This window comes from Ailuropoda melanoleuca, chromosome 1, assembly GCF_002007445.2.
Source record: "Ailuropoda melanoleuca isolate Jingjing chromosome 1, ASM200744v2, whole genome shotgun sequence".
In the NCBI taxonomy this organism is placed as follows: domain Eukaryota; kingdom Metazoa; phylum Chordata; class Mammalia; order Carnivora; family Ursidae; genus Ailuropoda; species Ailuropoda melanoleuca.
Genome location: NC_048218.1, coordinates 17727563 through 17788510, shown reverse-complemented (window position 1 = coordinate 17788510; position 60948 = coordinate 17727563). Strand labels below are relative to the sequence as shown.

General features: G+C 38.4%; 2 protein-coding genes across 7 annotated transcripts; one reads left to right on the top strand and one right to left on the bottom strand.

Moving 5' to 3' along the window:
- Positions 1–1045: 1045 nt before the first annotated feature.
- Positions 1046–16998, bottom strand: ATP5PF (ATP synthase peripheral stalk subunit F6). Of its 2 annotated transcripts, none has more exons than XM_011225999.3 (4): positions 16860–16998; positions 12944–13120; positions 1783–1907; positions 1046–1222 (listed from the first exon to the last, which is right to left on the bottom strand). In XM_011225999.3, exons 2-4 carry the CDS (start codon positions 13105–13107, stop codon positions 1185–1187), a joined length of 327 nt encoding a protein of 108 aa, XP_011224301.1. In that variant the 5' UTR covers positions 13108–13120; positions 16860–16998; the 3' UTR covers positions 1046–1184. The 2 variants fall into 2 exon arrangements, with proteins under 2 accessions (XP_011224301.1, XP_002920106.1); XM_002920060.4 differs by lacking the exon at positions 16860–16998 and adding an exon at positions 16726–16848.
- GABPA (GA binding protein transcription factor subunit alpha) lies at positions 16806–49282 on the top strand. Of its 5 annotated transcripts, XM_019800519.2 has the most exons (11): positions 17317–17449; positions 18753–18932; positions 23002–23104; positions 25446–25590; positions 28954–29038; positions 31235–31480; positions 39062–39256; positions 42049–42102; positions 43049–43189; positions 43431–43623; positions 48523–49282. In XM_019800519.2, exons 3-11 carry the CDS (start codon positions 23028–23030, stop codon positions 48749–48751), a joined length of 1365 nt encoding a protein of 454 aa, XP_019656078.1. In that variant the 5' UTR covers positions 17317–17449; positions 18753–18932; positions 23002–23027; the 3' UTR covers positions 48752–49282. The 5 variants fall into 5 exon arrangements, with proteins under 5 accessions (XP_011224298.1, XP_002920107.1, XP_019656079.1 ...); XM_011225996.3 differs by lacking the exons at positions 17317–17449; positions 18753–18932 and adding an exon at positions 16806–16941; XM_002920061.4 differs by lacking the exon at positions 18753–18932 and having other exon boundaries at positions 17312–17449.
- The last annotated feature ends 11666 nt before the right edge of the window (positions 49283–60948 follow it).

Below are 60948 nucleotides of genomic sequence, written 5' to 3'. Positions count from 1 at the left end.
CAAATCTTGGGAAAGGTATTCCTAAGTGGGTTTGATTTCAGCTAGAATGGGCACACCACAGTAAAAATCTGTCCCTCTTTTTTTTTTTTTTTTTTTTTAAGATTTTTTATTTACTTATTTGACAGAGACAGAGACAGCCAGCGAGAGAAGGAACACAAGCAGGGAGAGTGGGAGAGGAAGAAGCAGGCTCCTAGCGGAGGAGCCTGATGTGGGGCTCGATCCCATAACGCCGGGATCACGCCCTGAGCCGAAGGCAGACGCTTAACCGCTGTGCCACCCAGGTGCCCCATCCTCTTTTTAAGTGAGCTAAACTCATAAAGAAGGCTGTTCTAGGATTTCATTTTTTTTTAATCTTTAAAGGTTTATTAACATCCATACTTATTGACACGTGTCAGAGAGATTGTCAGATATGAAAAGGCACAGCTGGTTTCCTTCTTAAGAAATATAACTTCCTTAAGAGCCATCTACAGTAACTGAAATTTTCATGTACCTGTTATGCCACCTGTCTGGTGCATTATCTGCTGGGTCTTCCATCACTTGGGCTAAACCACACCACACAGCTTCATCTTTCAAAGCAGGTTCCTTTGTAGAACCCCCACCCTGCTCTCAGCTTTCCTTCCTCTGTCTGCGGAGCACAGTAATAGCCTCTGATCATAAACTGCAAGGGAAGAGGAAGGACCTGGGCTATTAGGATAAAAGCAGTTAACATTTGAGGAGATAGTAGTTAAAACACAATGGATGTTCCTGTGTATATTCAAACTTACCTCGAGTTTCCTGGAAAAGCTATGAAAAAGATTTATAAGCCATTTCTTTATATTCTGGGAGCGGATGTAATATCCTTCTGCAGCAAACATTCCTTCGGTCAGGGTGGCTCCCCCCAGGCAGTAAGTCTCCACGACTAAAAGGGTAGTCCTGCACACTGAGAAGAGTCTGGCGGGTTATGGGCAACTTGTAGCCAATTTATGCAAGGTTTCCACCTGATTCATTATAACCAAATGGGAGAATTTAAAAATGATGCCGAGACACAGAATTCAATACACTCAACTGCACACCCAACATCACCAAATAATTTATTTGGAATCAGAATTAAAAGAACATTTGACAGTTGAGAAATGTATGTTTATTCTGACCAGTTGTACAACTAATCTAGGAACAAATTACCAAATAAATTTTACATTATTTCTTCAGGACTGGGGTTTTTCGATGACTTCAAACTTAGGATCTAAGAAAAGGAAAAAAAAGGTTCAAGCTTAGCCATATGGCAATAAGACGCATTATCTAGAAGGCTCTAATATTTAACTCATCAATCTTCTGTTGTTTTTTTTTTTAGTGAATACTGTTTTTAAACACCTACATGGAAACATAATAATTGCTAAAGATTTACTCTGCACTTATTATAAACCAGGCTCTCTATTTACTGATTTCACATACATTATGTCATTTAATTACGACAGCCACAAAGAAGATGTAATTCTCCCCAAATATCAGGCGAGAATGGTCACCAGTTACCTATCCAAGATCACACACCTCATAGTGATCTTGTTAAGATTCAAGATCAGGGAGTTTGATCTCAGATTCCCACCATTTAACCTGCTCTATGCTCTCCTATACCAATGGCAAACATTTACACCAGAGCTTGTCATGTAAACGTCACTGTCCTAAGAAATTTATTTTGTGTGAATGTCATTTAATCCTCTGAACAATTCAAGGAAGTAAAAGCAGAAATACGATCAACTTAAAATAATCTTCCACAAGACTGAATCCATGATTAAAGACACTTACCTTCAAATTTGAAGTCCGGGAATGTATTCATGTCTGCTTTACCATACATTTGCTTAAGCTTAAAAAGCTCCCTCTCCAGGTCTTGCTGGTACTCTGGGCCAGTATCAACGGGTCCACCAGATGCCCTGTTGTGTAAATGAGCAGGTAAAAACTCGCCTTATCCACTAGTTTACAAAAACAAAATTACTTTTACCATCAAGTTTCAATGGATCTTTTAAAAGTACTCACATGGGAAAAAATACTCTTTCTGAAAAAAAGTGTATCTGCTTGAATTTCAACTCAAACTTTTTTTATGTTTCACATAAACAAGGCAACTTCAAACTTCTAACATGCAAAGTTTGGAGTATCAAGGATGTTTATCAAGTCAGAATCTCTTGAGGTCTAAATTGCAGTAAGATATGATGGCTAAGTCCATGGGCTCCTGGAATCAGTGACTGCTTCTGTTTGAATGTCAGCTCTATAATGTATTAAAACTGCATAAACTGGAGCAAGGCATGAAGCACTCTAAATTTTAGTTTCCACATCTAAAACTAAAGGTCCTACCTAATTGTGGTGTTATGAGAACTACAGAGATAATGCTCACGTTCCACTTAACATAGTACCTGGCACATAGTGTGGTGACACAGTGGTCAGTAAGCCTTATCTATTTTTATTACCTGATTTAAATCAGGCACCACTAAATGGCTTCTAAAAGGTCTTCGTAACTTTAAATCTCTACAACAGAGGCCGAACAAAGCAGCAGCAATTTCCTACCCTCAGAGATTTTGCTATTTAGGAAAAAAAATAACATGTTTAGAAACATTTGTGCTATAAGAGCTATTGATAAGCTTCAAAGACACAGTTTATCAAACAGCTACTCAAGCTGAGATCACACTTTTGCTGAGCTAATTCGGAAAAATTTCATTTTAAAAAGGTGGCATTCGTGACTTATCATGCATTTGAGTCAGATTTTAATTTCATACATTCTAAGACTGAAAAAGCAAAGATACGGAGGTAATAAAGAACTAACTGTATGTGGAGAATATAAGCCATCTAGATGGAAAAACCCAGCAGGACCCAGGTCATGGGAGGCCTGGAATGTTAAGTCTGGGAGTTTCTATTTTATTTACTAAGCAATAAAATGACAATATTAAGAGTTGTGCTTTGGAAGATAAATATAGCATCACGGACCAGCAGTGGGGCCAATTAGCTGTAACTAATTCTTTGCATAAATTCTGTGTTTGTCATGTTACTGCCCACCTACCAATGAACAATAAACAAAACTTTGCAAGTGAGAACTGCATTAAGGGTAATAATATTTTCACATACGACTACGATAGAAGTATAGGGCCTTACTTATGTTATAAAATTTCCACAAAAAAATAGAGACAGCTCTAATTTAAGAACTTGTTAATGATGTTTGTTGTCACAGACCCAGTTTTCTTCTAGATCAGCACATGCAATGGAACCTTCTATGACAGACATGCCCTGTATCTACGCCATCTCATAAGGTAGCTACTAGCAAATCTGGCTAGTGAGCACTAGAAATGTGACTGAAGTGACTGAGGAGCTGAATTTTTATTTACACTTAATTATAATTAATTAAATTTCAATAGTCACATGTGAATAATGGCTAATGAAATAGACAGTGCAGGTCTACATAGAGACTTCGACGAGATACTTTAATGATTGTCTTCCAGCTCCGGGAGCCGCAAGTTTAGAAACTGCTTTAAGAGGATCCAGCCAGTCTCACCAATACACTGGTTACTGATAGATGACGGCTGTTCTAACTTTTATATGTAGTCTTATGATAAAGAGGCCACATATCACCTACCTCCTCACCTGAATATGTCTCCCAGCCCATCTTATTACATCCCCAGGACCTAGCATGGTGACCAGGACAAAGCAGACACTCAAAGTATACTTCTTTATTTCACTTAAAAAATACTAGGCTAATTTATTCAATCACTAAATTTTTATAACATCCTATGAAACAGTGCTGTTATTATCATCCCCACCTTACATATGAATAAGGTACAGAGGTTAAATAACCTGCTTAAGGTCACAGAGCTAGTAAGTGTTAGAGTGACATTCCAGGCCGGAATACATGTGCAGAACATTTCTCCACACCACATGCACAAATGAACTACGGGCTCCTTAGATTAAGAGTACACCTCAGGGGCACCTGGCTGACTCAGTGGGTAGAGCATATACCTCTTGAGGGTCCTGAGCTGGAGCCCCAAGTTGGGTGTAAAGCTTACGTTAAAAAAAAATAAAAAGAGTACACCTCAGGATCGACTTATTGTACAGCTGAAGTACAAACAGTACCAAAACAAAGACACTACAATACCTCTGGACAGGAGACACTCAAATGTTCCCCATCAGCCCCGAACATCTGCTTACTGAACAGTGTGATTTTAGACAAATTCTAAACGTTCCGCCTTGCTTTTCTCAAATATAAAATGGGGATAAGAACTGTAAGATTGTTGTCAGAATTTCATTTTAATCCCCTTGCCCTCTCCCTCCTTAGTTTTAAGGACAAAACCTTTTTGTTAGTTGCCCAGTCTCAAAGTCTCAGAGTTCTTTAAGTGTTCCCTCTCCTCTGTCTCTCCATCAGGTAATCAAGACCAGTTCTCGGTCTCTCAATGTCTTGACTGTCACTTTTATCTTCCCACTGCTATGAAAATAAAGTTCTCATCAACCAATGCTTGATTATTACATTTTCCTACCATGTCTGTCTTCCTTTCCTACTCATTCCAATTTTTCTAATACTGTGATTAAAATTATCATCCTAATAGAGTAACTTTATCTTGTTCTACCCCACCATCCTGCTCAAAAACCTTAAATTCCTCATAAATGCCTATCAAATAATACCTTAATTGACCATCTATAATCAAGGCCTCTCATAATCCCCTCATTTCAATGCCATTCCTGTTCTTACTGCTCCCTACACTTCTCATATACCCTACAGTCCTGGAAAACAGCATGACACAATTTCTCAAATATACTTTATGGTTTCAAGTTTTCATGCCTTAGCTCACACCATTCTTTCCTCCTAAAAGTTACCTTCTTCCCACTCCATTATCTGTCCGACCTTCACACCAATTGTTCAGAACCTGGGGGAGACCCCTAGGTATGGATATCTACCTACAGCCTTCCACAGGTTTGAGAACACTTTCAAGCTATAAGCAAAATCATGTGAGTAAATTCTTCACATTTTTTAAACTGAAAGGATGATCCATAGGTATCCATATTCTCAAAAGGGATAAAGGACCACAAATAGGGCTTTCAAAGCCAAGATAAAACAACCACTCTTGCAACCTACCTTCTAAAATGCCTCCAGCAAGAAAGGAGCATTCCCTCCTACGAACTCCCCAAAATACTGACTGTGTCACTACCTTAGCTCTAATCCATTTTACCTTATATATTACTTTATACAGGCCTACAAGCTTTCTACACCTATTAGATTTCAAGAATATTATGGAAATGCAATATGACTTCTTTCTGTGGCCCACCGAGTTAATTGCCCAATGCTCTGCACATGCTAGACAACTAAAAACAGGACACTGAACTTATGTATGTCACTTTTCCTAAGATTTGGGGTTTGAATCTGATGGCTGAGGTTCATCTCCAAAACTGTGTGGTTCCACAACACTGTTTATCCTGGACTTGCTTTATGCCATTTCAGAGTCTTTTGTCCTCTGACCTTCCCAGAAATATAGAACTATGGAAATATAATTAAAGAAAAAATGCTGTGTTCATTCATTCCCCCAAATCATGATGTCATAGAAAGGCCACTAAATTGAGAGTTAGAATTTTTTTTTTTAGATTTTATTTATTTATTTGACAGAGATAAAGACAGCCAGCGAGAGAAGGAACACAAGCAGGGAGAGTGGGAGAGGAAGAAGCAGGCTCCTAGCGGAGGAGCCTGATGTGGGGCTTGATCCCATAACGCCGGGATCACGCCCTGAGCCAAAGGCAGATGCTTAACCGCTGTGCCACCCAGGCGCCCCGAGTTAGAATATTTTGATAGGGGAGGAGTTAAGATGGCGGAGGAGTAGGGGACTCCTTTTTCAGCCGGTCCCGAGTTGAGCTGGATAGGTACCAGACCAGCAGGAACATCCACGGAATCAGCCTGAGACGCAGGAAGATACATCTGGATCTCTACAAATGAACATCTCCAGGGCTGAGTATTGAGGTACGAAGCAGAGAGCTGTGAAACCGCGCACAGATATCGGAAGATAAACTGAAGGGGGAGGGAGCCGCTGTGTCAGGGCCCCGGGAAACGGTAGCCACCTGCATGGGGGAGCGGGCGGACCACGGACCCACACCCTTGAGACAGCAGACGGAGACCGTGAGCCGGGGGCGCGCGCTACCAAGCATCTCACGGAGCTCCGGAACTCCAGTGTGCTCACTGGATCCAGACTGAGACCGGGAGCTCCGGGAACGCGCGCGGGGCGGCTGGCGACTGGCGGGGTTAGAAACATAAAGAACAGAGACGCACCGGCCCTGGAAGTGAGGGCTGGGACGCCGGGTGTGGGGCGCACATCCCAGGACGCTGCAGGGTTGAGCAGCACCAACAGAAACAGAGTTAAAGTGGCCAGAACATCAGTGGAGAACGGACCACAATCCCTCTGTTCTGAGACAGAGGCTGAATTTCAGCCGCTGCTGCTCCGACTCTCAGAAGAGGCACAGAAGACCGCTAGGGAAAGCCGCCAGAGAACAAAAGCCTGGAAATACCGGCTCACTGGGTGCCCATCCCCATCCCCCCTCACAGGGGACACGGAGACTCTACCCAAACAGGGTTTCCTGTGTACCGGCGTGGCAGGCCCCTCCCCCAGAAGGCAGGCTGAAAAATCAAGAAGCCCACAACTCAGCGCGCCTGAGTGGCGCAGTCATTAAGTGCCTCTCTTGGGATTAGGGCGTGATCACAGCGTTCCGGAAAGTGGCGCAGTCATTAAGTGCCTCTCTTGGGATTAGGGCGTGATCACAGCGTTCCGGAAAGGAGTCCCTCATCAGGCTTCTCCGCTGGGAGCCTGCTTCTTCCTCTCCCACTCCCCTGCTTGGGTTCCCTTTCTTGCTGACTGTCTCTCAAAACAAGGGCACATGGCCTGGGTCCCAGTCAATAATTTGGGCTCTGGACAACCCCGCAATCTCTCCTCATCAGAATGATGAGGAGAAGTCCCCCCCAGCAAAGAAAAGATAATGAGTCTGTGGCCTCTGCCACAGAATTAATACATATGGATGTATCTAAATTATCAGAAATGGAATTCAGAGCAACAATGGTCAAGATGATGAGTAGACTTGAAAAAAGTATTAACGAAAATGACTGAGAATATAGAATTCCTAAGGGCAGAAATGAGAGCGAATCTGACAGAAATTAAAAATTCTATGAGCCAAATGCAGTCAAAACTAGAGGCTCTGACGGCCAGGGTCACCGAGGCAGAGGAACGCATTAGCAAATTGGAGGATGGGTTAGTAGAAGAAAAAACAAAAATAGAAGCTGGTCTTAAAAAAATCCACGCCCACGAATGTAGTTTACGGGAAATTACTGACTCTATGAAACGATCCAATGTCAGAATCATCAGCATCCCTGAGGGGGTGGAGAAAAAGAGAGGTCTAGAAGAGATATTTGAACAAATTGTAGCTGAAAACTTCCCTAATCTAGCAAGGGAAACAAGCATTCGTGTCCAAGAGGCAGAGAGGACCCCATCCAAGCTCAACCAGGACAAACCTACGCCACGGCATGTCATAGTGCAATTCGCAAATATTAGATCCAAGGATACAGTATTGAAAGCGGCCAGGGCAAAGAAATTTCTCACGTACCAAGGCAAAGGTATCAGGATTACGTCAGACCTGTCTACAGAGACCTGGAATGAGAGAAAGGCTTGGGGGGGCATTTTTAAAGCTCTTTCAGAGAAAAACATGCAGCCAAGGATCCTTTATCCAGCAAAGCTGTCATTCAGAATTGATGGAGAAATAAAGACGTTCCAAAATCGCCAATCATTAACCAATTTCGTAACCACGAAACCAGCCCTACAGGAGATATTAAGGGGGGCTCTATAAAGGTAAAAAGGCCCCAAGAGTGATACAGAGCAGCAAGTCACAACCGATACAAAGACTTTAAAGAGAAATGGCATCATTAAAATCATATCTGTCAATAATCTCTATCAATCTAAATGGCTTAAACTCTCCCATAAAACGCCACAGGGTTGCAGATTGGATAAAAAGACATGACCCATCCATTTGCTGTCTACAAGAGACTCATTTTGAACCCAAAGATGCATTCAGACTTAGAGTAAGGGGATGGAGTACCATCTTCCACGCAAATGGACCTCAAAAGAAAGCTGGAGTAGCAATTCTCATATCAGATAGACTGGATTTTAAACTAGAGGCCATAGAGAGAGATACAGAAGGGCACTATATTATTCTTAAAGGAAGTATTCAACAAGTGGATATGACAATTATTAATATATATGCCCCCAACAGGGGAGCAGCAAGATACACAAGCCAACTCTTAACCAAAATAAAGAGACATATAGATAAGAACACAGTAATAGTAGGGGACCTCAACACCCCACTATCAGAAATAGACAGAACACCCTGGCAAAAACTAAGCAAAGAATCAAAGGCTTTGAATGCCATACTCGACGAGTTGGACCTCATAGATATATATAGAACACTACACCCCAGAACCAAAGAATACTCATTCTATTCAAATGCCCATGGAACATTCTCAAGAATAGATCATGCTCTGGGACACAAAACAGGTCTCAGCCAATACCAAAAGATTGAAATTATCCCCTGCATATTCTCAGACCACAACGCTCTGAAATTGGAACTCAACCACAAGGAAAAACCTGGAAGAAACTCAAACACTTGGAGGCTAAGAACCATCCTGCTCAAGAATGACTCGATAAACCAGGAAATCAAAAAACAAATTAAACAATTTATGGAGACCAACGAGAATGAATACACAACGGTCCAAAACCTATGGGATACTGCAAAGGCAGTCCTAAGGGGGAAATACATAGCCATCCAAGCCTCACTCAAAAGAATAGAAAAATCTAAAATGCAGTTTCTATATTCTCACCTCAAGAAACTGGAACAGCAACAGAGGGACAGGCCTAACCCACTGACAAGGAAGGAGTTGACCAAGATTAGAGCAGAAATCAATGAATTAGAGACCAGAACCACAGTAGAGCAGATCAACAGGACTAGAAGCTGGTTCTTTGAGAGAATCCATAAAATTGATAGACCACTGGCAAAACTTGTCCAAAAACAAAGAGAAAGGACTGAGATTATTAAAATTATGACTGAAAAGGGAGAGGTCACGACCAGCACCATTGAAATTGCAAGGATTATTAGAAACTTTTATCAACAGCTATATGCCAAAAAACTAAACAATCTGGAAGAGATGGAGGCCTTCCTGGAAACCTATAAACTACCAAGACTGAAACAGGAAGAAATAGATTTCTTAAATAGGCCAATTAACTATGAAGAAATTGAGTCAGTGATAAACAACCTTCCAAATAATAAAACTCCAGGCCCAGACGGTTTTCCTGGGGAATTCTACCAAACATTCAAAGAAGAAATAATACCTATTCTCCTAAAGCTATTTCAAAAAATAGAAACAGAAGGAAAGCTACCAAACTCATTCTATGAGGCTAATATTACCTTGATCCCCAAACCAGGCAAAGACCCCCTCAAAAAGGAGAATTACAGACCGATTTCTCTAATGAATATGGATGCCAAAATCCTCAACAAGATCCTTGCTAATAGAATCCAACAGTACATTAAAAGGATTATCCATCATGACCAAGTGGGATTCATACCTGGGATGCAAGCATGGTTCAACACTCGCAAATCAATCAATGTGATACATCATATCAACAAGAAAAGACTCAAGAACCATATGATCCTCTCAATTGATGCAGAAAAAGCATTTGACAAAATACAGCATCCTTTCCTGATTAAAACCCTTCAGAGTGTAGGAATAGAGGGTACATTTCTCAATCTCATAAAAGCCATCTATGAAAAGCCTACTGCAAGCATTATTCTCAATGGGGAAAAGCTGGAAGCCTTTCCCTTAAGATCAGGAACACGACAAGGATGCCCACTCTCGCCACTATTATTCAACATAGTACTAGAAGTCCTTGCAACAGCAATCAGAAGACAAAAAGGGATCAAAGGTATCCAAATCGGCAAAGAAGAAGTCAAACTGTCTCTCTTTGCAGATGACATGATACTCTATATGGAAAACCCAAAGGAATCCACTCCCAAACTATTAGAAGTTATAGAACAATTCAGTAAGGTGGCAGGATACAAAATCAATGCCCAGAAATCAGTTGCATTTCTATACACGAATAACGAGACTGAAGAAAGAGAAATTAGGGAATCCATCCCATTTACAATAACACCAAAAACCATGCGTTACCTTGGAATTAACTTAACCAGAGACGTAAAGGACCTATATGCTAGAAACTATAGATCACTTTTGAAAGATATTGAGGAAGACATAAAAAGATGGAAAAATATTCCATGCTCATGGATTGGAAGAATTAACATAGTTAAAATGTCCATACTACCCAGAGCAATCTACACTTTCAATGCTATCCCGATCAAAATACCGAGGACATTTTTCAAAGAACTGGAACAAATAGTCCTTAAATTTGTATGGAACCAGAAAAGGCCCCGAATCTCCAAGGAACTGTTGAAAAGGAAAAACAAAGCTGGGGGCATCACAATGCCGGATTTCGAGCTGTACTACAAAGCTGTGATCACAAAGACAGCATGGTACTGGCACAAAAACAGACACATCGACCAATGGAACAGAATAGAGAACCCAGAAATGGACCCTCGGCTCTTTGGGCAACTAATCTTTGATAAAGCAGGAAAAAACATCCGGTGGAAAAAAGACAGTCTCTTCAATAAATGGTGCTGGGAAAATTGGACAGCTACATGCAAAAGAATGAAACTTGACCACTCTCTCACACCATACACAAAAATAAACTCCAAATGGATGAAAGACCTCAATGTGAGACAGGAATCCATCAAAATTCTAGAGGAGAACATAGGCAACAACTTCTATGACATCGGCCAGAGCAACCTTTTTCACGACACATCTCCAAAGGCAAGAGAAATAAAAGATAAAATGAACTTATGGGACTTTATCAGGATAAAGAGCTTCTGCACAGCCAAGGAAACAGTCAAAAAAACTAAGAGACAGCCCACGGAATGGGAGAATATATTTGCAAAGGACACCACAGATAAAGGACTGGTATCCAAGATCTACAAAGAACTTCTCAAACTCAATACACGAGAAACAAATAAACAAATCATAAAATGGGCAGAAGATATGAACAGACACTTTTCCAATGAAGACATACAAATGGCTAACAGACACATGAAAAAATGTTCAAAATCATTAGCCATCAGGGAAATTCAAATCAAAACCACACTGAGATACCACCTTACGCCAGTTAGAATGGCAAAGATAGACAAGGCAAGAAACAACAATTGTTGGAGAGGATGTGGAGAAAGGGGATCCCTCCTACATTGTTGGTGGGAATGCAAGTTGGTACAGCCACTCTGGAAAACAGTGTGGAGGTCCCTTAAAAAGTTAAAAATTGAACTACCCTATGACCCAGCCATTGCACTACTGGGTGTTTACCCCAAAGATACAGACGTAGTAAAGAGAAGGGCCATATGCACCCCAATGTTCATAGCTGCATTGTCCACAATAGCCAAATCATGGAAGGAGCCGAGATGCCCTTCAACAGATGACTGGATTAAGAAGCTGTGGTCCATATATACAATGGAATATTACTCAGCTATCAGAAAGAACGAATTCTCAACATTTGCTGCAACATGGACGGCACTGGAGGAGATAATGCTAAGTGAAATAAGTCAAGCAGAGAAAGACAATTATCATATGATTTCTCTCATCTATGGAACATAAGAACTAGGATGATCGGTAGGGGAAGAAAGGGATAAAGAAAAGGGGGGTAATCAGAAGGGGGAATGAAACATGAGAGACTATGGACTATGAGAAACAAACTGAAGACTTCAGAGGGGAGGGGGGTGGGGGAATGGGATAGACTGGTGATGGGTAGTAAGGAGGGCACGTATTGCATGGTGCACTGGGTGTTATACGCAAACTAATGAAGCATCGAACTTTGCATCGGAATCCGGGGATGTACTGTATGGTGACTAACATAATATAATAAAAAAATCATTAAAAAAAAAAAAGAAAAAAAAGGAAAGAAGAGAAAGAAAAGAGAAGAAGCATTCACAAATTACCATTATTTTTCCAAGTGCAATGATACATTTCAACAGATAATATAGAGACGTTTATTCAGGGCTTTACCCAGTCAAAGAAGAAAAGGAAAGCTTAGGTTAAATCAGTCTTTTCGAGGATGGGAAGTTGAATTGTGAGGTGCTTCTGTAGAAGGAAACAAGGGAGTGGAAATTTTGGGGGAGGATTGTTTTACTTCCATCCAGTTGCTATTATATATTCTGTGGTTCCTTCTATGGAAAAGTGCTTGACTTGGCTGACTTGATACTTAACTTGATCAGTCAAGCAATTAACAGATCGTGGTCAATCAAAATAGAAGTTTTGTCTTCTTTTGCTTTTCTTCTGCGAATGACTTTTTTTTTTAATGTCCCATGCATTAAAGATACAGCCAAAGTGAATTAGCTTTGATCATCAACCTCAAAGGGGATTTAGATGATAATAAAAATATAGTCTCAATTCTTAAAAAAAAAAAAGAATATTTTGATAATATGTTCTTCCTCTGCTTAGTTTTATGATGTTAGGCTAATTAATGTCTAATGGACTTAGTTTTCTCAAATATAGTTCCTAAATGATTTCCAAGATCCCATGCACTTTTAAGAATTGATTGCAGTCTATAATAAATGACATTATAATAATGATATGTCTAAAATGACAATAGATTTAATGGAATTCTCCCTTGGAACCCATGTAAGGAAAATAAAATTGGGACTTAAAAATCAAGATTTTATCTTCTTTTAGAGCACCTAATGAACCTCTATGTCACAGATCAGTTCAGTGAAGATTTTAGACACTTTCAAACACCAAGTAATTTTTTTTTCCCCATCTCAAAACTTACATACTTTGAATATTTATATTTACACCATGGTTGATTATCTACCCACTTACTGTCGCTTAGTTCTGTATTCTCTAATCTTGTCCACGAAGAGTTTCTGTACAGGATCAAGTTCCTTATTAAATGCCACTGCTGTAACACCAATGTTCCTCCTCAAATGAACTGAGACTGCAGACCGAATGAGAGAGGAGAACCTGAAGAGCCTCTGAAGAATCATGGTGATTCTGTTACTGAAAACAAGCACCAGAATGTTAATACACTTTAAAATACATGTAATTGTAAAACACCTCTAAATATATCATATAGTGGGACTCTTAAATCCACTAACTGCCACAGAACTCAAACATAAATCATACCAGAACTCAAAGAATGCTAAGATCAGTTACCTGACCAGAGCTCCCTTCCCCTCTCTACTCCCTGTTACAAATTTTTTGCTTCTCAGCCAAAAGGCCCTGGGACCAGGAGGAGTTAGGAACAACTCAGGCCTGTGTGCTGGGTTAGATGCAGATAGAAAGCAAAAATCTGGGATGAGGTGTTTCTTCTCCATAAACTTAGTCTTGGACTACAGGGTATAGTCGAGGTAGGATGTTAGACAACTGCTCACCCCAGGCAGAAAAGAACACCCCAAACTAATGTGCCAGTTTTCCCTGACCCCCTCAAAAGGCCAAAAGGGAGTTAAGCAGGGAGACTGGAGATAATCCTTACCTCAGCCAGGATTGACAGCCTGGGAAGTTTCTACTTCACAGGCCCCACAGCAGGGGAAACTGCTCTGTCTGTTTTACTGCAGGATTCCAGGCATTCAAGAATACTGTAACCACCACATCTAAGTCTAAAAGAACTAGCCCAAAGAAGCCCACCAACAAGAGAGAGAAAATCACACAGTACTACCTAATCAATGAAACGGAATGAAAAATAAGGACTTAAAGACCTCCAAGGCCTTAGACTTCCCAAAATCAAAATACATGCTTTTCTAACTGAAACATTTCAGCAGATAAAACAGAAGATAATCTTAGTTGAGACCTCATTTAGTGTTGTGAAAGATCAAACGCAAAAAAATTCTAAATTACAACAAATACATGCAAACAAGAATTCCAAAAGAAAAGGAATACATAAGGAAGCCATAAATAATTAGAAGAAATTTCCCTCACATTAAGAAAGATGGTGTCTATTAAACAGGGTTTACTCAACCCTACGCTGGAATGGGGATAAAAGATTCACACCTCAATATAGCTTGGTAAAATTTCTGAACCTTAAAGACAAGTGAAAACCTGTCATGCTAACATGATTCCTACAGCATTCCAAAATTACCTGTTAATAATAATCATTGTCGTCCTGACACTGAACTGCTATTAAAGTGCTCAAAGTGTTGTCTGTGGACCAGCAGTGGTATACGAATTATTAAAACTTTTACAGCAATTTGACATAGTAATATATATTTGTTGAATAATAAATCAGTTCGTATTTTGTGTCTTCACCCTGCTGTCTTTCATCTAATTTTTCCAGTAACTCATTTTTATTGTATTCTTCCAAAGTAGCTGCAAGGGTTGGGGGAAAAAATGATCCTCTACCACTAAGAGGTTGAGAAGCACTAAGTTAGAAGACTGTAGGTAGCACAGTGGTTCTTGAATAGGGGTGGCAGTATCCCCCAAGAGATATTTGACATTTTTGGTTGTCCTGACTTGGATGTTACTGGCCTCTAGTGGGTAAAGGCCAGGGATGTTTCTAAACATCCCATAATAACAATCACAAATATAGTACAGCCTTCCCACAATAAATATCTGGTACAAAATGTCAATAGTGCTAAGGTTGAGAAGTTCTGGAATCATACATAAAAAACACCCAAAAAAAAAGAGAACAAACTGAGGGTTGAAGGAGGAAGGTTTGGTGGGAGGATGGACTAGACGGGTGATGGTGTTAAGGAGGGTACTTGTTATGATGAATCCTGGTTGTTGTATGTAATCACTGATTTCTACTCCTGAAACCAATACTGCAATGTTAACTAGAATTTAAATAAAAATTTGGGGAAAAAAAAGACTACCAAAAGAACTCCCATAATAAACAAAATATCCTTCACCTACCAGGATGAAAGCAAACTATCTAAAGAAATTAAAGAATTCACTATATACCACTCTTAAACCTCATCAGAGAAAAATACTTAAGAATCCAAGCAAACAACAAATAACCTTAAGGTGCTCTTATTATCATTCCCATTCTACATACACAGAAATTAACGCTTAGAGATTAAGTATGCGGCCCAAGGTTACACAGTAGATTCTGACTGGACACAGACTTATTTTAAAAATTGTGCTACTCAACGTATATTTTCCCTTCTGGAAACTTAAGGACATGCTAACAGTCGTCAATAAGGTCACTTCAGCCCAAAATACTTTGTGAAGCACTTCCATATATATTCTCTCCTTGTACCATGAAGGTAATACTGTTAAGAATTAGAGGGAAGTGTTCTTATCCCTCCTTTATAGATAATAAAACTATGTCTAAGGAAAGTTATTACACTGCTCATATTCCCACAGTTAATTTGCTCTGACTCTTGCAAAAACTGTGTTACTCCCTAGGTAAAATCCATTTTCATTTTTTCGATTTCTATCATCTACTTTTTTTTTTTTTAAAGTAAGCTCTATACCCAACGTGGGGCCTGAACTCAACACCAGGAGATGAAGGGTTGCATGCTCCACCAACCAAGGCAGCCAGGCACCCCTCTACCATCATCTAAGTATTAATGATTCCCAAAACGCATCTCTAATTTTGGCCTTTTTCCTGAACCCCAAACCCATACATCCAATAGGTCTCTTCCCTTCATAAGTCCTCAAATTCAACTTGTCTAGAAAATAAACACATAATCTATCAAAACTTGTTCCTTTTTTTTATTCCCTTTTATTTTTTTTCACTGATTAACATAGGTGTATCCACTATCAGTCCACCATCACGCAGAAGACACATGTTATTACACAACTAGATGGAAAATACCAAGTGTGAGAAGTTCTCTATTCAAGTACCATGGGTGCCACGAGAACCGGTGACACGGACTTGACAGAGAAAGACTGGTGAAGGCAACAGCAAGAAAGGGTACATATGCGCAGAGAACCTGTGGTGAGAAGGTGCTCTGTTCTCCAGTTTAGAGATGACTGACCAGACATAGGTTAGTCCTTTCCTCGCCTCTTCCGCGCATATTCCTCAAGTCAATCCACAATCCGCCTAACCCAACCCGTTCTCTCTCCCTCCTAGAAACACTGCTTTGTCCCGCCTGCGAACTCTGGCCTCGCCCCTAGTTCAAGCACTCCCTTGGCCCCCCCGTCAGCACCTTGTTTCTTGGCGTTGAGGTGTAGGATTGTGCTGTGAAGTGAGAGCGGAAAACAAAGCAGCACCATCGGTATTTTTCAGGTGGTATGCAAACTTTTAAGATTACTATCACCCATTTCCCTCTTTATGGTGCACGTTCTGCTTTAAATAGCTGGGCACAATTTCCCGCGCGCCCCGGTAGGGCTGGCCTAGCTGCAGACCTGCCCCGAGGGAATGACCTTGGGCTGCCCCAGCTGGGCCCCGGGCCCATGAATCCCTGGCCTCCCTGCCTCCCGTGCCACCCAGGTTTGCCCTGAGAGCAGGTATTACCAGGCCTGAATACCGAGTCTACCGCAAGCTTCAAGGCCTAAAAGCGGCGAGGTCAACAGTGACCCCGGGACAGGCGGTGAAGGTGCCCGGGACAGAAGACTGCTCTATCCTCCTGTGGGACAGAGGTAATAGGCAGCCCAGGCCCCATCAAAAAACCCGGAATGTAAGTCCCAAGAGGCCAAGCTAGTCTAGCTACCCTCCCAGTCACCTTGCACTCAGTCCCGAGCTGCCAGAGCCTCCGCGGCCGCCACCGTTCTACTTCCGGCCCTGGCTCCGCCCCCAACCCGCCTACCCGCCATCGCAATGCATTATGGGCCGCCGTTTCAGTAGGTCGACACTCACCGGACAGGAAGCGTCTCGGAGGCGGTCTGCGACCGGACGGCTCTAGGTGAGACAGAAGCCAAACAGGAGGAGGAAGTGGAGGGTAAGTGCTTCCGGGTCCCTTGGCGAAGCCTCCGCCATCTTTCCTTCGCCTAACTTGACCTGCTGTCTTTTTACCTCCTGGAATCCTTGTGTACGCATGCGCACTTTGACTGGCCTTTTTCCTAGTTCAGTCCTCCCGGACCCAAGTCAGCATCCTGTTCTTTGGAGTTGTTGAGGTGTATGATTATGCCCGGAAAGTGAGAGTGTAAAACAAAGCCGGATTGGGGCGTTGGGCTCCCGTGTGCCTCGTGAGCCTCCGTTGCCTCAGGCATTCGTTTCGCGCAACCTGCTGGGAGTTGTAGTCCTGGACCCGGGGGTGCCTGGGAGGCGGGAGGGGGGTTGGAGTTTCTCCTCGCCGATTCCGCGGGAAGGGCCCAGGGGCCTCACACTTCGAGTCGCGGGAGCTGCGGGTCTTACTGGGAGAGACGCTGCACGTGGAGCCCGCGCCCCTGCTGTTCTCAGCCGGCTCTGGAGCGCGGGTGGGGGCGACGGGGCCGATTCCGGAGCGGGTGAGTGCGGCCGCAGGGGAGGAAGGGAGCGCGGGCCCGCGCGGGCCGACCTCGTTCCGGGGCCTTTTCACCCACAGCGGCCCCCCCGCGGCCGCCTCTGTGTTTTGTTTCCGCTGGTCCCCGGCGCTGTGACTCCCATTTCCGTTCGTGGAGACTTGAGGGAGCCGGGTGGGGAGGGGCGGGTGAGGCAGTGCGGGGAGCGGAGGGGAGGGGCGCGCGGCGCGGGGCCCTGGGAAGCCGCGCGCCCCCGGGCCCCGGGCTGCCTGTGTCACCTTTCGCTGCTCCCTTCCCTTGCTCTCTGCTCTTCGCCTGTACGCCGGCCGCGGCGGTCACCAGTCGCCGCGGTCGGGATGAGATGTGACGCCCCCGGAATTTCAGAGGAAGGTGCAAAACCAGTCTCCTCGCCAACTCTGCGTTGCGCTCTCACTTCACATCCAGTTATCTTTCTAGAACTGCCCCGTGGTTGCATCGAAGCCATTTATTAATATATATGGTGCCAATAGGGGTTTATTTTAGAACGAGGAAATAAGAGAAGGGGAAAACGGTGGGTTAATGTAGCTTGCCAACATTGTTAGTATTTTGTGTGCTGAAAGATAAGCCGTTTGTGCGTGTTTGCAGTGTATTTAGGGATCCTAGTTTGATTAACAGCAAGGAGAACAGTGCCTAACATTGCCTTTTAAGATGATGAGTAGTGATTTAGAAATAGTGTCCACTTCATAGTTTTCCAGTAGCAGAAATTCCAGTCTGACTCGTAGGAGGAGCAAAGATACAGAAAGTTTCCCCGGAGCTAAGAGCTGGGCAGTGATAACATTCCTAGGTACTGTGCTGTCTTAGGAAGAAATTGGTCAGCTCTTTAGGAGCAACTTTAGGGAAATAACCTGTCTCGGGGTTTTGATCAGGTTTTCAAGCCTTTTTTTTTTTTTTTAAGACTTATTCTGACAATAGGTGGACATAAGGCAGTTTTACCTGAATTGCATATATGCATGTCATGAGGGATATATAGTGTTGAAATAACAAATTAAGGAGGTAGATGTTAAATTGAGGTGAGTTAAACTGAGACCGTGGGGAGGCTGAATACTAAAGTAAAACTGTTGAGTTAAATCTCTCTCCCAGCTTTTATTTATAAAACTTCAAATCTACATTTCTGGAAAACTAGCCTTTCTAGGAATTTTTAGTTAATTTGTATGCGTTTTGTGAAGTGTTCTGAACCCCGGGTTAGATTTAATCTAGGAGAGACTAGGGCATCAGGGGTAGCCCTTAGGTGAAGAGGCTCCTTGTAATGTTCTGTTCTCCATTTTCTTAGGTATTGACATAGAATTCTGGAAAATTGGTTCCAGAAAAAGAGCTAAGACCCACTCAAGCACTGGAATCTAAGATTTGGATAATTTCCCAAACCTCTCCACTGCTTCTCTAAACTAGATTTGGAATGAGAGAGAAAGAGATCAGTTCAGAGACCATGAGTAACGTGATTTTTTTCCAAAATGTAAGGCTCATTTTTTGCTTTATTTGGCACTTTGTGGGCAACTAATATATAACTTTTTTGGAAGATCACAGGATAAATCTTTTAAACAACTCCCTGTTTTAGTGCTTATATTAAGTCCAGCTATGATTATCCCTGCTGAGAAGCCTGTAAGGCTATTTCTCAGCTTCTGGTTACTTCCTCATTTCTATTTTTCCATAGTTCCCAGAAATTTCACTTGTTTTCTGATTTTTCTTTTTTTTTTAATTGGCTATGGAGGGGCGCGCCTGGCTGGCTCAGTCAGTAGAGCATGCGACTTTTGATCTGAGGGTCATGAGTTCAAGCCCCAGGTTGGGCGTGGAACCTACTTAATTAAAAAATAATAATAATAAATAGGTAAGTAATGGAGGTTAAGAGTGGATGATGAGTGTAAGCCCTGAAAATAAAACATAAGTGATTTTTTTTAAAAAGATTTATTTATTATTTTAGAGACAGCGGGGATGCGGGGGTCAGGCAGAGGGAGAGAGAGAATCCACAGACTCTACGCTGAGCTAGAGCCCACTGTAGGGCTCCATCCCAGAACCCTGAGATCATGACCTGAGGCAAAAACCAACAGTCGGCTGCCCAACCAACTGAGCCACCCAGATTCCCCATAAGTAATCTTTTTAAGTGTTCTGCTATAAACCTTATTCTGTTTCTCCCTTTTTCTTATGATTGTGTGTGTATACATTATTTTCTTATTTCTAGCTGCTAATAAAGTTTCCTAGCATGTGCTGCTTTCTTACCATGGATACTCGTATTGGCTTCAGCTTCCAGCTATCACCAACAAAGCTGTCCTGAACATCCTACTATCAATCAACGTGAGAATGTCTGTAATGGTTATCTAAGGGCAGTATTGCTGGGTCATAACTACAGGCATACTTGAGCAAGTGCTGCTAGATTTTTTTCCCAAAATAGCTACATCTGTCTGTACCTCATTACTAGCAGCAGAGGATTTTTACATCCTCACATCCCCTACTAACTCTTCTGTAGTCAAATTTCTAATCTTTGCCATACATACCAGCACACACAGTATAGAGTTAAAATTCTTTGTTTTAAATTGGATTTTGGGGGATGATTTGAATTTGAGCATTTCTTCATATCCTTAGCTGTTTTGCTTACTTTCATGTGAATTTCCTTTTCCTTTGCTTTACTTTTCTAATTTGTCCTTTTTTGAGGTTGTTTTCAGTTTGTTGTCTAATATTCCAATTATTAGTCCCTTGTCAGTTTTGAATATTGGAAATATATTTTCCCACTCTGTAGCCTATCTATTGAACATAAATCTTTATTTTTATGTAATGAAATCCATCAGTTTTTTTGTCCTTGTAGTTTATATGTTTGGAATTTTATTTAAGAAATCCTTTTCTGGGGCGCCTGGGTGGCTCAGTCATTAAGTATCTGCCTTCCGCTCAGGGCGTGATCCCGGGGTCCTGGGATCGAGCCCCGCGTCGGGCTCCCTGATCTGCTGGGAATCCTGCTTCTTCCTCTCCCACTCCCCCTGCTTGTGTTTCCTCTTTTGCTGGCTGTCTCTCTCTCTCTCTGTCAAATAAATAAATAAAATCTTAAAAAAAAAAATCCTTTTCTATCCTTAGACTGCAAAAAATCTCCATTTTTTTCTATTAGCTTTATAGTTTTACCTCTCATGCTTAAGCCTTGAAGGCATCTGGAGCCAATTTTATGTGATGTGTAATAGTACTTACAGTTTTTTTTTCAACACATATTAATGGAGTTCCAACTAAGGGTGAGATTCCATTCCAAGTACTTTGTATACATCTATAAATAAATATTCTTAAGTTATCCTATAAGGTAGGTCCCTACTGGTTATCAGTTGTTTTGCTGTAGTGCTCAGTATGAATTCCACGATTTAATACAAAGCATCAGTTACGGGATAGGCTTTACTGGGGAAAGGGAAGACTTAATTAGTCCAAAGTCAACAAGAAGAGTCCTTAATTCTTTCATCATCCAAAACAAAAGTCTGCCCGGACCTAGGCAGTCTGCTGGGAGTGCATGTTGTGTATACGTGTGGAGAACCCCATCCCATTACTGTTTCTCCTTTTTATAGGGCAACCTTGATAATGTGGGGAAAGTCAGACTCCTCTGTACCAGATAGTCTAGATTTAGGTGCCAGCTTTTCAGAGACTAAGTTGTCAGAAAACCAGCTCCTCAGCTACTGGAGATGGTGGGACCTAAGGAGAGTTAGAGCTCTTCTAAAGTGGGAAAGAAGATAGTTTTCTAGTACTACTGTGTGACAAATTACTGTACATTTAGTGGCTTAAATATATCATCAGTTAATTATATAAAATTCTGGAAATCAAGTCTGAAATGGATCTTTCTGGGCTAAAATCAGATCAGAACTGTGTTTTTTTTGGAGGTTCTAGGGGAGAATTTCTTTCGTTTTTCAGCTTCTAGAGGCTGCCCGTGTTCTTGGCGTGTGGCTCCTTCCCTCCATCTTCAAAGCCAGTTGAGTCTGTCTAGCTTTGAATCACTCTGGATCTCTTCAGATTGCCTCTTCCGTTTCTAAGGACTCTTGTGATTTTGTCGGGTCCAACTAGATAATGCTGGATAATCTCTATTTTAAGATTGGCTGATAAGTAACCCTAATTTCCCTCTGCCATGTAACTTCATGTATTCACAAGTTTTGGGTTATTGTGCCTTCCAGAGACTTTGGTCCCTTGAGAAATTGAGACCTGGCAAAAACCCCCTCCTATTTCAGGAAGCTGGCAAAGTCCCTGATCTAGACAAACCAATTAAGTTCCTAAAGTCACTCTTGGACAATTTGGGTCTTTGTGCTTTGGTGATAATAGAATGGAGGAAGAAAGATAATGAGTGCAGAAATTAATGGTCACACTGGCTATTGTATTGATTGAGAATGGACTGTAGAGGGGACGAGGGCACAGAAATAGGAAAACCTGTTGGCAGAGGTTGTGGCAGTATTCCAGGTTAGAGATGGTGGTTCTTGCACTAGTGTATGTTTGCAATATAGAGCCTATCTTTGAACAAACCATGGTTCAGCCTCACCTAGAATGATGTGTAGTTAGGTGCACACCTAACCGAGGTGTGACATGGAGCGACATGCAGCCAAGCCTCACTAGCCTCTGGATAGTTTTCATGTGAGGGTGGACTCAAAATAAGATTGTTCTGTTGTAAAGATTATAAAGCATTTAAATGCTTGTGCCTGGTGCTCAGTAAATAGTGATTATTATTATTAGGAATGGATATCGGAAGTCTTAATTTTGTCAGATCTTGTAAGTGGGAGTCTCCTTTACAAATAATAGAATACCAAGTATAAGTCAAAGAGTCACAACCTGTAACTTAACAGCATTAATACCTCAGAAATAAATGGCCACAAAGAAATACCAATATACACAGCTATTTTTTGCATTACTTAGCATTTTTTAAATTATAATGATTTTGTATCAGTGGTAGTTTAAAGCAGCAGGTAATTTTACATGAGAGAATCGAAAACTGAAATTAGTGGTTTAAAATATATAAACCACATCTAAAAAATCAAAATTCTAATGTGTAATCAGGACAATAATACACATATCGATAATGATTCGTTACTTTATTTTGCTGTTTTAAAATATCGTACTGGCCTTTATGAGATGTAACTTGTAACACAAATACTAGCTCTGGTTAACTTTATGTCACTATCATTACAATGCTTTGCAGTAAATTTTGCTACTAAAGTACAGCTTTTAGCTGAAAAACTATAATTCATCTCCATGTTAATTTTTAGGGTGCAGGTTTGAATCCATTATTAAGACTGAGTTGCTGTAATAGAATTGACGTACTTTTCACTTGATTTTGAAGTAACTTGCGTTAATATATTGACTCAGAGTTAGGGCCAAAAAATATCCCAGTAAATACAATGAAATGATGAAAAAGTCATGTTAAGTTAATATAAACATTGTGGATTTCCTCTTATATGTGAAGATTACTTCATCCTCTTCTGCTTACCGTCTGCTTTTATTTGAATTGGATTTCTGCTTTTTGTATAGCATTTCTGTTTACGCAGATAATTTCAAAAGGTCTTAAGTTTTAACTCTTGCAGGACTGAGTTTTTGAAATACTCCAACCATGACTAAAAGAGAAGCAGAGGAGCTGATAGAAATTGAGATTGATGGGACAGAGAAACCAGAGTGCACAGAAGAAAGGTTGGTTTTTCCTGCATTTACCACTTTTTATAATTATTAGCATAGCTACTTAAAATTAGGAATCAAGCCATAGTTTTGGGGAGACCTTTTTTTTTTGTCAACTGACCGCAGCATTTTGGGAGATTAATGTATTACTTTTTTACCTTTGACTTAAATTGCTTTGCAGCTGGGAGGGAAAGACAGTTTTAAACTAAAGGTAGTAAAAAATGTAGATGATAATGATGAAACAATTGTTTGTGATAGTCCTTTTCCGTAGGGCACGGTTTGATTCTTCTTCCTTTCTTCAGTGCAGGTTACTTTTATTTCAGAAAGAGTCTAATTCACAACCCGAAATAATAAATATCTATAAGTAACTGCTATAAACTAGTAACTGTCAGGCATATATGAATTAGTGAGAGAGTAACTTGCTCTTTCAGAGGCCACATTGTATTTGAGGAGGCATGCAGGTATATGGATGATTACGTGCACAGTACTAAGTATATAGTGCAGTGGAAGGTGTTCGTTTTTGGAATAGTAATGGAATATTACTCCATTAAAGAGGTAGAGCAGTGGTAATGAGTTCAGAATCCAGGGACACAGTCTGGATAAAAATAGAGATTTGAGAGTCAAGAAGAAGCTTGAGGAAGATGATGGCTAATGGTCCCTACATTTCTCTATAAAGGGGATGAGATAATATGTTGAAAGTGGAAGGAACTAAAGAGTAGTAGAGGACTTCCGTGGAATAAATGCAGGTATAGAACAACTCTGTGTTGAATGGACGAAATCACTAAGGTTGACAGAGATGCTGAGTGTTGAGAGTCAAGCTGAGATTTAAAACCTTAAATTTTTAATAGAGCTTTTCAACATGTTTGAGAATGCTATTTGCTTCTCTCAGTTATCTGGTACATATATATATATGCATACATGTGTGTTTATACATACATATGTGGATATATTTATTTTTATGTGTACACATACAAATGGCCCACATACCCTAAAGTGTTTTTACTGTTTGGCCCTTTACAGAAAATCTTTGCAGATGTCTCATGTCAGAAATTGTTAGTTACTGTGCTAACCTGGGGAGTGGCCGTAAAGGAGCAGTTGCTGCTCTGAAGCTGTAGTACATAGTTGTTCTGCAGGAGTTTAGGTCCAGTGATTTGAGATTATCCAGTTTTTCCAGAGAAATTCAGAGATTTGCATGATGTTTCCCAAGGTTTAAATGGCAGCAGCAAAATATTTAAACATTTTTTAAATGTTGAGCTCACATAAAATAGGTCTTTACAAATCTATCTTAAGTGACATTTCTTTTAAAGAATGATTGTTACAGAAAAAGAAAATTATAGCCTATTGTGCGATCGCTAAAGAATTTGGTAGAAATACTTAGCCAAAAGACCCAGTTAATTTACCTTAACAAAAATAATAGTAATAATAGTTTACTATCATTTAAAAATAATCTTTGTTTTTAATCATGAGTGGTCTACTATAAACTTTTAAAGTATTAGGAGAAATTGAGGCTGTGCACATTTATTGAATATCATGCATATATCACATTATACTTGGAATTTGTGTGAAAATGGAAGTTGACAAAATTTTAAATACATGATGCTGTCTTTGACAACTACAAATGAGAATTAAATCATATTAAAGGTAAACATGCTGTGAAACTTAATTGAATTCCAGATTACCGATTTAGCATATATTATTTGATGTCTATTTTCTCTTCGACTCCATATAAGGATTTGAAAAAAGTATGTAAAATTATTTGCCAAAGATTTAACCCTCAAGGCACTTAAGATTTCACAGAATTCAAAGTAGGAAATAACAATATAGAAGAGCTTCAGGGTTTTAAAGCAGGATGTATTTTTTTTAATGTGGAATTATACTGATTATAACTAGTAGTTCTCAGATTGAATTAAATGGAAAGTATTTTATATAACTTATATTTTCATGCCTTATATACATTTATTTATGTTGGGAAAGGAAATTGACTAGTAGAGATGACATACAAATTTTGAGGGGACTTTTTTATTTTCCATTCTGGCCCTAAAATTTTTCAAAATAAGTTGAAATGTAATATTTATATTTCCCTGTAAATGTTGTATATGCAGTATTTATATGTGTGTATATACACTTAATGTGTGTGTATATGTGTGTATATACATATATCTAAGAAGATATATTTGCAAGGGTGCTTTAAATTTCATGCTAGCATTTCTCTGCAATTTAGTATTCAGTTTGGCAACACTAGTTGGTGATATGCCTACCACTAGGAATAGTGTCTATGCAGAAATGAGTTTCAAAAACCAGACTTTAATATCCAGGGTAGAAATAATTGTTAACCATTATATCCTTTAACATTTAGCATTGTAGAACAAACCTACACCCCAGCTGAATGTGTAAGCCAGGCTATAGACATCAATGAGCCAATAGGCAATTTAAAGAAACTACTAGAACCAAGACTACAGTGTTCTTTGGATGCCCATGAAATTTGCCTGCAAGATATCCAGGTAATTTTTTTTTCTTTTGAGATTTATATTTCAGCATTTAAGTCTGCATTAGAATTTTTTATTTAAGATTTTATTTTATTTATTTATTTTTAAAGATTTTATTTATTTATTTGACATAGAGTCAGCCAGCGAGAGAGGGAACACAAGCAGGGGGAGTGGGAGAGGAAGAAGCAGGCTCCCAGTGGAGGAGCCTGATGCGGGGCTCAATCCCAGAACGCTGGGATCACACCCTGAGTAGAAGGCAGACGCTTAACGACTGCGCTACCCAGGCACCCCTAAGATTTTATTTTTAAGTAATCTCTACACCTAACGTGGGGCTCGAACTTACAACCCCTAGGGCAAGTCACATGCTCTACCAACTGAGCCAGCCAGGCCCCCAGAAATATTTTTTTGTTAGCCTTTTATCTCTATAGCTATAGTTTTTACAATTAAATTTGACCTGTATTACAAAATTTAAACATTTAAAAATAAAAGTTCTACCAGCAAAATTCCCTCCATTTAAAATTGTATCTAAAAGATTGAGTACTAGTGGCAGCTGGGTGGCTCAGTGGGTTGAGCGTCCGACTCTGGGTCTCAGCTCAGGTCTTGCTCTCAGGGTCACAAGTTCCAGCCCTGCATCAGGCTCCATGCTGAGTGTGTAGCCTACTTAGAAAAAAAAATCTTGAGTACTAAATCAAACACTTGCTTTTTACTTTCACAAATATGAAATGAGTTTAAATAAATGTGAATCAGAGCCTAAACTTTTAAGTAGTGAGAAGCACATTGACCTTGGAACCTGAAGTATGTCCTCCTCACACTTTGTTTCTAACGAGCTTTTAGCTTCTTTGTGCATCAGTTTTCTCATCTTTAAAAAGAGAAAATTTGACTAAGTGATTTTTACATTCCCTTCCATTTTTATTTGCTCCAGCAGTAAATTTTGGATAAGCACTTAAACACCAGTGTATATATTTCTTGGAGTTTATTGCAAAAGGATTTTATCTGTGGTAGTATTTTAATAATATATTATGTTTATAGTATATTCATAGTCATGTTTTATGGTATTCTTTCAAGAAAGGTAGTATTTTCATGTATAAAAACTAGTAGCTTAGATAGAATTGCTCAAAGAGTTTCTCTAGACCGTCCTTGAACATATGAGTAAGTACTAGAGTTTTATGCTGTTTTTAATCCTAATTAATACAGATACATATTGTGTCTTCTTTTGTATTGTTTGGTTTGTCTTATTCTTTACTTCTCCCCTTTGCCTGCCTTGTGATATACCTGTTCCATATGCTACAGGATTTTTCACTTAGTTCTTTAAAGATGCAAATCATCAAATATCTTAATATTTTTAAATAAGATTTTGAAGTAGAATAAGTTGTAATGTTTTAATAAAATTTGTGCCTTTCAGTTGCCACTCAGCCGTACTTTTATCTTTTCCTTTCAGTAAGTCTAGTAAATTTTGGGGGGAGAGGGGAGGCGAGGATGTTATTCTTCTAGAATTAGAGAATGTATGTGGGTCTAATATTATTATAATTTTAGGATTTGAAGTTTTTCTTCTCTCAGGGAGAGAAGAAATAGCACAGTCTTTTTGGAAGGTCATCTGGTATTGTGTCTATTAATATTAAATGTGAAATACCTAGTACTTAATCTCAACAAAAATTGTTCTTATAGAAATCCTCACCCAGGTGAGCAAAGTTGTAAATCTGAGATGTTCATTGAATGGTTGTGCAGAAACTGAAAATAACTCAAATGTTCCAAAAACATGGAATTCAGAGAAATGATTTGTAGATTGGTATCTAAGGCAGCCATGACAAATTGGTGAACTGGAGCTGTAGGGGCAGTTTACCTTGAATGAAAAAATATTTGCAGAACACTGCTACATTATCTCATTTGATATTCACATTAGTCTTTGAAATCAGCATATTCTTAATTACATTCTGCAGATGTAGAAACTGAGATTTAAAGAAGTTAAGTAATTTGCCCAATGCATAGCTACAAAGAGGTACATTCAAATTTGAACCCAGGCCTGTGTGACTCCGAAACTCTTTAATTGTTTGAGGCAGACTTTTAAGAAAGTCAACTCAGCATCACTGGGCTTCACCTGATTTTCTCATGTGTAAAGTGAAGGGATATCTGGACTTGATCTCTTACTTGCCTTTCAGCTCTAACATTTGTTGCTTTTCTTAGCATTCCTGATCTACCCAAAATGACAGTATTACTTGGGAAGTACGCAGTGCATCTAAGTTCTCAGCAAATACTAGTTGAATACTTATTGGATCACAGAATTCCAAGCTAGCCTAGGATCTAAAACATTTTGCAGTCCTCCCTGTCTCCCTTCCTCTCCTCAAAAAGAATGTGAGATTAGCAACTTCTCTTCTTTGCGTCAATTAACCACATGCACTTGGAGTCAGAATGCTTGCTGCTTGTGGTGATGCTTTTGTATTTTCAGATGAATGCTGACTTGAAAGCCGATGGAAAGTAACGGGGTTGTACTAATTTGAGTATGTGAACTAGCTGGTATATTCAGGACCACCTGAGAGTTCACTTGAATCCCATATCACAAGATTTCAGGTTTTATATGACATTTTCAATATTAGAAAATGTGTTTGTACCATGAGTACAGTATTGACTAAAATCTTAGGAATGGGGGGGGGAAGCTTTGTACCTCCAGCTGCAGGAAATGCAGACAGATACATACATTACTCAAGATAATTGCAATATAAGTCTATTTTTAAAATAGTGACAGACAGTGTCTGAAAGTCAGGATTACTTTTTGTCATCAGGTTGCCATTGTGTGAAATGCATTCACTGTAAGGGAGATGTGGAGGATAAAAACACTAATATTGAAAAGATAACAGAATTATGATTGAAGATGTCAAAGCTAGGTTAAGTAATAAGGTCATATGTCCTTTAAATTTATTAACTTCATTACAAGAGATTTAGAGTTAACCTTGATCTTAAATGTGTGGCATTGGTTATAAGGGGGACATGGCAAAATTATATGAATGGATTTATATAAATCTCCCCACTATTTAAACACCCTTGCTTATTCATGACAGATAAATTGCATTATCTTCTGCTTAAAATATATTTATAGAATAAACAGTTGCCTTTGGCATTATTTAAAATCTTAAACTAGACTCCAGAGCTAGAGAAAATCATCACTTCAAATAAATTTGGTTAATTTATGTTGTCCTTAATTACTACCACAGTGGTTAAAATATGTTTAATTTTGGCAAAGAATTACAAGCTATGACATCTTGGATAATTAGATGTGTTCTTATAATTTCATTAGTATGCCTCAGTAATTAAGTCCTGTTTGGTACATCCATTTGTATTAAACCTGGTGACTAAGCCAAATCTTAATCATTTTCCCATATTTAGCTGGATCCAGAACGAAGTTTATTTGACCAAGGAGTAAAAACAGATGGAACTGTACAACTTAGTGTACAGGTAATTTCTTACCAAGGTAAGCTACTCTTATAGTTACTTAAAAGTTTAGCTCATGTTTTTTAAAGTATGGGAGAACTCAGTTTTTTACAAGTTTGGGATGTTTTAGGTGGTTCTCTAAATCACTTAATGTGATGTAATAGCCAAACACTCATGCTTTTGGTTTAATTATATCTGTCAGGGTGAGGGGCGCCTGGGTGGCGCAGTCATTAAGCATCTGCCTTCGGCTCAGGGCGTGATCCCAGCGTTCTAGGATCGAGCCCCACATCAGGTTCCTCCGCTAGAGGCTGCTTCTTCCTCTCCCACTCCCCCTGCTTGTGCTCCTTCTCTCGCTGGCTCTGTCAAATAAAAAAAAAAAAAAAATCTTAATTATATCTGTCAGGGTGAAACAGATAGTATAACATATTCTTTTTTTTTTTTTTTTATTAAGTATAACATATTCTAACTAGTTTTCTCAGGGAAGGATATACTGTATCGTAGAGCTGGAAGAACAGGTTCTGGTTGACTTTTCTCAAAACACCTTAGCCCCACTGCAGAACTGGATTGCCAAGGAAGCTGTTGCCCTGCCATGATCTGGAAAATGCCAGATCTGAAAGCCACCATTATAGTTGTCAACTTAGAACCACTCTCCCTTCACAGTGATCCACACTAGCCAAAAAATAGGTTCCATGTGTCTACTTGTCCCTTCTTAACTCATTTCCAGATAGAAGACTTATGCCAGTGATTCTAGAGCCAGAATTACAACTGGAACCCTCACCACAAGGAAATCTAGTCCCTACAGTTTAGCAGAGAGAGAGAGAGAGGAATTTGCAAAAGATGTTGAGTGACTCAGTCAGCCATATCCATCACAGTATTTTACTACTCTTGTGTAAGTACAAAAGTTAGAAAATTAGGAAACCAGTTTTGCTAGGTTGAATTTTAGTTTTTAAAAATGTGGCTTGTTGGGAGTTCTGACCAGAGTTTTAGACTAATTTTAATGTTTGAACATATTATATTGCTTACAATCGCATTTCACAAATCATAGTTTTCTCAAACTATAAAAATGGTAGTTATCCCCTTCTGATTTACAATTTCCCTGGTACTATCATTGGCAATAAGAAAGAAATTCTTCGTTTTATCTTTAAAAGCCTAGTCACCTCTCAGTGTAAGTGGATTTGGGAAGAGCTGACTTGAAATTTGAGTAGAGGATTAGGGAATAAATCTAAAAAAAAATTTTTTTTTAAGTTACAGTTACTTTTCTCATGTATATTTGAGAAAAGTGATTGACCTTTATACCATATAATGAATGATAGCAATACATTTTTTATAGAGTTGGTTTTCAGGGAGGATTGAGTTTTAATCTTTCAAATACACTGATTAAATTTGATGCAGATTATAACAGAACCAATGACCAAACAGTAGCTGTTAAGTAATAATAATAGTTCTTTAGGGTTGTCATTGTAACAGAATTATATGAAATGGTTTTATAAAGGGCTAGTTTATTTTATTTTGACTATCTTAAGAATTTGGGGTTTTTTTTTTCATTCAATTGAAAATGGAAATCAGAAGTTACTTTGAAATTAATTTGACAAATTCAGTGCCTATTCATTTTTAAAACATGTGCTTTGACCTTTGAAAAGAAAAGCAGTCAGTAAATAATTTTAATTTGCTTAGAAGGACTTTTAAAATTCTACAGGTGGGTAGCTACTTATTTATATGTCCCTTAGTCTAGTTTTTATTTTCTAATCCATATTGGTACTTTTTTTCTAATAAATGTTTATAGGTAGCTGTGTGTGGTGGTGGTGTTTTTATATCCTTTTAGACTTACAGAAAAGTTGCAAGAGTAGTAAAAGAATTCCTGGATGTCCTTCACCCAGATTCTCCAGATGTTAACTTTTATTACATTTGCTTTATTCTCCATCCACGCATCCCCACATTATCTTTTTTGCCCAGTTTAAGTTGCAGACATGATTTCCTTATATCCCTAAATGCATCAGTGTTTGTGTTTTCTAAAAACAAGGAATTCTTTTATAAGACTACATTATAATTATCAAAATCAGGAAATTAATATTAATGCAATACTGTTATCTAATCTACCAGAGTTCTAGTGAATTGTTGTATTTGTGTCTAAAAGAGGATTTTCTCTACCATTTGAGAACATATAAACAAAGCTAAATTTTATTTTTTAGTGACTTTTGTGTTTTCATTTAGATTTACTTTTTTTTCCACTCTTAAGGAATTGAACCTAAGCTAAACATCCTTGAAATTGTTAAACCTGCGGAAACAGTTGAAGTAGTTATCGATCCAGATGCCCACCATGCTGAAGCAGAGGCACATCTTGTTGAGGAAGCTCAAGTAATAACTCTTGATGGCACAAAACACATTACAACCATTTCAGATGAAACCTCAGAACAAGTGACAAGATGGGCTGCTGCTCTGGAAGGTTATAGGAAAGAGCAAGAACGCCTTGGGATACCTTATGGTAATAAAATACTTAAATACATGTTAGAACTGTAAGAAATAAACTTGACATAGAAGACACTAGGGTGGGGCGCCTGGGAGGCACAGCGGTTAAGCGTCTGCCTTCGGCTCAGGGCGTGATCCCGGCGTTCTGGGATCGAGCCCCACATCGGGCTCCTCTGATATGAGCCTGCTTCTTCGTCTCCCACTCCCCCTGCTTGTGTTCCCTCTCTCGCTGGCTGTCTCTATCTCTGTCAAATAAATAAATAAAATCTTTAAAAAAAAAAAAAAAAAAGAAGACACTAGGGTGAGTAAGTTATAATCTATTTTAAGTGTAAAATTTTTAGGAAGAACATTTATTTTCTGCATCTCTTTTTAACCCTTTGGACAAATACTGTCCCAGGTGCTAAGAATACAAAGAAATTTAAAAAATCTATATCTCTCTTTAGGGTGTTCACAGTGGATTTGAAGAAAGAAGGTAAATGGAAAGAGATGATTACCATAAAAGCTAGCATGGTTTTAAGCTGTCAGTAACTTACTTAAAGTGAATATGCTTTTAAGATCTCAAAGGAATCAGGGGCACCTGGGTAGCAGTCAGTTGAGCATCCAACCTTTGACCTCAACTCAGGTCATGATCTCAGGGTCTTGGAATCGAGCCCCAAGTCAGTCTCCACGCCTCAGCATGGAGTCTGCTTCTCTCCTCCTCCCTCTGCCCCTCCCCCAGTAAAATAAATAAATCTTAAAAAATGAAAAGAATCTCAAAGGGATTGCAGTGGCCTGGGGCACATTGGTAAAAGGTTTATTATAGACAAACTATTGGGCATAGGACAGTCCAGACAGGAAATGTATGTGCAAAAGTTGAACACAGAAGTGAGTATGCAGGAGTAGTGAGAAGATTTGGTGGAGTTACTCTCTAGCATTATAGAACTGCTTTTGATTGATGGACATGACTGTGGGAGATGAATGTCGCAGTAGTACACGACATACGTTGGAGCAGGCAGAGACTGAATGAAGGGAAAACAGGAGCATGTTATAGTTGAGCTGTAACTAGGTGATAATGTCTAGGTTAGCCTAGACTTGATAATTTATGTGGGAAGAGATGAATGAAACCAGTGATGGGGCTGAGCAGCTGACTGATGGATTGTGTGAGGGTAGAGAGGAGAGAGAGATACAGGTACTGATGCAACTTCTCAGGCTTGGGTGACTAGGGCAGTGATCATACTGATGAGACCTGGTTACGTCTTCATTACATATTTAGTGAACTACATATGCCAGGCATCATGTTAAATATTAGCTGGACTTTCAATGGCACGTAAGAAAGATAGGCCATGCCCTCCAGAGCTTAAGTGGGGGCGGTGGGGAAGTCTGGTATTGGAAAGATTTTTGGAGGGAAAGTGTTGGTAGTACTTCATTTTGAAGTGATAGTACATATTTCAACTGAAGGTAGCCAGAAAGTATATTCAGGTACACCAGATTTGGACTGGAGATAAAGATGTTTTCTGGGACTTCTCTGTGTTGAGTTTGTTTCGAAGCTAAACAAGTGTATACAGTCTCTGACGGAGAGAGAGAAAATGGAAAGGAACACAACGTTAGAGGCTGGACCTTGTTGGCATTTCAGGTTGAGGAAAAGAAATTGAGACATGGAATACCTGAAGAGATAGAAGGAAAATAAGAATTGTATTTAGTGTCTCTGAAATTGAAAAAGAGTTTTAGATGGTCAAGAGTGGCCACATTGCTGACAAAAGTAAAAAAAAAAATGCCAGCTGAGTAGTATCTATTAAATTTGGTGATCAGAGATTCATTGGTAGATTTAGAAAGAAGTAACTGTAGAGTTAGACTAAGCTGAATTATAGATAAAAACAGACATTGTAGAAGTGGAGAAAACAATATTAACCTTTGGGGGGCAAATGGGAAGAGTGTTGGGGGATAAATATTATTGAAGGTTCATGAGTTGTTGGTAACCTGAGTATTTGTACATAAAATTGTGTGGCACGAGCAGAAGGATAGATGAAGGAAGCCAGGAGAGGGGCTTTTAATTGGAACCTAAGAAGGTAAGTCCAGTTCAGAGGATCAGATAGAGCCGTCCTGCAATATGTGCTTGACAGTGTTGTTATTTATTTTTGACTTGTAAAAGCCAGCATAGATGTTATGGTTGACCTTATTGTTAGTGAGGTCGAAGTCACCTCTGAGAGGGGAAATGCTGAGAAGGAAGAAGAGAGCATAAAAACATTTGAAATAATATTTTACGTAGTTCACTAGACTTTCAACAAGAACCCGTCAGTAGTGGGATCTTTTATGGAGAGTGGTATGTAATAATGAATTGTAGAGAGCAACATTATAAACTCTAACTCAAGAGTACCTACCAGGGGTATCATTTACTTAGAGTAAAGCTCTTTTAAAACACTTGAGGTTGATTTAGGTATAGGAAGACTTTTTAAAAATCACTGATTTTTTTTTTTTTGTCATGAAATTGTTAGCAAATGGAAAGTTTTAGAAATTTGATTACTGTTTTCTTAGGAAACTGTCAGTTTACTGTGTCTGTACCTTAGGGTAGTCGTTTTGAAATTGCTTAATTCTCTGCAAAATTGAAATATGGTTAACTGGTCATAGCTGCTTTAAATCTCTTTGAAATACTGATTCACATTGGACAGTTTCCTAAAGTTCATTTTCCACATATCAACTTTGTATCATGACAGGAGCTTAGAGCCACCTCTTCATATATATACAATCCCTTCACTTTAATATTTTTCCAGGACTCTGATTCTTTTTCCTGCTGATTGACTGATTGATTTTTTTTTTTTTTTTTTTTTTTTTTTCACTTTTAAAAATTAGCCAAAACTCAAGTAATTCAAAATNAGTTAGAAAGCTGGTCAAATGCAAATGTTAAAACTGACTAAAAGTAAAATTAAAGTCAGTATTCATTCTTGTCCTTTGTTAAACAAGAATACTGAAAAGATGGCTGTGCTTATTTTTATTTTTTCTTCCAGTTGTTTGAATAATAAAAAAAAAAAGATACACACTCATGTTTTTTGGCTCCCAGAATTGTCAGATATTCACATTTTAAAATATTATATTTTACAAAAATAAAGTATTACAGATAGAGTTGATTTCTATATAGCTAGCTCTCCAGTTCCATAGCTCTCCCTGAGTCTCATGGGGAAGCTCTCATTGTGTATCTGTCAAGTCTGGTTTAAAGAAAAAAAAAAGTCTTACAAAAACAGTTTTCCTTTCTTCAGTCCTACTCCCCACTTGCAACAAGTTTCCGCTTTACTACTTTTAATCATTATTAACTTCTTGTTACAGTAGATGAGGTTTAGTTCCCTGCATGGCTTTCCCCTGCAAAGCAGACAAAACCTTATCTTTCCCCATTTTGTGAGTATTCTTCCGTAACTTTTAAGTCATTAGTTATTTGTGTGTATTCTGAGAATTTTTCATATAACTGTGACTGCATTTTTACAACTTCGGGTTTTCCTGAAGTTTCAAGTTGACTTAATTTTTAGTTGTGTGTATTTCTATATATACCAAAACTGACTTTCTCCCATTTCCATCACTCTGTGTTGTGCCTATAATTTTTCCCAAAGTCTCAAGTATCTCTAGATTGGTTCTTTTGTAGATCTGCCACAGTCATCCTCAGACATCCTTGACTTTCCTACGGTGCTGGATCCGTTTTCCAGGATCTTCTATTCCTTTTTCTTAGTTTTATTCTCACATTTACTCATTATTCTCTCATTCCTCCTTACAGGTTTCCTTAGAAAGGCCCCTAGGAAATAAAAGTTGTTTTTGTTTTTGGTTTGACGGGGTGTTTTTTGTTTTTTTTTTTTTGGTGGGGGAGACTTTCATACCTGAAAGTGTCTTTATTCTGCTCTCTCTGATTGATAGCTTGGGTGTAGAATATTAAGTTGAAATATTATTTTTCCTCAAAATTTGTATGGTCCTGTTCTGTTTCATTATAGTGAGATGTTCACGGGGCATTCTGATTCTAGTTCCTTTTTATATCCTTTTTATTTTTCTTTCTGGAAACTGGTTGGATGTTCTTTTTATCTCTTATCTTTACCTTGGTTTGGTGGCATTCTGCATCTGTGTCATGTGCTGTAGGTTTATGGATTACGGGGAAGCATTGCACAGCCCTACACTGCCTAGTGCAGTAGCCACCAGTCCCACGTGAGCACTTCACGTGTGACTGGTCTGACCTGAGCTGTGCTGTGAGTGTCAGATACCTGGTACAAACAGAGAAGAATGTAAAATCTTTTAAATTTCCTGTGTTGATAACATGTTGAAATAGCATTTGAAAACATTAAATTAAATAAAATTATTATTACAATGAATTTCACCTATTCATTTTTTTAATGTAGCTGTGAGAATATTTTAAAATTACTAGTGGCCTGCATTATATTTCTATTGGACAGCTGCTGATGTAGACAAGTGTAGCCTTCTGTTCTGGGAAGTTTTCCTGCGTTATTATTTTGATAAAGACCTTCTGTGTTTTTCTTTTCTTTTTTCTGAGACTCCTGTTGAATCTCCTGGACTGATGCTCTGTATCTTTTTTCTTCCGTTTGTCATTTCTGTATCTATCTGTACAACTTTCTGCCAAATTTCTTGTCTTTATATAACAACCTATCCTGATTGTTACTTTCACTTCACAAGGGCTCTTTATTTTTGTTTTTCCTTTTAGCATTCTGATCTCATTATGTATATCATGTTTTCTCTTCTCTGAGTATGTTGATTATAGTGGGGTTTTTAATTTTTTTTTCCATTTTGTTATTGCATTGGTTCTGCTTCTGGGTTCTGTTTTTCTGTTTATTTTTGTTTAATGCTTTGTTTTGAGTCTCTCAGATATCTGACTGTTTCTGCTCATCTGTTGCTACTTAAAGATGAATAACTTTAAAACTAATTAGTTCGAAGCTCTGGAAGGGATTTCTTGACCATACACTTATTAAATGGGGTATTGGTCATTTCGTAAAGATTTCCAAGTGTCAGTATGTATATATAGATCTTTTTCCTGGGTATCTTTAACTTCCCTGGAGAATCGGCCAAACACCTGGCAGGAGTAGAAGGTTGGGGTGAGGATTTAGGGTCGATGTGTATGTGAGTGCTACATTCTGGAAGTGGACGGGGAAGTGCAGAGGGTCTCACCCTTCAGTCTGTAGACTTACTACTGGGATCAGTATCCGTTACATGTCTGTTTCAGAAGTTCCGGGGATGTGAGGCTGGTGGGGGTGGGGTGGGGATATGGACATGTGTGGGAATGCTTCTGTTCAGTTGGCTCCTGAGAATGAAGAGGCCCTGAGCGTCAAAGCACACCATACACTTTAAATCAGTCCCCTCATTTTCCACTTACACCTCTCCTGCTACCTGGAACCCCCACGAGCTGAGCCAGTAAGGGGTTCTACAGTCAGGAAACACTTACTTCTTGCTCTATCCTCCTTGATAGGTATTTTACTACTTCACTTGATTTTCTTTCTGCTGTCTTTCTTCAGAAATTAGTTGAAAATCTCCCATCCTTTTGTCATTTTCACTCACGTTCTTTCAAGTTTACTTCTTTTAAAAATTCCTTTACTATCACTTCACTAGGGTCTTAGAGAAATAGGTGGGGAGAATATGGACAGACAATTAGTTATGTTACACCAGAAGTCCTGATAACTATTTAAGAAAACAAATCAGACTGATTGTATTTGCTCCAAGTCTTTTGATCATGACACTTTTTTTTGGTTCATGTTTATGTAAAATGAGGTTACTTGAACTTTTAAAGGGAAGTGTGGTTCAGGATAGCTTTTTTAACTTTCTGTAACTCTTTCCTGTTACTTTCAAGTAATATTAAAAAATAGAGCCAGTAGAGGCACCTGGCTGGCTCAGTCAGAAGAGCATGTGATTCTTGATCTTGGGGTCGTGAGTTCAAGCCCCACGTTGGGTATAGAGATTACTTAAATAAAACCTAAAAAAAAAAAAAAAATAGCCACTTACTTCCTCAGTTCCTGTCTGTTCCCTTACTCCATTTTTATCTGGACCTCCTCTTTTTCTTTGGTGTTGCTGTGCTACTCAGTTTAGATTCCATTCCCTCCAGTTTCTCACTGTGTTCCACTCTCCTGGATGTAATCCATGGCTCAGTTTGAAAAACCCAAAGGTGCTGCACTGCTCCAGCCCCTTAAACCTTACCTTGGACCTTTGTACTCAGCTCTTGTTGGATTGGGCAGAACTATTTCAGCTACTCTTGGAGCTTGGCCTGTTTTGCTTTCAGTGAAAACTTCTTGGCTGTGTTCAGGTTCTCCTGTGCTCAGAATGAAAAGTGGGTCGGATTTCCCTTTGCTTCCCCCTTTGCTTTCTCCTGAATGGATGCTGATACCATGAAGGTTTCTGACTGTTACTGCTTTGTCTTCACCTGTGTGTATTTTGGCTTCCATGGGGATATCTTGTCATCTGGTTTTATTGTAAATGTACATGGATTTTTGGTTTTGCTGTCTTTTGCTTTTAGTGGTGTTTTTTAATGTGTGCGTTCAGAGAAATGAAAAAACTTTGCTGCCATCTTCTCAGAATCCTTCTCCCTTCACCTCTTTGTGAAAAGATCAAATAAAAAATCAGTTTTGTGGCTGTCAATCCTGTATTATGTTTGATTCATCTTTTATAATAATTTGCCTCTTGATAAGTACCTAAAGGTTTTTTCCCCACTTATTCCAATTGAATAATGGGGTCATGTAACCAATACTGTTTAGATAGATCATCTTGTCCATGCAGAAATACCTATACCAAAATTAATTCAGCCAGTTTTTACTAAACTTAAATGGGTAGAATACTCCATTAGGTGTCAGGGGTACAACAATGAAATATTATACATGTTGGCCATCATTTTCATTTGTGAACTCAATTAGATAGTAAAAAAATGATGAGGAAAATGACTATTTGGATTTACTTTTCATAGATTTAACAAATTATGCTATGCATAAGGCATTGTGGTAAACTCCGAAGATACAGTGGTTTATAAGACACAATCCTTATATTTAAGACCTTAAAGTATTACAGGGAAAGAGAGCTGAGTAAACATGCAGTCTGAATGTTGTATTATAAGTGCTGCTAAAGGATAAATATAGGAGCACCAGCTTTTTACAAGAAGCAAAGGGAGGAAAGATTATGTTGTGCACATTTTGGAGAATAAGTCTAGCTCCTCAGAAACCCCTTATAGTTTTCTTTTTTCTTTCTTTCTTTTTTTTTTCCCAGTGCACCAAATTATACACTGCTACAAAGTAATGTTAAAATTTGGATAATTTACTCTGTTCTCTCCAGAGTAATGCCATATTTTATTCTTTCAGTTGACCCATCGAAGAGGAATTTTACATTGTTTCTCTTGATAAAATTCCAGATTAACTGATGTAAAACCAGGTGAATTCATTAAAAATTTAGATTGAGAAATTGAAAAGGAGCTGAGGAGAAAATACAGTATTAAAAACATTTTATTTCATTTGAGTTTATTTACTTCACTTACTTGGGGGAAAAACCTGTCTGGACTTTTCTCCATATATATGTGTGTATGTATATGTGTATTGACAAATTAACTGAATTTATATAATATCTAAGATAGGAGTATGGCTAATGGTAATATTTTTCTCTTTAGATCCTATACAGTGGTCCACAGACCAAGTCCTGCATTGGGTGGTTTGGGTAATGAAGGAATTCAGCATGACAGATATAGACCTGACCACACTCAACATTTCCGGAAGAGAATTATGCAGTCTCAACCAAGAAGATTTTTTTCAGCGAGTGCCTCGGGGAGAAATTCTATGGAGTCATCTGGAACTTCTTCGAAAATGTATGAAATTTGAATTATTATCTATTTGCACTATAACTTGAGTTTCACTTTATTTCTTCATAACTTTGTCTTCATTGTTCATTATGATTGTTGATAATAGCAATAATAATTAACACCTATTAATTGTATAAGGCTGTGCTGGAAGCTTTAAATGTATTATCTCATTTAATCCCTCTACTAATGCCACAAATCATTACTTTCCTTATTTTTTAGATAGGATACCTTGGCTTAGAGAGCCAGTCCCATAAGGGTACAGGGCTAGGAAATGGCAGAGCCAAGATCCAAAACCAGACTGAAGAACACCAGAATCCAAGCTCTTAAGATGCTGTGCCTTTGACTTAGCTCTCTTCATAAACTCCGGTCGTTGACTTCTGTTTCATCAGTCAGTTCTTTCATTTACTCTTCATCTTCTGGAAATTTAAGATTGTCCACAGATTTCTTCCCTCTTGTTCTTTTCATCATTAATGGAATTAAACCTTCTAAAATTTATTTTAATTGAGCGGGACCTTAAGAGAGAAAGGAGAAGTTAAGTATGCAGTCCTCTGTTTTGAAGTCTGCGGGTTATAAGTGTTTCCATGTTGGTTCCACAGACATTATTATTATGATTAAGTGACTATATACAGAAATTAGAAACTACTTGGCTGACCAACAAAAAAGCTCAATTAAATGTAAATTATTTTGTTTGAGTTTTAATCCATCTTACATTTCAGTGAGTAGCTGTTCAAATATTGTAGCAGTAACCTGTTCCCTAACACTGTTCTACAGGCCAGAAATGCTAGCCAGGCCCACATACTTTTCAGAATGTGTGAGTAGGACAAACTCTGATTTTGTTTTTATAATGGTTATGGATAAAAAGGTAACTGGTAGGGTTTGTTCTCTACATGCCCTGGAAGGGCACAGCTTTGGTTGGAGGAATTTTCCACAGGTCTTCGAAGTCTTCGGGTTTTCATCCGGAGTGCATCCTCTGCTGCTGCATAAGAAATGAGCTCTAGAGAGAGGCTTTCCTTCACTGATCGTAGTTTCTCTCCTTCATGGAATCTCTTACGTATTAGAGGGGAAAAGCGGCTGTTGACACTGAAAGTCTTACTGCATTCGTTACATTGATAGGGTTTATTTCCAGTTTTTCTTATTAGGTAAATAAGTTAAATGTTCTGGTTGAAGTTTTGCCCTTGATTTCACAGGGTTTTTTTTTTTTTTTTTTCCTCCACACAACTTTTCAGATAAATAAGGAAAACTTTTGAATTGTTTCAGGTTTTAATATGTGAGTCGTGCTTACTGAAATGTATCCTCATAGAAACTGTCAAGATTAGGACAGTGTTTAGACTACAGTTTAACATTGGTGGGTTTTGCCCTCTCCCCCATGGCAGTGCTTTGTTGGGGTTGTCTCTGGTTCTAGTGCTTCTCAATCTTTAAAGCTCATTCAGAGACTTTTCCTAGTATGGGGAGCAGAGGAGTCTTGTGTATCTATTCATTTCCTTGAAACGGGGAGAATGCTCAGAACTAGGAATCAGGATGAAGCAGTAACATCTCCAGTTCACTGAAAAGTTAAGCTATGTTTCAAGCATTGTGCTTTTTCAAATTTTCCTTTAATCCTTAAAACGGCTTCATTAGGTGGAAGGTGGGGATATCTCATTTAAACAAGAGGTAATTAATGCTTAAGTTGGTTGCCTGATTTACCAAAGTCACATAGCCAATAGGTGAGTGCTTAGATCAGAACCAAGATCTGAGGCTAGTCCCATATAATTATATAAACCCCCAAAGAAAGCCCCCATCTAACAGGTATGGTTTAGACCTCTTTTTAGTTTCTCAGTGCCCATGCTGGGACTCACTCAGTACACAGAAGTTTGCTGGTGGGTATAGCTTGAAGAGAAAAGCATCCAATCTATGATGGGCACCAAATAAATAGGCTGAAGTATTAGAGACTGGGAAAGAGGAACTCTTGTTAAAGAAATAAAGAATAGCATTTGAGTAGGGGATAGCAACAGATGAGTAAAGAATGGATCTCTGTGGGGTTATATTAGGACCTTTTACATTGTAACTCTCATATTGAGAGCTATATTTGTAGCCATCATTATATTATTTCATTCACTTGTGACTTTTAGGACCACTATAATTTTATTGAAAATTTAGCTATCTTTAAGGAGCATTATAAAGGTAAAGCAGTTATGCGGCACCTGGGTGGCTCAGTCAGTTAAGCATCCGACTCTTGATTTCACCTCAGGTCATGATTCAGGGTTATGAGATCATGGGGTTCTCTGCTCAATACAGAGTCTGCTTGAGAGTGTTTCTCCCTCTGCCTCTCCCCTTACTCTGTCTTTCCCTCTCTCTCAAATAAATAAAATCTTTAAAAAAAGTTAAAATGGTTTTATTCAAAGCTTTTATTCAATCTTTCAGTGTGGTGTACATTCTCATCTTTGACTTGATCTTGAAGATTTCCATGTTTTAAATGGTTTTATGCAGATGAATAGATACGGATATTTATGTTATGGTACTACCCAGCTCTGAATCTGAACTGCTCTTTTATACTGTAAATTGTGAGAAGTAACTCCATTTTCCTAACATTTCGTTTCTTAACATTATAAGAATTAGTGCTCTCCATCTGTTATTTCTCTTAAAAATATCTTTCCTTGCAAAGTGACTATCAGATATTTTTTAGGTTATTATGCCAATAAGTTTTGTTTAATGTTTTGCTTTTTAATGTATTTGGTTTGTCAGTTGAATTGAATTTTACTAACTTAAGTTTGCATTTCTGGGTTTAAATGTAAACAGAAATTTTTATGTGTGTTCTTCAGATGTGTTGGCAAGCCAAGAACAACAGATGAATGAGATAGTTACAATTGATCAGCGTGAGTATTCATGCTCATAATGTATGGCCCATTTGTCAATAAGAAATTTTCTTTTAATTCAGCACTGTAAGGTAATAAAATTAATTGTAAAGTTTTTATGGAATAATTTAGATATACCAAGAAATAAAGTATAGTAACTAACACCTTTGTACACCGTAAGAATCAAAACTTCATATATCAACTTTACCTGTTTTAGATCTCATTTTAAATGACTATCTTGAATTTGATGTTTATTATTCTTTGCATATTTTATATTTTTACCAACTAGGCAACCACACTTCATAGCATTGTTTTGCCTGTGTTTAAACTTTTTGGGTAAAATGATAATATAATGTACATATCCTTTTATAACTTGCTTTTTGTGTAACTGTTATGAGACTTGTGATGATACTTGCAGCGTGATTTCATTCATTTTCACTGCTATTATCTTTAAAACTCCGTGAATATCATGGAATGAGTATTTGTAAGAATGTGTGTGAGATTCTCTGGTTTATCACAGGGGTTCCACCCTTCCAGCCTGACTAGGGATTACCACAGCTTTTCACCAAGTGGTGGTAGGTGTTAGTGTTCTCAGCAGTAGTATGTGTGAGTTCTCATTTGTCCATATTTTCTCCCAACATTTGATAGACTGTTTTTAATGAAGAAATATTCTTAAAGCAAATGTTTTTATAATTCTTTGTTTAATGTGTATATGTCACTAAGTTAATTCAAAATAAGACCAACTCTTATTCCCCAAGTTAAGATTCACAACCTATAATGCAAACATCATATCTTATCCTTGGAACTTCTTTGGTAATTTTGTTCAAAACTGCTGTGGATTAAAGCTTTCTTTGAGGCCTTTTGAGCTAACTAGAAGGGCATTAGTAAAACTAATAGCATTTTATGTCTTTCAGTAATTTTTTTCACTGCTTGTATTAGAAGGAAAAAAAATTGTTTTTCTTTGCAGCTGTGCAAATTATTCCAGCATCAGTGCAGTCTGCTACACCAACTACCATTAAAGTTATAAACAGCAGTGCGAAGGCAGCTAAAGTACAAAGAGCTCCAAGGATTTCAGGAGAAGATAGAAGTTCACCTGGGAACAGAACAGGTATTTTTGCATTATCTTACGGTATTTATAAAATTTGTCAAGTCATGTGTATTTTGTTTTATTTCATTGTATGAAAATATGAATATGGATAATTTCTCTGACAGTATTTAAACAGCATTTGTAAAAAAATTTTGTTCCTAGCATGGCTGAGGGATGACCCAGAGAAGAACCTGTTTATTGCCTTTTGTCTGCTATTAACCCATAGCACTGTGGTCACTGCTTGTCCTTCTTGTCAATTTAGGAAACAATGGTCAAATCCAACTGTGGCAGTTTTTGCTAGAACTTCTTACTGACAAGGATGCTCGAGACTGCATTTCTTGGGTTGGTGATGAAGGCGAGTTTAAGCTAAATCAGCCTGAACTGGTTGCACAAAAATGGGGACAACGTAAAAATAAGCCTACAATGAACTATGAGAAACTCAGTCGTGCATTAAGGTAAGCATTTATCATTATAATTATTGTTTATTATTTCTTTTTATTATCAAGCCTTTCTAAAAAATGACTTCTTATTCTAGGTTTAACATTGTATAATATAGGGGCGCCTGGGTAGCGCAGTTGTTAAGCATCTGTCTTCGGCTCAGGGCATGATCCCGGCATTCCGGGATCGAGTCCCACATCGGGCTCCTCGGCTGGGAGCTTGCTTCTTCCTCTCCCTCTCCCCTGCTGTGTTCCCTCTCTCGCTGTCTGTCTCTCTGTCACATAAATAAATAAAATCTTTAAAAAAAAAATTGTGTAATATACCATTAAAAGACTTGTTTACAAGATGTTGTTTATTTAATAAACAAAAAGCTAAAAGTTTCACACTTAGTGTTAAAAGTGACTTTTTTTTAAAAATTTTAGAGCGAGCTTGTGCGTGCTTGAGCATGCAGCGGGTGGGAGGGGGCAGAGGGAAAGGGAGAGAGAAACTTCAGCAGACCCTTCGCTCTGCACGGAGCCCAGTGGGGGGCTCAGTCCCCTGATATTGAGATCATGACCCGAGCTGAAACCAAGAGTCAGACACTTAACCAACTGTGCCACCCAAGCACCCCAAAAATGACTTTTTACAAAGATCTTTAGTAATAATTTTGAGGCGCATAGTTTTTTTTTTAAGGTGATTCCAAGATTATTTGTTTTTATATGGTTGAAAAGCATGTATTACTCTGTTTAAAACTTACATGTTTAATCTCTGAGTTTTCTGTCATTTACATAACAGATAAAGATGCTGTCATTTGCATAGGTGAATTGAGTGTAAATTTTAGCAAAGATGCAGATATTTTCTGTTTTTATGACTGGGTGCAAAATGTTGACCCACTTCTCTGTTCTTTCTTCCCCTTCAGCCTGCCTAAATCTGAATATCCAGCCTTTACACAGATTGAATTGGAATAGAATAAAATTATTTGTAACATCCCATAAGTAGTATGAATTTTTTGACATAATTACTCTCAGAAGTTATGCTTACCACAGTGATGGAAATTCAGAATGTGCATTTAAGTAAAAAAGCAGGATATATGGAAATATGGAACTAATGTCTTTTTTTGGAAGAATGAACATAGTGTGAAATAGCTCTGCAATATATCTCTCATGCTACTTCATGTTTCATTTGGACATTGTGAATTTCACACAGCTTATGATTCACCTCTCATCACTACACACACACACACACACACACACACACACACACACACCACACACACACTCTTTCTCCCTTTATCCTAATGTAATTACATAATTGTATGGAAATTGTGGTTATATCAGTATTTACTGTTAGGATCATGATCATGTAAGTACTACATATTTTAGCATGATTATTTTTCTTTTCCAAAATAACTGTTTTTCTTAGCACTCATAAGTAACTAAAGTGCTTTCTTTTTCTTTTTTTTTTTTTTTTTAAGTTTACTTATTTGCGAGAGAGAGCACGAGGGGGAGGCGGATGGATGGGGAGGGCAAAGGGAAAGGGAGAGGCAGACTCTCTGCTGAGCAGGGAGCCCGATGTGGGGCTCAATCCCAGGACCCTGAGATCATGACCTGAGCCGAAGGCAGGCGCTTAACCAACTAGGCCACCCAAGTGCCCCTAAAATGCTTTATTTTCAGTGTGTTTATCACTTATTTAGTCTCACACGCTTTGCCAGCTATCTAAAGATCTTTTCCATATAATGAGGATGAAAACTGTCAATTTTGGCAGTTGATGTAAGTGTATATATAAAAGTCCCTTCAAAATTACAAATAAATTATTAGAATTAATCATTAAGGTGTCAGTTCTCCTCAGATTGATATGTTCCAATGCAGAAAGTTTTTTTGTGGAACTTAACATGGTGATTGTAAAATTTATGTGGTTATATGAAGTGGCACAGTAGCTAGGGTACCTGAAGAAGATTGACAGAGTGGGAAGGCTTGCTGTCCAGGACACTGAAACTTGCTGTAAAGCTGTAGCAATAAGACAGTATGTTGTTTGCTTAGGAGAGACACATAGACCACAGATTACAATTGAGAGCCCAGAGAGAAAGAAGAATATGAGTATTTGACTTAGGGATGGCGCGGGGAAAAGACATGAGGAAAGACCCGTTTTTCAGTCAGATGGAGCTGGGACAGTTGACTATCCATACAGAAAAAAGTGAAACCCGACCCCTTCTTCATACCATCCTAGAAACCGGTTCCATGTAGCCTGTAGCTCTAAATGTGGAAAGTAAAATAGGAAAGCATCTAGAAATACCTCCATGATGTCGGTAGGTGAAGAAAGACATCAGACTCTGTTCATCAACAGCACTAACCCTGATGGAGAAGATCAAGAAATTGGACTACATTTAAATTAAGAACTTTCTGGTCAACACAAGCCACCGTCAGGAGAGTGAAAGGCAAGCCACAAACCTGACATAAAAGTCATGTCCGAAGTACCTAAGAACTCTTACAGACTAATAGGAGAAATAGAAAAAATAGTCAAGAGACATGAACAGACAGTACCAACTGGAGATTATCTGCGTGGCCAGTGACCTAAGCTGTGGCACACAGCCTCTTTCGTAATCAGGGAAACGCGGTTGGAAACCTTGACAAAATGGCACAGCGCGTATCTCAGGATGGCTAATTAAATGCTTGCCAGTACCAGGTGTTGGTGAGGCTGTGGAGCAGTGTGAATGCCTCTCCACTTTTGGTAGGAATGTAACCTGTAACCCAGCAGCTTCTTTCCGAAATATCTACCAAACAGAAGTGCATGCACATGTCCACACACGTGCTCAGAGCAGCATTATTTATAATATCCAAAACCAGAAACCAAATACCTATCAACAGGAGAGTGAGTAAAACAGTGGACTGTGCGTCCATGGAAGTGAACTGCGGCTGCAAGCACTGGTAGGGGTGAACCTCACAGACGTAATGTTTGGTGAAGGAATCAGCCCCAAAAGAGTAGAGATTGTGTGAGTGCGTTTGTAGTATAAAGTTCAAGAAATAGGAAAAGTACATTACAGCATTTAGGAATACATGTTTGGGTGACAAGCAGTGAATTTACCATCATGGAACAGGATTGTATCTGCCTTTTAGAGTGAGACGGGTAGTGATTGGGAGGGCCTTGGAGAGATTCTAGGGAAGTATATTTTACAATTTAAAAGGCTAAAAAAAATACAAGTTTTAAAAAAAAGGGCAAAATCATATCCATGAAAATACAGGTATTGTGAACCTTTCTACTTTCTTCATTTTAGAGAGGGTACAAATGCAATGAATGCTGTTATGTATGGTTGTATGATGCATCTACTGGATTGAAGGACATACTAAGTAAAATTAAAACTTAGTGTTTGTATTCTCTATCACTTCCTACCAAGAGACATGATACCAACTACATTTTCCTCCTTGAAATATAAAACCACTTTCTTCCCTTATTTTACTTTTTTCTCAAGTATCTTATTTGTTACAGCCTTACATATTATGTAGATATTTTCTTAAGAAATTGAAATTCCAGTCTAATTTTAAATGGATGACAGGCAATTGGTTGTTTGTGGGCTAAGATCTAAATTATGTATGAACGTCATTGGCACAAAAGAAACGCAAGAACTCTGCCCAGTGTGTTGTATCTCTCACTTAGAGAACATAACTGACTGTAAGACTTTCACTGTTCTGAAATTAAGGAAAAATGCCTTAATTTCCTGCATATAGATCAAGCTTTTCTTTAATGGACTCTTGATTAAGTTGAATGACTTTGATAATAAAATCCTGCTAAATGTGGTAGTTTACACTTTGTTACTTCAGCAAATAGTCGTTTCTTTCGTAACTGCTTATTGTCAAATTGGTACAAGTGGGTAGTGCAGTTTTAAAACAAAGGCTTCACGGGGGTGGAGAAAAATAATACAATAAAATGAAAGACTTCACAGTCCTCCTGCCTATAAAAGTCTTGACTTACTTTTTTCCCTTTATTGGAATTGGCAGCGCATAACCGTAAATAAACTCTGTTTTCCAAAGTAAATCTAAATCCGGCTGTTTCTTACATAGCAGCAGTAAACTAGACTTCTAGAAGGACTTCCTCCAGATTTGTCTATGTAGGTCTAGAAACCTTGTTTCATTGTGATGTCCTCCTGGTTTTCTGTATCCTGTCTTTTCCTTCTAGCCTTTTACTTACACTTTTGAGGCTCCCTATTGGATTTGGAGAATTTCACTGAAATGAGAGCCTTTACGTATTAAAAATGGTGATGGCAAAGGTGTGGCTACAACATAAGGGATTTTGTACAATGCAGAAAAGAAATGGACATTCCCATAGTCCATAGAATATGTGTATTAACAAATTTCTCCTTTTTATATGGGTTCTTAATTATTAACATAGCTTATATTTTATAGAGGGCTATGTGCCAGTCATTGTGTGCCTAAGTGAGCACTTTGCAAAGATAATCCTTTTAATTCCCAACAATTCTATGAGGGTAAGTACTGTTTTTAACCTCATTGTATAGACAAGGAGTAAAAACTTAGAGAAAATGTGACTTCCGTGTGGTGACAAAACAAAGTCAAGACACTGGATTTTGAATCTTGACATTCTGACTCCAAGCCTTTGTTCCTAGGTTCTATTACTGTTCCCAAGGTTTTTTGTTTTTTTTATAATGTTCATTTTTAAATCAGTATTTTATCATAATTGTTGAAATATGGTCTGCAAATTTAGTAAACAGAGTTTTAGAATACTGAACAGTGAAATTTTAGTAAGCAACGTTTTGAAGTTTCCTTGGATAGTAACACTAAACACTTCTATATAACTTCAATGTTAGTTGCTATTGGGGTAAATACAGCATTAGCTAGACTCCTGCTTATGGAAGGATCTGTAAACTATTGTAAGAAGTCCAAATTCTGTATTTTTTCTATAGTCCTAACGTGTTTTTCTTTTTAAAGGTATTATTATGATGGGGACATGATTTGTAAAGTTCAAGGCAAGAGATTTGTGTACAAGTTTGTCTGTGACTTGAAGACTCTTATTGGATACAGTGCAGCAGAGTTGAACCGTTTGGTCACAGAATGTGAACAGAAGAAACTTGCAAAGATGCAGCTGCATGGGATTGCCCAGCCGGTCACAGCGGTAGCCCTGGCCACTGCTTCTCTGCAGACGGAGAAGGATAACTGAGCCCAGCACCTTCTGGGAGCCCGAGGTCTTTCTTAAATATTAGAGCAAGTATTGCTCTTACCTTTATTACTGAATTTGAATCTTCTTTTATTTCTAGACTGTACAATCTGATGCATGATTTTTTTATAAATATTTCATATTCTTGTGAATTTGGATCTTTTTACTTTGAGCATATATTTTAGAATACGTGTATGTTAAGGATCACCACAATGTCTTCAGCACGAAGTCAGGTTCATTGTGGGATAGTTTGTTAACAGTCAGGAAAGCTAAACTGGTCAGTATTAATGTCTAGCCCTACCAAAAATAGCCAGTAGCATCTGAGGATGAAAAATAAATGAAGTATCTCCAGGAAACAGTCTGGCTTAACTATTTTTGAAAATATAACTGTTTCCCCTCTCTGCTGCTTTAGATGTTGCTTTACATAGAACCAGAAAATGGAATTTTTCACAGCTAAAGCATGTGTGCCTGTTTCATCTAATCAAGCAGAGCTAAAATATTCATATCGAATAAAATTATAATATTAATAAATTACTAAACTGAGTATCAAGTTATTAAAATAATTTATATATTTGCAAGCAAAGGACAATAAGAAGTCGACGGGCAGAAGAACACTGCTGAAGAAGGAAATCCAGGTTGAAATCTGGCTTAACTCAAGCTAATTTTAAGGATTTTCTGTATAGGTTATTCATAATGTCAGGCCAAGAATTTAAATTATTTTAAGAGAGGAATTTAATTCTAATAAACCAACTATTACAAAAATTCTGAAATGATCTCTGTTTTTCCTGTCAGAGATTTAAAAAACTGAAAAGGTATACCTCAGCCAGAAAATAAAAGTTCCATTTAGTTTGGTTTGGTATGGCTTTTCTTTCTTTCTTTTTTAAAATTGCCCTATACTGCCAGTGTATTATGCAAGAGCAGCTTATATAGTCCTTGTATTTCTGATGAAATGAAGACTTTAAATCAGTCAGCAGTACTTTACCTTTCAAGACAAGAGCAAATTACTTGCCAGTAGTTTTAAAAGGAAATTCTGACCTCCAGTGTAGGCAGTCTTCTCGCATAACAAAATTTCCCGTTTACTTAATTTCTTCCTTTTGAATATTATATATGTGTGAGTATAAATATCTGTATACATGTCCAGTTGACCATTTTAATATATATAACTATACACATATATATGAAGATACAATGATATTCAAAAGGAAAGATATTTTAGAATGTAATAATTCATTTAAAAATGTTTTAATTATATGACTCTCATATATGAAACTCTTTGCTTATCACCACCTAACACTAAACAGAAATGTCTGGAAAGGTCTTTCTTTTTTGCTTGCTTGCTTTTTTTCTTTGTTTTTTGTTTTAAGGTATTTTATATAAATCATGAGATACTGGAAAAGAGCTTTTAATCCTCTTATAGCAGAAGATTGATTCTCACATATCACTTTATTCACCTTCTCCCTCGTCATTTCCTTTAAATCCATCCCCCTAAACAGCTTTATAAGAGCTCAGTTGATGCTTCTGACTAACCAGGAGGAAAAGGCCATGGTGAGAAGTCAAGGAGGCATTGCTAGCAGTCGCTATACTGGTCCCAGATAGTGCTCTGGAATGAACCGTAAGCCAGGGATCCTGGGAACAAGCAAGAGAGGAAGGATCTCTGATTTTCTTGTCTGGTAGCCTCAGACTGTACCTTGAAGTGCTGTGCTGTAGGACTGCAGTGTGGAATGTCAGGTCGCTTATATGCTCAAGTCGTTTAAGACCCTGCAGTGGATGTCTGAAAAGAGTAAAACTTGTAACTTCTATTTTTACCTCTTTATAAACACATATGGAATAGACTGACAAACTATTAGTTTCATTTGGGCACTGACTGCAAGAATTATCTGAGTAGAATAACCATGTGAAATAATGCATAGAAGCTATAGGTTCAGAACAAATAGATCACCAAAAAGAAGGTTTTTGCACCATTTTACAGTCTGGGGAGTTGACAAGTTGCTTATAGTTTTAAAAAATAAAATAAATTCTTCTGGTATGTTATCAAGAGCTTAAAACTTTTGACTTTAGTATTTAAAATGCTTTTGGGGAGACATTAAAGTTTTAGCAAAGATGACAGACTTTATGTTGCAATTATATGTCTATGTATATATTTTAAGGCAAGGAACACCCGCATTCCTTTTAGAGCTTCGAAGTCAAACTATTGCTGCTTCTCCTTTAAGCATTCCTTAGATTCCTTTTTTCGAGAACACATTCTATGCATTTTTCTTCCTTTGGCAGTTTTTATTTTATTCTCCATTATAATTGGAACAAAGATCATTCTCACACAGGATCAGGTGCTGTTTCTTTTTTCTCTTCCTTCTTCATCCTGTCACCATCATTTTATGCACCAGAACATAGGTGAAGTCATGAGACTGATTTCCCAGTTGTTTCAGGAAACTTCAGTTACTTTTTCTCAATTTAAATATTAAACTATTTCCCTTGTCCTTATTGAGGTTACAATCATCAGAAAGCCAGGCAATCTTGTCTTTTATTGAAAGAGAATTTGTGTTGTAGAAGAAAGCATAATTCATGCTATTCATTCTTTGCTGTTTTTATGAATAAATTTTTCCATAGGGAAATTTACAGTATATTTAAAGGAAGAAAGATAAAATGATCAGTTATCTTTTGTACCCTCTAAGTACAAAAATAAGGAAGTGTCCATTTTTGTTTTAAAAACTTGTTTTCCACATGAGGTTCTTATTGGGCCAACTTTCATATGTATCTGGCCTGAAGTTTGGAAATTTGTGTTGCTGTCGGAAAATCAGACATATTAAACAGAATTGCCGTGTGTGGTTAATATTCACATGGATCGACTTATCACATTAATTTTTGAATCAGTCCATGTCAGTGAATTAGGGAAGTGGTTTAGTTGTTTTTCTCTCCCGATTAATGGCAAAACTCAAGTGCGATATTTCTTTAAAGGGTGTGCCTCCAGATATTTGTGGTGAGGTCGACTGTTTTCCACACTCATCATTTTATGCTACTGCCTTTTAAAAAGAACTAGTGTATCTTTGAAATAGCACAAAAATGTTTAAAAATTCATAATTATAAAACAACCTGTGACTAACTTAATGTCTTCACATCTAGAAGGTGTAAAAATATTGATATTTCAGTGATATTTCACTTGCTGCCAGAAAAAAATATTCTCAGTCTTTTGTAAAAGGAAGGAGGATTTTTGCATACATTTTTACTCTTTAAATAAAGACACTTATACGGTCATAATAACAATTATGTATTGCTTTGTGGTTTTTATTTTTTTTGTAATTTTACATGAAACAGTTATTTTCTATTTTTACTCAGATAAAAAATATTTGTGCATAAAATGTAAAAATAGTAAAATGAGAAAAATAAAACTATTATACAGTATACTTCTGTGTTTTTGGAAGTTTTTTCCTGCATAAAAAAAATAGTCTCAAATTCCTGGAATATTAAGTTGAATGAAAATATGACAGTCTACATCTGCTGTATTGTACATAAGAGTCCCATTTACTTTACTTAAAAACTATTTGGGAAGATCAGATTCCACTGAGCTAAAATTAGATGTTAGAGTTTAGTCTTTTTAAGGAAATAAATGGGGCGCCTGGGAGGCTCAGTCGAGCATCCGACTTTTGATTTTAGCTCAGGTCAGGATTTCCCAACAGTCTTGGCATCAAGCCCCTCGATAGGCTCTGCACTCAGTGAGGAGTCTGCTTGAGATTCTCTCTCCCTCTCCCCTGCTCATGCTCTCTCCCAAAATAAATAAATCTCTTAAAAAAAGAAATGAAATCCCATCAGCAGAGCCAAACTGTTTTAGAATAAAAACAGAAGAAATGGTAACACTGAGTACTTGTCAAAAGGCAAGCCAATGACCGTTAAAGTAGAAATCTTAATAAACCTTTTTTAACTAAAAAAAGAAATGACCTGTTTATGTTTCCTGCGTAACAACAGGATGCTTCAGCAGGACCAGAGCCTGTGGAATCAAAGGAGTCAGGGGGAAAGGTGCTGTGTGTTGTTTAGGGTCAAGCAATGATCAAACTCTGATTGACATGCTTACAAAATTGTGGTTTGAGTGAAATAAATTGCTCTAAAAACACAACCCAATTTTATCTAGTTTGAAGTAATGAAATAATCAGAAAATTAGGTATATTCGTAATCCCAAAACACTGCTTTTTTTGTGTGTATATGACTTTAAAGCTTAATTTGCAAGCTTAGTACATGTTAAGTTTACTACTAGTAAACTGATTTGAAACACTAACTTAGACTGATTTTAAAACCCGTGGTTGAGGAGCGCCTGCGTGGCTCAGTCCTTAAGCGTCTGTCTTCGGCTCAGGGCCTGATCCTGGTGCTCTGGGATCGAGCCCCACATCAGGCTCCTCCGCTGGAAGCCTGCTTCTTCCTCTCCCACTCCCCCTGCTTGTGTTCCCTCTCTCACTGGCTGTCTCTATCTCTGTCAAATAAAAAACAAAACAAAACCGTGGTTGAAGGACCTTTTTATTTCCAGAGTGTGATGACTGAAACTCTTATAAAACAGATGAATGAATAGGGTGGTGGGAGAAATGGGGAGTTGTTTAATAGGTAGAGTTTCAGTTTTGCAAGATGAAAAATTTCTGGATGTTGGTTACACAACAATGTGAATGTACTTAACATTACTGAACTGTACATGCTTAAACAAGGGTAAGAGTAAATCTTATGTATATCTTACCACAATTTATGTTTTGTAAAAAATGAATCATTAGGAGAATTTAATAACTCAATGTAATTCACCAAATATAATTATACAATATAGGAAGACAAACCTGATCATCTCAGTAGATGTAGGAAAAGTATACAGTAAAATTTAACATCCATTCATGATAAAAACTGAGCAAACTAGAATTAGAAGGGAATTTCCTTAACATGATAGAGTGTCTGAAAAACTTGCAGCTAACATCATACATAGTAGTTTGTCTTCCTTCTAAGATTTGGGGAAGGACAAACACATCTGCTGTCACCATTTCTGTTCAACGCTGTATTGAAGATCCTAGCCTGTGAAATAAGAAAATTAGCATACGTATTGTAAGAAAGGAAACTGCAGAAGACATCAAATGTTGAAAATCCTAAAGAATGGTTAAAAAAAAAAACTAGAATTGAGGGGTGCCTGGGTGGCTCAGTCAGTGAAGCGTCTGCCTTTGGCCTAGGATCCCAAGGTTCTGGGATTGAGTCCTGCATCGGGCTCCCTGCTGAGCGAGGAGTCTGCTTCTCCCTCTTCATGCTGCTCCCCCGGCTTGTGCGTGTGTGTGCTTGCTCTCTTGCTCTCTCTCTGTCCAATTAATAAAAACTTTAAAAAGAAAAAAAAAAAAACGAGGATTGATGAGTTTAGTAAAGTAAGGTACAAGATCAATACACAAAACTCTATGTGCTATGAAAAATAATTGAAAATCGAAATTTAGAAGTTACCATTTACAATAGTATTAAAAAACATGAAATAATTTAGGAACAAATACAACAAAATTTGTGCAAGATGTGTCCAATGAACCATAGAAGTTGCTAAGAAATGAAAATCTGAGTGGAGAGGTATACCATAATTGTGCATTGGAAGACTTTTTTTGTATGTGTTAAATGTCCCTAAATTGATCTATAAATAGTGCAGTTCAACTCAAAATCCTGGGAGTCTTTTTTTTTTTTTTTAAGATTTTATTTATTTATTCGACAGAGATAGAGACAGCCAGCGAGAGAGGGAACACAAGCAGGGGGAGTGGGAGAGGAAGAAGCAGGCTCATAGCAGAGGAGCCTGATGTGGGGCTCGATCCCATAACGCCGAGATCACGCCCTGAGCCGAAGGCAGACGCTTAACTGCTGTGCTACCCAGGCGCCCCTGGGAGTCTTTTTTTTATAAACAAGCTGATAATAAAATTTATCTGTAAATGCAAATGACCCAGAATAGTCAAAACAATTTCAAGAAAAAATTAGAGAATTTGCACTATGTAAGGATTTGCTATTTAAAGCTACAGTAAGGGGTGCCTGGGTGGCTCAGTTAAGTGGCTGCCTTCAGCTCAGGTATGATCCCGGGGTCCTGGGACTGAGCCCCACGAGGAGTTCCATGCTCTTCAGGGAGTCTGCTTGAGATTCTTTCTCTTCCTCTCCCTTTTGTCCCTCCCCCACTCTCTCTCTCTCTCTCTCTCAGATAATTAAAAAAAAAAAAAAGACAACAGAACATACCCACTGAAGCACTCACACACTAGGGTTTACAGCAGCTTTATTCAAAATGGCCCCAAACTGGACAATCAAAATGTCCATCAACTTGCTACTGAATAAATAAATTGGGGAATACCCTACAATGGAAAAACCATTCAGCAATAAAAAAGAAGTGAGCAACTGCTTCACCAACAACTTAGAAAAGGTGTATCTAAGCCGTAAGGACAGAAGGCCGATCAGTGGCTGCCTGGGGTTAGGGTTGGGGGAGGTAATTTTCTGTACTAGAAACAATACAATTTTGAGGGGTGATGAGTCCTACATTATGCTTTTGTTGATGATTACTAGGTAGACAAACTTGCCGAAACTTCAAGGGGGGGGCACGAAGGTATATAAATTATACCTCAACAAAAAACTGAATTACTAGAAAAAATAAAAAAGATTCAAGTACTATCCACTTTTTAAAAATTATTAGGCTTCACAGACATGAGATTTTTCTGTCAAGTTGCTATAATTGTTTCAGTGTCTGTCCTTATTCACCTGTGGAATGATAGCAAGGAGTTCACGTACCGACGCTCATTGGCAGACCACACTGATTTAGAGTGCTTTGTCATTAAATAATGAGGATCAGTTTTAACTAAATGATTATGGCAATGTCAGTGGTATATGAGAATTTCTCTGTAATCTGAGAAAAGCACTTTCTCGTATCTGTTAACAAAGTAATTGACTTTGGGGTCTTCACTTCATGACACACCTAACACCCAATTAACACCCATGGTATTTTTACAAGTGATATGACAGTGACTAGATGGGAATGGAATAGAACTACGCTTAAAGATAATTATTGATCACATCTACGAGCAACTCTTTAATTCACTTGCTTAGAAATCTATGCAAAAATTTGTTGTAATATTCCCCATTCTAAGAGGAAAAGTAAAGATTCCTATCTCTAATGTTGGTGTCACTTTATAGAAGTAAGCGTATGATCCACATTTCATTAGCACATTGATCAACTTAACATCATTGCATAAATGAACCAGAATGTTCCCTTGAGTTAGTGGCTTCAGAAAAAGGCTATGCATTAAGAGCCCCATAGGAAGATTCTTATCTTCAGGTCTCAGATTACAAAAAGAAGAGGATATTTTATTTTCAAGAAAATTCCTTAAGTACAAAAATCTCCCCATTCCTACTGGCCTGAAGTGTATTGATTAATTGATTGAACAAATAGCAAGTACCTAACAGTGGAGGATATGTAAGGTGTACACCAAGGAAAGAGAAAAAAATATAGGCCAAGTTCTACCACTAACTGGGTATGAAATTTAGGGCAAGCCATTTAGCCTCTCGGCTCCTCCATGGCCTCCTTTCTAAGCTAGGATGATCAATACATTTGCCTGCCGTGCACGTCTATTGAGATGATTAAATGAAATCACGTATGTGAAAACATCTTACAATTATGTAACACAAAATAAGTGCCTGTGTCTGGAAAAGAAAAACTACCCTCCACAGAATCCAGTTCTCTGTTGTGGAAATAGGCACTCATTTCATTTAATGATAAAATGATAAAACATTGTAAAATAATCGATTATTTTAAAGATGATAAAATATCATTGAATGGCTAAATGAGTGACTGACTCAATGATGGCTAATTCTGATCACTTAGCTGTCCCAAGCCCTTTGTTTGCATTCTCGTTTATTTCTCCAGACCCACTGAATTAGAGAGGAATGTTACCCATTTTACAGATGAAGAAACTGAAGCAGAGTGGTCAGACAAGCTGATCAAGGTCACTCGTATAGAGCCAAGCTAGACTTGAAGCCAGTGCTGATGCTTTTCACTGAGGAGCGTGTCACAACAGTATTTTCCTGTCACATCTTTAGTCAGTGAAAGGCAGATGTGTTTAATACTTCTATCAAAGAGGAATTGTTTTTTTTTTGTTTTGTTTTTTTAAGATTTTATTTATTTATTTGACAGAGATAGAGACAGCCAGCGAGAGAGGGAACACAAGCAGGGGGAGTGGGAGAGGAAGAAGCAGGCTCACAGCAGAGGACCCTGACGTGGGACTCGATCCCATAACACCGGGATCACGCCCTGAGCCGAAGGCAGATGCTTAACCGCTGTGCCACCCAGGCGCCCCTATCAAAGAGGAATTGTAAACACCGAGTACCTTTCTCATTTCTCCTGGCTTTTAGCTGTCTTATCCAAAGTGAGAGACTTAACACTAAAATTTTTAGAGGTCCACTCATCTCTAAATTCATTTAAGTCAATGATGTTCTAGAGGCACTTGGGTGGCTCAGTCAGTTGAGCTTCTGACTCTTGATTTTGGCTCAGGTCATGATCTCAGGGTTGTAAGATCAAGCCCTGTGTCGGGCTCCATGCTGGGTGTGTAATCTACTTAAGATTGTCTCTCTCTCTCCCCCTGTACTTCTTCCTGCTCCCCCCAAAAGTCAATGATGTTTTATAAAATACTTTTATGCAGCCCTTAGTAAGAGAATGGACCTAGGCAATCATCACCAACAGATGCGAAAAACATTAAGTGAAAAGTTGGTGAGGCATTTGCTAAAGGACAATACCTGAAGCACCAATCAATCTTAATATCACACAAAAAGAGACAACCAGATATGTGCCCCCTGATAGGACTGTTCTTGAAAAAAGTAAAGTAAACCTGAATTTGATGAAACCCCCAGAGGTAAGTCCCACTTTTTAGGAACCATATGAAACAGAGAAATTGTCATTACATGGATACAATTAGCAAAATACAAATGAAGACAACACAGATACAAGCAAAGCAAGAATTAATTTTAAGGAAAAAAGGACGATGTATAGATGGAAAGAGATTTAAGAGGTTTTTTTCATTGAGGTATAATTGACATATATTAAGACATATATTAATTGACATATATATTGACATATATAATTGACATATATCTTTTTTAATCAACCAAATGAAATGTGTGTGTTTGTTTGGATCCTAATTTCAACAAATAAACTATAAAAGAAATTGAGGCAATCAGGGAAATTTGAACACTGGATATTTTTAAATATTATGGATTGCCGTTAATTGTTTAAGGTGTGATCATAGTTTTGTGGTTATAGGGAGGGATAAAAAGAGGAAGAAAGGATGGATGGGGGGGAAGTAGTAAGGGATGAATGGATCTTTATTTCTTAAAAATGTATACTGAAGTATTTAGAGATGAAATAACGCGTTATCTAGTATTTACTTAAAAATATTTCAGTGGGTGAAGGTCTGGGTGGCTGATGCTTGATTTTGGCTCAGGTCATGGTCTCAGGGTCATGGGATGGAGTCCTGTGTCCAGCTCCACACTGGGTGTGGAGCCTGCTTGGGATTCTCTCTCCACTCTTCTTCTTGTCTCCCCCCCCACTCCCACTCTTGCACGCTCTCTCTCTCTCTCTTTAAATAAAAATTTAAAAATTAAAAAAATATGTCAGCGGGTGAACTGTAGATGAAAAATTTAAAAAGAGCCATGTGTAGAAACGGTTGAAGCTGGATGATGGAGGCATGGAATTTCATTATATACACTATTCTCTCTATTATATATGTGAAATTTTCCGTAATATAGGAACTTGAAAAAACACTATCACAGAAAGGCTTTTTCAAAACAAATATTTCAGATGTAGTTAATGTCATCTACAAAAGCATATGACTGTTTGAAGAGTATGTCACTAGGGGAAGAATCCTAATTTCTCTTCACCAAAGGAAAAATACTTTCTTTATGCAACTGATAGGTTTCTGGAAAGGTTGCATAAATAAAAATGGGACAAATGTAATTCTTTGCAGTATTTTATACATCATTTGCTCAGAAAAGCTGCATGTGGTGTGTTATATAGTTTGCTCAAAAAATAGATAAATAATGAAAAAGGGACGCATTCCTAATTCTTAAATAGCAGAGAGGAACAGAGGCTATCCTTAAACCTCAAATTATAGAGGAGTCGTGTCCTGAAAACTATTTCACGAATGGAAAGAGCAACTCCATAAAATGTGTATACAAGCTGGCAACTATTTCAAAAGAAACAATAGACACAAAGTACCCCAAGATAACATATTTTTAAAAAAGATTTTATGTATTTGAGAGAGACAGAGAGAGAGCACAAGCGGAGGAGAGGGACAGAGGGAGAAGCAGACTCCCCACTGAGCAGGGATCCCAACTCGGGGCTCGATCCCGTGACTCCAGGATCATGACCTGAGCTGAAGGCAGACACTTAATGGACTGAGCCACCCAGGCGCCCCTCTACTGCATTTTAAAACCTTAGTGAACAGAGCAAGAGCAAGAGAAAAGAGCAGGAGAAATCTACTGACACCCTGGCTGAGGAGTACCTTAGAAAACATGGCGGACTGACAGTGGTTATTTCTGTGAGGGATATTGACTGTACTTACATATGACATATCCCATGGCAATTGGAGTTAAAAAGGAGCTTTTATTGGTGATTATATTCCTTGTGATTTGTTATGCGCAGTGTTGTTAATCCTATTACACCAGGAATACATTTACAGCTTAACTGTGACCTAAAAAACATCGAGTTCTACAAAATCTAGCACTTTGCTCTTTCACAAAGTTTTTGAAATTCATTAGGCTGCATTTTATATTACTACACTTTATTAATTATGGCTTTCTGTGTTTTCTCTTAGCATTTTCTAAATTTCTATCAACTTTTCTCCCTAAATATTGAGTAAAATCTATTCAGTTTTGGACAATACTGTGCTTTATCAGATATCTGTGCAGACATTTTCCTCTCTCCCTTCTGATTCCCAGGCTAGCTGGATATTAGGAGAAGAGATTGCCAGGTCATTCCCAGCTCCTGGTGGTGGCTCTGATGTCCTGGGCTGGGGGGAGGTGAGGCTCTGAGGATGACCACAGAGGGAAACAGTCAATAATAGATTTAATGTCTTCTTGATCAGTATCAAAACATATTTTGATTGTTAACCCAGCTGGTAGGGGTAGATAGCAAAACAGGGTAGACACTCTGTGGTGGAGACAAGGGTTATTTGGGTGTGGCATGGACTCTGATATTTTATTGGGTAAAGGGCGATGAGAAGTATCTGTGAGGAAAGATCCACTGCTCTCATTCTCCTTGGCAAAGTGCTTCTCCACCCCGCTGGCATTCCCAATCCCCCTCTCTTCTGTCAGCCTTAAAGACTCGACCTCTTGCCTCCCTCTGGTCCACCGAATGCTCACTTGGCCCCAGGAGTGTCCGTGCCCCGTGCAATCCCCTCCCCCCGACGGTTGGCCAAGCCTGTGACTATGATGGGTCATCACTCCCACACTCAGGTTATTAATCCGTTAATTTTGAGCTAATCAAAATGGAGATTATCCAGGAGACCTGATATAATCAGGTGAGTCCTTCAAAGAGACGGGGTCTTTCCTGAAGTCAGAGAGACTGGAAGTGTGACAAAGCCTATAAAGAAGGCCTTGGGGACACGGATCTGCCTCTGGGAAGGGTGAAGGGTTTCCAGCCAACAACCAGCAAGACAGTAGGACTTCAGTCCTACTACTGCAAGGAAATGAAGCTTGCCAACAACCCAAGGGATCTTAGAAGTGTTTTGGTTTTGGTTTGGTTTGGTTTTTTTCTCCTAATCAAGACTCCAGATGAAGATACAGCTGGCCAGCAGCTAGATTTCGGCCTTACAGACCTGAGCAGAGGACTCAGGTTACCATGGAAGGCAAGGCATGTGCGTGTTTTGAGCCCCTGAGCTTGTGGTAATTTGTTACACAACAATACAAAACCAATATGCTCCCCTTACATGACCCTCCCACTCCTGCCCCCTTCCTCTTCCCTCTCTGACCACCTACTGCAAAATTGCACACCAAAGGGTTGAATTAATTTACACCGCCATGAACAAGGGATGAGACTGTCTCTTTCTACACATGTTGTCCAACACTACAAATAATCAGACACTTAAATCCTTACAGTGTAATAGGTCACAAATTATACTTCATTATTTGATTTCCATTCCTTTAAAATGGAGAAATAAATGTCAGGAGAGGTTAAGTGATTCGATGAGGGT

Coding starts and splice junctions, on each gene's coding strand:
- GABPA (XM_011225996.3), top strand. CDS start 23,028: ATGACTAAAAGAGAAGCAGAGGAGCTGATAGAAATTGAGATTGATGGG. Junction 23,105..25,445: donor CCAGAGTGCACAGAAGAAAG/GTTGGTTTTTCC, acceptor TTTAACATTTAG/CATTGTAGAACAAACCTACA. Junction 43,624..48,522: donor AAACTCAGTCGTGCATTAAG/GTAAGCATTTAT, acceptor TTCTTTTTAAAG/GTATTATTATGATGGGGACA.
- ATP5PF (XM_011225999.3), bottom strand. CDS start 13,107: ATGATTCTTCAGAGGCTCTTCAGGTTCTCCTCTCTCATTCGGTCTGCA. Junction 1,908..12,943: donor GAATACAGAACTAAGCGACA/GTAAGTGGGTAG, acceptor TTTACACAACAG/GGCATCTGGTGGACCCGTTG. Junction 1,223..1,782: donor CCCGGACTTCAAATTTGAAG/GTAAGTGTCTTT, acceptor TCCTTTTCTTAG/ATCCTAAGTTTGAAGTCATC.